Consider the following 72,089-nt stretch of genomic DNA (forward strand, 5'->3'; position numbering starts at 1 on the left):
GTGGTCTCGAGTAGCAACCTCGCTAACAGCTGTTAATTGTGATATCATAACCGAAAATTCGAAATCTAAGGGATTATGGGATATTATTTCCTGTTTTAAAGTGATCTAATTTTATCAACATATTTCGAAAATAATAACTGTTTATCTAATAACAGTTTCGAATAAAATTAAAAGATAAAATTAGATCAAATATGGAAAAAACACCCATTAATCCTAAATCATTCCAAATCATAACAGAATTTTCGAATTTTCACATGAACATGATGAACCCTAATCATAAAAAAATAAAATTCTGGAACCCGAAACCTGAATTTTAATAATTTTACTAAACAGATTTCGGCTAAAATTATAATCCAGTTAATTCGGTGAACAAATAAATGACCTTTTCATCGAAAAACAGAGATCTCGAGTCGCAAACTTGATGAACTCGAAATCGGCTGTCATGTTCATACGGTTTCAAAAAATTCCGTTTTCCAAGTTTCAATCCCAGAATTATGGATACGAAAACAGAACTGACTAATCAACATATGCTCTGATACCACATGTTGGTTCAGTTCTGTTTGCGCATGAAGGAAAACAATATAAATCATACCTGTCACAGCAGATAGTGCAGAGGAGAATCCAGTAATGGAGTTCGACATGCTTGTCATCTTGATCTGGTTCCTCCTTAGGGTGCTAACTGATGATGGGAACTTAGAAACCGAAAAGGGTATCGGTTAGGAGAGGAGGTTTTGTGATGATGTTATGGCTAATGGGGTGTGTGAATTGTGTAACTGAGTAACCCCTAAACCTCCACATAACTCTCCTTATATAAGCACCCAGGAGGAAACCTAATTAGTTACTAAGGGTAATATGGTCCATCAACAATTACCAACTAATTAAATAATAGGTTCTAATATATTTTGATCTCTATAATGTAAATGATTATGATGGCTATAGATTAAATATTAATACGTAATATATTTAATCTTACATTATGGGTACGATTGATTGATTTTGTATCATTTAAAAAACTTTTTCTATTTACTTTCAATGATAGATGAGAGTAACTTAGATCTTAGAGTGATTGTGATCAAGAGTTTATAACAATAAATATTATTATTTAATAAAATGCTTTTCTTTTGAAAGATTATAACTTTTAAGTGGAGTGGGCCCGTTTTCTGTTTGGACAATAGAATTAGGAGGTATACGGACAAGTGCATATTACTTGTTTGGCCCACATACACGTATAATTTTAGCTTTTGACTAGTGGTGCACAAAAAACTAGAATCTGGATTCGGACTCGAAAATAAAACTTGGAACCGGGTATTATAAAACCCGGGTTTTTTATACCTGAACTCGAACCTGACCCTACCCATAGGGTAGGGGTTGGGTATGCATTTCTTTATAAAACCTGAACCCAGAACCGGGTTTTTTTATACCCGTTTTCAACTCGGGTTTTACGAGTACCCGGTTTCAACCCGAACCCGGAATCGGGTTTTTTCAATACCCGGTCCGGGTTTCCCAATACTCTGTTCAGTTTTTTCGTTTTTTTGTGTTTTTTCGAGTTTTGTACCTTGGTAACTGTCACACCCCCAAAATACCACCCATGGAAACCCTGCTATGCGTGTGACAAACCAATAACGAGCCACTAATCATGATGAACTCAAAATAAATTTGCAAATGAAAATACCAGTTATTAATGAATTGTACCATTAATAAGTTTGATAAATCCCAACAAGTTCAGCGGAAGCAAAATAGTAATACCATAGCTAAATTGTTTCAAAACCAATATATAGTATCAATAATTCCATCACATGTATCCATCCTGATCGACCCATGACCACTCCAGCTACACCAGACAACAAGTTCCAATCCAAAACATCTAACGACCTGCGAGCATGCAACAAGTGTATCAGACAACGCTGGTGAGTTCATAGTTTTACGAAAAACGTTGGTTACCAAGTGTTTAGTTAATCCATTGAATTTAAATCCGAAAGTAATGTTGATAATAACCCGAATACAAGACGGCTTCTGATTATTTTGCCCTTTCTCCAATGCTCCTATCAAAGCATTGGTCATGACTAGGTCATTAGTTCAACACCCGTCCTCCCAGGAACGGGGTGAGGTTGCCAAACCTAAGTAGCGCTACTAACTAATACCATGTTACCTTCCAGGTAACCAAACAACACGGAGGGACTTTAAAGGTGATAGGAAGAGTATATTATCCAACATTCTTGTTTTTACCCAAAAGACTTATCCCTCCCTGGGATACCCACTGACTGTCCCAACCACCGGGACGCATGCTCAAAAGTAATGAACTCACCTGTGGTTTGCTCGGTAAGATTAGTTACGTATGATCCAACTCAATCAACCAATCCTAATGTGGTTATCATACAACAATCAGTTTGGGTATGAGAAATCAGTCACACATCTTAACATATTCTAACAAATATAGTCAAGTGTACACATTTCAATATGATCACACACACCAAATCCGTTTGTACCTATCATATTACCCAACAGATTAATCATGTTCCATCCACACATAGACTAACACATTCAGATCACACATTTTCCTTGATGCGATCCTATAACATATGACTCGAACCAAGAGTATTCAGCCCACTGCATGAGCCCAAAAACTAAAACTAGTTTAAATATGTGTGGCCCATTAGCGTACCGCAACCCCACTAAGGCTGTACGGCCCATTCTCACCGTGAACTTAGTTGGGCCAATGTTTAAAGATGCGGCCCCAGCAGCGTATCCCGGCCCAATGTCTGGGTAGCCCAACCCAAATCCGATTAGGTTGTGCGACCTATATGTGTTTGCGGCCAAATTTAAGATATTTGCATGTGAGGCCCAAGTGTATATTATAACCTAATCAGTTCCAAAGTCCATTGCCCAACTCACAACCCTACTTCATTATTCAATACAATCTACATAACATGTATACCCGATTAGGACCATCAACCCGAACCCAACACCACATAAACACGTTATCTATATTGATTAATACGACTCTAGAATAATAACCAGATTGTTAACAATATATGAAATTGCTTAAGTCATCTTTATAACATATATGCCAACATCTAGCAACAATCATTAATAATCAACATCATCATCGCACATGCATGAATATTTGTTCAGGTTGTATTCTTACAGTATCACATGCCCATTATAATTTCAATTAGTTAATTCACATATTACTAGAAACTATCATTGACAACATTGATAGGATCACATGGCCACCACTTTATTCAAGGTTATCATACTAACTTGTCAGACCACTTATCCTTCACATCTATTGGACCACTAAGACCACTAATATATCACTTTGTTATTTATATTTTGGTGAATTCAGTGGACTATTTTGATAGGACCAAACACAATTAGTGGGTTCAAACAATTACAAAGTGGATCAATTGTTTGTTTGCCATCATTGGCCGATTCGAGCGGCATATATCAAGAGGTTCCCATAATGATCACATGCACACAAGGTTTTTTTTTTTTATTTATTTATGCAACATGCTAAACTAGTTCTTTATTCGAGCAGCTTCTAATCACATTATATACGATATCATGGCACAGTTTAATACACATAACACTCCTTTTTATCAATTAAAGTATGTAGATTATCCTAATCCTATGGAATCATCGACCAAGAGTGAGTCATTCCTCACTTACGGTTCCATTATCACTAAACAAGTTGTACATTACTCAAGACAATTAATCAAACACATATATATATATGCACATAAATAAAATCGAGATGCCTTTACTAACCAGATGATGAATAAACTCAGCACAAAAGAGGAGCTCCAAGGGATTTCGAAAGGGAACTGATCGTCAACAGGGGCGCACTAGGGTTTCTTTTTGTTAAACTAATATTATACGTATCCTCTAATTATTTTAAAAGCTCATGTTTTGCGGACCAAGGACCAAAATTAGTTGTGGGCCGGACCAAACATAATATAGGCCGAGGGGTTTAGAAATAAACAAATGTTTTAAAGAGGTGGGGTGTAACCAAGGAGGGTGTGTGGCCCAAACATATGCGCGGCCCAACACACTTGCGGTCCAATGTACTCGCGGCCCAACGCAACAACCATACTCATAGAACAGTCTACTACACCCTGAATCATACGTGATTATGTTTACGTAAAACAAGTTTAACGCGGTCACGAATATGAACGAAGAACAATGAAGATCAGAATTACGAGACTAACCTTGGAAGTTCGGGTTGTCACATCATCCCCAACTTGAAAGAAATTTCGTCCTGAAATTTGATAAGTAGTCCAAAAATGACGAAGTGTCAGATTAGGATGACTGTGGATTTTCGCCGGGTACCACATCATCACCAACTTGAAAGAGAATTTCGTCCCGAAATTCGCTAGTGACATCAGGAGGTGCTTAAACCGTTGAACAATCGAGGATACTAGAGCTTTATCAAACCTTTGCGTTCCCACGTGAACTCCAGTCCACGTCTTGAGTTCCAACGAACTCCCATGATTTAAATTCGACTGTGTTAGCAATGGGTTCCCCAACAAAGGTATCACAAGTGTTTCATCGAACAAACACTGCCTTAGATTCGAGACATAGATGATATCATACACGTTATCCAATTCGTCGGGTAACTCGAGTTTGTAGGCGGCGTGCCCAATTCTTTCCAGAATTCCAATTGACTCATCGTAACGTAAATTATGCTTTCCACGCTTCCCAAACATACTACGCCCTCCTAGGGTGAGACTTTCAACATGATACGATCGCCTACAGCGAACTCCCAGTGCTTTCTAAGCCTATCAACTTTTCTGACAGTCGCACGTTGTCGCCCAACCATTTCCGATCCAAGCAATCTTCCCAAGAGTTTCGAGTACAAATCCTGGACCCGTGATTAGGTTGTCACCGACCTTAATCCAACAAAAAGATTGGCATTATCATCCAGAAAATATGCCCTAAACAGAGTTGCCTGAATACTAGAATAATAACTGCTACGGCAGAACTCAGCCAAAGGTATGTGTCCTTCCAGTTTTCACTAAGTCAATCACACACATGCTCGCAGCATGTCTTCGAGTGTCAGGGGGGTTCATTTACTCAAACCGATGTCCTATGATGATAAGTAATGCTCATGTCTTGACGTGAGCCCATGGTATCGTGTATTGCCTGTCATAAATTAGGTATATCTCAAAATCATAAGTAACGGGAGTTGGCACCTGGTGCCTAAAAGCCGCCTCTCTCAGAGGAACGTTCGCAGCTGCGAAGACTCGTCGGTTTCCTTGGTTGCAAGAAAGTGTGCTGGTAACATGAGTCCATCAACAATCATTCAGGTGGTAATGTTTCCGTTTCGAGTTGTAAGTAGACCAGTGATAAGATCCATGGCAGTCTGTTCCCATTTCCATATATGCGTTTCTGGTTGCTAATATCTCACCTTGACTTTCCCACAAGTCAAACATCGTTCTCATGCGTTGCTATGTGGGCCTTCAGGCCTGGTCATCCGTACATGGTCTTCAGGTTTTAATTCATCCTATCAAAACTCAAATGAATAGGATATCGAAACCCGTGTGCTTTGCCTGCACCAGTTCCCTAAGGTTGCTGTTTAATGAAGTCCATATTAATTCCATGAAGTAGCAAATATCGTCCGACCTGCTAAAGGTCGTGTAACGCCCTGCGTTTTCAAACTTCCTACATTTAGAAACCTTACGTGAAATTCTAACTTTGGAAATCTTGTGTTCTTATAACCATTCTTTCATTGTAATCGTTGTAAAATACGGAACTTGCTACGTAAATAAAACTTGTACATTACACTTTTTACCTAGTTAAATCATGTTTTATTTCATATTTCACCTTGTTACAAGTTAGGGGAAGCATTGTTGCACATTATTACACAACTTAATTAACAAAATTACTCATTATAATGTTTTAAAAAATAAAAAAAAATAAAGAAATATGGCAGCCCAATTCAGCAAAATTCAGCTCCATATAGTTGGGTTTTGTGGGCTAGTTTCAAGGTGTAACCCCTTCTAAACACTTCCAAAGCCCAACCCATTGAAACCCTAATCTTTCCCCCTATAAATACCACTTATAACCAGCCTCCCTACCACTTTTGCAACCCTAAAAACTCACAAAACATCCACCAAACCGTAGCTGAAAGCAAGGGTTCGAGTAGATTGACACCCCTTCACGAAAATGAGCATAACTCACTCAATTCTTATCCGATTCACTCGATTCTTTTTCCTACTTGCTTGTATAATCATGGGGTTCGATTCCTAGACTTCTCCTTGGAGAAATCAGACTTGGAAATGCCCCGAAATAGTCCATAAACTTTCTGTTTGTTTTTATGTTCATCAAAAACTTGTTTAAACCTATGCAACTTGTGTCTAACACATCTCATACCTATGTCCTAATGCTTACAACTTATCCCATGGTTGGTTAAGCTTAAAAACAAGGTTGAGACATTTAAAATCAGAGGATTAAACCTCATAAACTTGGTGTTTTGTTTAGGGTTTTTAACCCACAAGTCATGTCAAACTTTGTCCTTGATACATGAGTGATTATGGAACAACTTGGGTTGTCCAAACATACAATCCTCACATGATTTGATGATTTCTCTTAGTTAGTGTGTATATTTCTTATTCTTTATTGTATGTTCATGACCCTCCTTGGTTGTTTTTTTTACATCAAGTGTAGTGGTGAACACATAGAGGTGCCTAAATGGAAGACTTGATCTTCCTACCTCCTACATGACTTCTATGACATTTAGAGGTACCAAAATGAAGATTTTAATCTTCTACCTCATGCTTGAACTATTGGACATATATTATATAACCTAAATATATTATTCGAATAATCGAATCTTTGATGATGAACTAGTGTTCATATGTCGGGGTACTAGATTACATCATCCTAGACTATGATAACTTGTCACGATTCAAATGGAACCTTGTTCCATGAAAACATCTAAACTCCTTCGAGTTTCCTAGTGTCAAGAACAAGCATCATATGTACTAAATGATTATTTTCCATGTTATTCTCATATCTTATTTTTATGTTGTTTTAAACACCGAATCTCGACTCTAAACATACTTGAACCTTAACCCTTATACATTCGGACTCTAAATCTCTACTCGTCAACAATTGGATAATCGGAAAACATATGCAAACTTTGTGAGTATACTCGTCATTTTCCCCTTTTACTTTTACCACTCTTGGGGTGTAACATGTTTACCTATTGAAACTTACACATGAACTTTTGTCTAAACACACGAACATTCCTATAACAATGCTTGTATATGTGATGACTTGATACTTTAAATTTGGGTGATTCTTATGTGTTGAACTTATCATTAACTTCGTACGAGCCAAACCTTGACATATGTAGCGCTATAGGATTAACGACCCGCCCGTAAACTTGAGGTTATGTCTTGAGCATATTGCGTTTTCTTGGTTTGATATGTTAGACACATGCCATATTTAAGGTTTATCTTGAATCATATGCTTGCCATGAGGAATTGATCACACTTTTTAACTTATGCTATGTACGTACCAAACTTGTATACTCGCCTTTGCTTTTGCATTGAATTGTATTTTTAAACATGTTACAGGTTGATGATGATGAAATGAAAACGGATAGCAAAGATGCCTAAATACTCACTTAGACGTTTAGGTTTAAAGTGTTGTATCAATTTTGTTTATGTTATGTTGAACAATGTTGTTATTTGCTTTTCTTGTAATGTTTTGACATTTATTTTGGAAATGAAATTTGGATTATTAAATTATTGTCACAAATAGCGTTATGATGTCTCGAGCAATCTTCACACTTCGTCTCATCCCGATGTTTCCGCCATTGGGTGGGGTGTGACAGATTGGTATCAGAGCCATAACTATAGGGAATTAGGAAAAGTAGGAATGCTTTAGCCTAGTCTATAGTTTTAGAACCTTATTCGTATGCTTTGCTTGGACTACTACATGATACTTTATTTGTTACTTATTTATGCTCTTTTAAACATGTATGTTACTCATGTGTAATATTCGACATGTTATTCTTACGCATTAATGCTTGTTTTATTATGTGTTAACACTTGTTTCGTTGTTCGATTCTTTATGTGTTATTCTTGACATATTTCTCTATGTGTTAATACTTGTTTTATTTCATTATTTAAGTATCATCCTTGATATGCTTTCTTATGTGTTTATACTTGTTTGTGTATCTCCTTCGACATACACTTCCCTCATGCATTTTACTCGATTATTCTAAATCCGACAACACTCATATTGTAAAAATGAGACGAATTCACCAAAATAGGCGTGAAACCCACAATTTGGTGAACGACTCTCAATCTACCTATTCTTTTTTTTACACGAGATATCGCGATTAAGCTAGGAGTGAAATCCACATCTTAATGGTAAATCTCAAATTTCAAGTTCTAGTGGACCCTCGTCAACACGTCGAAATTAAATTTTGACCCGACGAGTACCAACCACACTTAGGATACGAAATCGTCAAGTTAGGGGTGAAACCCGCACCTTGTCGACTAGTTCCACTCCTTGGCATTTTTTTCATAAATCCCGCCAAGTCTCGAAATTTCGATTGATTTGGGACATGTAGTAACCGGAAGGGTAAATACCGTTAACCGACTTGTCGGCGAGAGTATTTTACCTATTAGGCCAAAACATGCTCCTCAAATTCAAAAGACTTTTCGACCACTTTGGTTAGTCAAAGTTCCGTTTTGGAACACTCCAAACTTTGGTCAAACATGTGTTTCTATTGTTCATTTTATACGATGCAATCTTTCAACCTCGAGTTTACCTTTGATTTCTCTTTTCACACGCACAACATATCGAACCTTTTCGATACACTTATATACGCATGATTTTCATATAATTTAAATTCATATTCCTTGTAACAACTAGTGGAGATGTATCATCGAGATTGGAGTGACTTCCTTACCTTGACGATTGACTCCACCCCTCTTCCCTTAAAACGACTTCACCAACGAGTTAGGGGTGATTCCCTTACTTAGGTGACCGTTACCCAAAACTTATCTTTCAAAATATTTTATTATGCAAACCCGATCATGTTTTATACCTAAATCATTTATCATTATTCAAAATACCTACTTATACCGATTTCAAAATACATTGTTTATCAAACGTACTTCTTATTCTACCATCCATTTTCACTCAAATCATATACACAAGATTCTTAATCATGTCTTTACCGTTTTACTACATGAATTTCCAAACCTTACGAAATGCTACCTATCAATTTAATCGGTCTAATGAATCTCTTGCCCATGAACTTCACATCTGATTTATTAACTGAAACACGTTCACATTATATCATCATACTAGAGACTTCCATTCTTAATCGAAATCAAACTAACCTTTCTCAATTACTTATAAGACCTCATAGATGTTATACGACCGTTTACCAAATACTCTTTCCAACATCAATAAATCCTTTGTTAAAATTATTTTTAAACAATCACTAAGTTCTTTTACTAAATTTCTTTTCTAAGGGTCGACGTTTTCACAAGAACTTTCAAAGTCCAAATTTTCATGTTTTGATGCAAATGAAACAAACCCGTTATTTAAAAAAAAAAAAAAAAACCTTCTCTACAACGCTTAACTCGTCATCCAAATTTCAAAACACGTGGGCTAGAAGACTTCATGGGGACCGACAATTTTTAACATACGTGAACTCCTTTTTTTTAAACAAAAGTAGCATTTCAATCATTACAAAATACGTTAAGCATGACCAATGAGTATTTTATGTTCCTTTACATATACAAACTATATTCTACCTTTCAAACCAAGCTCAATCTAATTTTGATTCGACAAACTCAACGTTTTGTTTAAACAACTATACATGCACATCATCATACACATTTTAGTCGATATCTCGCGATAACATCATTTATATCGTTCGTATCTACATACTTAACCTTTTTTTTTCTCTACAATGTCTCAACGTACACCATATACACAATATTTATTTTTCATACCTACACCTATGTTCATACGTTTTATGCTTGTACTCATACACATACTACTTATACGTTTTACGCTTCTGCTTGTACACATACTACTTACACGTTTTATGTTTATGCTCATACATACATGCGTATTCATACTTAAACTTATGCTCATACTTTCATCCTTACTCATGATTCGTACATTCGTACCTATACGCGAGCGTAATACGAGGGATTTGCTTACGTGGGTCCCATACATGCTTAAACATAAACATGCTTACATACGACATTCTTCTACGTACACATTCTTATTTTCAAATTCATGTATACCTTGATTCATACATAACTAGTACAAGCTATGTGGATCATGCGACAATCAGTATAATCGCGGGTGCACACGGGATTATAGTGATAGGCGTATGAGAACCATAGAGTGTACTAATGTGTATGGTAAGACACGGAACGTAACATGACCCCAAGTAACGAAACGGACGTAATGTGGTTAAAACATGGTGGATACGCCGCTGGTACTTCCTATATATAAGTGTTTTCACCATGTTACCAAACTTTCGTAAAACGTGCCATGAGAAATTCAGTGTGTTGCAGACCTTTTGGACCTAATACAACTTCACGCAACTCACAAACGCATTATATCCGATTATTCATGACGAGACTTCATCCTTAACACACTACGTTCATCTATCCAACACTTATGCTATTCACATACTTGTACTCTTTAAGAGTCATTCGTTCATTCTATACTCGTATTATTTTATACAAAACTCGTTCGCAATCCAGCTTGTTTAAACATTTGAGTCCTAACTTACCTCGTTACCTATAAAATAGCCTCCCTATTCTTGATTCTTGTGAAACTATACTTAGTATACCTCTATTGCTTTATTTAAAGTAACAAACCTTTTCGTTCCTCTCAATAAACAGGTTTTACGAAAGTATGATTTTTTATACTATCCTTAAAAACTTCCCCTTGCAAATCTACCTTGACGTTCTCCAAAATTTGGTACTTTTCAAAACTTTCAAACTTCCCAAGTTTCAATTCTTAATGATCACCTTTATGCCAAAAACTCTTTCAAGCCTTCCTCTTGAATAAATTTCGGGACGAAATTTCCTAAAGGAGGGGAGACTGTAACGCCCTGCGTTTTCAAACTTCCTACATTTAGAAACCTTACGTGAAATTCTAACTTTGGAAATCTTGTGTTCTTATAACCATTCTTTCATTGTAATCGTTGTAAAATACGGAACTTGCTACGTAAATAAAACTTGTACATTACACTTTTTACCTAGTTAAATCATGTTTTATTTCATATTTCACCTTGTTACAAGTTAGGGGAAGCATTGTTGCACATTATTACACAACTTAATTAACAAAATTACTCATTATAATGTTTTAAAAAATAAAAAAAAATAAAGAAATATGGCAGCCCAATTCAGCAAAATTCAGCTCCATATAGTTGGGTTTTGTGGGCTAGTTTCAAGGTGTAACCCCTTCTAAACACTTCCAAAGCCCAACCCATTGAAACCCTAATCTTTCCCCCTATAAATACCACTTATAACCAGCCTCCCTACCACTTTTGCAACCCTAAAAACTCACAAAACATCCACCAAACCGTAGCTGAAAGCAAGGGTTCGAGTAGATTGACACCCCTTCACGAAAATGAGCATAACTCACTCAATTCTTATCCGATTCACTCGATTCTTTTTCCTACTTGCTTGTATAATCATGGGGTTCGATTCCTAGACTTCTCCTTGGAGAAATCAGACTTGGAAATGCCCCGAAATAGTCCATAAACTTTCTGTTTGTTTTTATGTTCATCAAAAACTTGTTTAAACCTATGCAACTTGTGTCTAACACATCTCATACCTATGTCCTAATGCTTACAACTTATCCCATGGTTGGTTAAGCTTAAAAACAAGGTTGAGACATTTAAAATCAGAGGATTAAACCTCATAAACTTGGTGTTTTGTTTAGGGTTTTTAACCCACAAGTCATGTCAAACTTTGTCCTTGATACATGAGTGATTATGGAACAACTTGGGTTGTCCAAACATACAATCCTCACATGATTTGATGATTTCTCTTAGTTAGTGTGTATATTTCTTATTCTTTATTGTATGTTCATGACCCTCCTTGGTTGTTTTTTTTACATCAAGTGTAGTGGTGAACACATAGAGGTGCCTAAATGGAAGACTTGATCTTCCTACCTCCTACATGACTTCTATGACATTTAGAGGTACCAAAATGAAGATTTTAATCTTCTACCTCATGCTTGAACTATTGGACATATATTATATAACCTAAATATATTATTCGAATAATCGAATCTTTGATGATGAACTAGTGTTCATATGTCGGGGTACTAGATTACATCATCCTAGACTATGATAACTTGTCACGATTCAAATGGAACCTTGTTCCATGAAAACATCTAAACTCCTTCGAGTTTCCTAGTGTCAAGAACAAGCATCATATGTACTAAATGATTATTTTCCATGTTATTCTCATATCTTATTTTTATGTTGTTTTAAACACCGAATCTCGACTCTAAACATACTTGAACCTTAACCCTTATACATTCGGACTCTAAATCTCTACTCGTCAACAATTGGATAATCGGAAAACATATGCAAACTTTGTGAGTATACTCGTCATTTTCCCCTTTTACTTTTACCACTCTTGGGGTGTAACATGTTTACCTATTGAAACTTACACATGAACTTTTGTCTAAACACACGAACATTCCTATAACAATGCTTGTATATGTGATGACTTGATACTTTAAATTTGGGTGATTCTTATGTGTTGAACTTATCATTAACTTCGTACGAGCCAAACCTTGACATATGTAGCGCTATAGGATTAACGACCCGCCCGTAAACTTGAGGTTATGTCTTGAGCATATTGCGTTTTCTTGGTTTGATATGTTAGACACATGCCATATTTAAGGTTTATCTTGAATCATATGCTTGCCATGAGGAATTGATCACACTTTTTAACTTATGCTATGTACGTACCAAACTTGTATACTCGCCTTTGCTTTTGCATTGAATTGTATTTTTAAACATGTTACAGGTTGATGATGATGAAATGAAAACGGATAGCAAAGATGCCTAAATACTCACTTAGACGTTTAGGTTTAAAGTGTTGTATCAATTTTGTTTATGTTATGTTGAACAATGTTGTTATTTGCTTTTCTTGTAATGTTTTGACATTTATTTTGGAAATGAAATTTGGATTATTAAATTATTGTCACAAATAGCGTTATGATGTCTCGAGCAATCTTCACACTTCGTCTCATCCCGATGTTTCCGCCATTGGTTGGGGTGTGACAGGTCGCTTCCCCATGCCCCGCATGGGTCAATCTTGTGAACTCTCTTCCTTCAGTTCTTCAGTTTGAACAAGGTGAATCTGACCAGGTATGTTAGAGGGGATAGTGAGCCACAAAGCTCGTGCACGTCTAGGTTCCACGGTCGTATTCATTCAAAAGTTCCATCCAGCGATTCCATTAACTGATTTTAACTCTCTCGTAACCAGGGTACACGGGAGGCCCTTGTGATCGGTCTAAGTAGTGCATTCGGTACCGTCCAAGTAATGCCTCCCACTTAAATCCAACGACCCTGGTTGCATCGCAGATTGTATGTCGTGCAGTTCCTCTTCGTAACACCATTACGTAAGTCATCACTCTCTCGTGTTGCAGCGACGTTTAACTGGGGCTCTAATTCGGAGCAACATGGTGCACCGCTAGATCACCCGTACCTTTGGGTAAAGACGATGCTTAGAGCATTGCAGAGTTGAGGTTCAAAAGCTGAAAGGACGTCCTCCTGTTTGTCTTCCCCGAACACAGCACCCTGCTGTGCTAAAGAGATTGAAGCTGCGCGATCTTCGAGAATCCTGTGATGAATCTGCGATAGCATCTAGTGAGACCAAGAAATTGCTGCATCCTCGAAGGGATCTCTGGTGTCGATCAATTTCTAACTGAAACGGGTCTTAGCGAGATCCACATGTATTCCTACTTCGTTGATTATATGACCAAAAAGGTATCCCTCGCATCCAGAAGTTACATTATCAAGACTTCACGCGGTGTGGCTCCTTCAGGAGCTCTCAAATAAGACACAAAGCTGCCCATGATGTTCCTTTCTCCTGGAAATGATTCAACATGTCGTCAATAAGCATGGTCGATTCATGTGATCCATACAGCTGCTGGTGTGATGATTAGCTTGAAAGTCTTGGAATATAACGTCGAAATGGCCGCACTGCGCTCGATATACCATTGCAGGCACATTCTCCCCTTAGACTACCTTCTGACAATAGCTCGTTTGTTATTCAAACCTCGAATGGAAGCTCGACCCCCGCAACTGGTTGTCAGGTTGTCAATATATGGTCGTGGCAAACGGTTCTCAACTGTCACCTTATTGAGTCCTTGAAAATTAGTACACATAGGAAAAGGCTTATCTTCACGGATATAACCGGGGCTCCCCAAAGCGAAAAGCTAGGTCCGACAAAACTCTTGTCCAACAGTTCCTGCAGCTGATTAGACAGCTCTTGCAACCCTCCTGGTGCAAGACGGTAAGAGTGCGTGTAGTCAGGGCTGCCTCTGGCGCGAGATCAGACTGAGATTTCGCCTAACAGTTGTGGAAGTAAACCCGAAAGTTCCTTGGGTAGCATACCGAAAGGAATCACGAATGATTGGTGGATCCTCGATCCTCTGTTTCCTTGGCCCTAACATCAGTAACGGTTGCTAGTATAGCGAAGTAATCCCACCGTAGGCATTTCTGGCCTTCACGGCTGAAATAACGCTAACCTTTGCACCACTCTGACACTTTAGAACAAATAACAATTCTCGACACAAAATTTTCTCCTCACTGGTGTATCTGCGCGATCTCTGGATAACCAATCCATATTAACTACTGTATTGCAACCATCAAGGGTAGTGGAAGGAAGGTCGATGTCGAACACCTGTCCCCCAAGGTCGAGTTTGCATCCCAGCGAACATATAAGGCTTCAATTGACTTGCATCAGCCGACTCCAGAACAGGTTTGGTTTCAAAAAGCCCATCCAAGCTATTATGTTGCTATTACACCTGGTATAGCCTATGCCAATACTAAATGTCCTTCCATGAGCTTCATTTCCAGTGTTGTTTTCGTCACGAGAATTTCCAGTACTGTCGTCGTTCCCTTGGTTGTCGTTACCTTGACTTAACACAGTCAATCCTTGTCGAGGTCACCTTCGTTTCCATACTGTAAGCTACGATCACGAGTACCTTGATGTTTCCGCGGTTGTTGCCTCTAATATTGTTGCCTGTAATGGTGTCCTGCGTCCTTTCACCAACAAGGTTCATCTTTTCACATTCCGTGCCACGTCCTAAGGCACTACTCATGGTGCGGGCGGTTACACAGTCCGTTCTACTATCAATCGTCATCGATTTTGTCCAGATTGGTTCGTAAGAGTCGACTCCCATGAGTCGCTGGCTGGGGTTAAGGATTCGATTGGAGTCAAATCGCTGTTGTTCGTTGCCGGTAACTAGGGTCGTTCAAATGCTGGAGTCGGTAAGGTACTACGTTTATTCTCTTGTCCATCGATCTTGCAAGTTGACTGAGTAATACACGGTATGTCGTGAGAGCGTTGCAGAAGTGATCGCACTTCGGGATCTAAGGCGTCAACACGCTAAGTTCCAGCAAGCAAAGATAAGTGAGGAAAGTGTAGTCCAGTCATTTGACGCTGAGCCATCCAGCTCAGGGACGTTCGTACTAGCACCTAACATTCTACGCAGTTCGCTAGGCATTCAGATGTGTGATCAGGTGATACTCGATAGCATCGAGATTCGTAAGGATTCAGAAAGGGGTGAAAAGATCATGTTCGAGTAGGAGACAGTCACTGCTATGACTCCTATAGACTGCTGAGTTCTAACATAACATCAATTAACAGAGCGGAACCCCTCTAACACTCGTTAAGCCTCACTGGGACTCACATGCACCCCACATTATTATTATGTGTGCACCCATAATAATTAAGCAATTTGCATGCTTATCTCAGTGCCTCTTAACTCGCGCTAAAAGTTTCCCCGAATTCGAGTAACAAGATAGATGACACCACAACATAAATCATGAAAGTTTAAGAAGAGTCGCACTCTTAAAACACGTAACATGGGTTGGTAACATAGAAGTTCATACTGCAGTGCTAAGTGTGCATTCACGTGTAATGTCATACATAAGTGTACGCTAGATATACTATGCAATAGTAGATGAGAAACGAACCTTGCAGTCTGGAGCTGAGTATCATGGTCGATTTCGGTACTGTTCGGTTATAGTCTGGTTTTATAAAAACGTTTTAAAACCAAGTTCACTATAACCAGTGGCTCTGATACCAAACTGTCACACCCCCAAAATACCACCCATGGAAACCCTGCTATGCGTGTGACAAACCAATAACGAGCCACTAATCATGATGAACTCAAAATAAATTTGCAAATGAAAATACCAGTTATTAATGAATTGTACCATTAATAAGTTTGATAAATCCCAACAAGTTCAGCGGAAGCAAAATAGTAATACCATAGCTAAATTGTTCCAAAACCAATATATAGTATCAATAATTCCATCACATGTATCCATCCTGATCGACCCATGACCACTCCAGCTACACCAGACAACAAGTTCCAATCCAAAACATCTAACGACCTGCGAGCATGCAACAAGTGTATCAGACAACGCTGGTGAGTTCATAGTTTTACGAAAAACGTTGGTTACCAAGTGTTTAGTTAATCCATTGAATTTAAATCCGAAAGTAATGTTGATAATAACCCGAATACAAGATGGCTTCTGATTATTTTGCCCTTTCTCCAATGCTCCTATCAAAGCATTGGTCATGACTAGGTCATTAGTTCAACACCCGTCCTCCCAGGAACGGGGTGAGGTTGCCAAACCTAAGTAGCGCTACTAACTAATACCATGTTACCTTCCAGGTAACCAAACAACACGGAGGGACTTTAAAGGTGATAGGAAGAGTATATTATCCAACATTCTTGTTTTTACCCAAAAGACTTATCCCTCCCTGGGATACCCACTGACTGTCCCAACCACCGGGACGCATGCTCAAAAGTAATGAACTCACCTGTGGTTTGCTCGGTAAGATTAGTTACATATGATCCAACTCAATCAACCAATCCTAATGTGGTTATCATACAACAATCAGTTTGGGTATGAGAAATCAGTCACACATCTTAACATATTCTAACAAATATAGTCAAGTGTACACATTTCAAATTGATCACACACACCAAATCCGTTTGTACCTATCATATTACCCAACAGATTAATCATGTTCCATCCACACATAGACTAACACATTCAGATCACACATTTTCCTTGATGCGATCCTATAACATATGACTCGAACCAAGAGTATTCAGCCCACTGCATGAGCCCAAAAACTAAAACTAGTTTAAATATGTGTGGCCCATTAGCGTACCGCAACCCCACTAAGGCTGTACGGCCCATTCTCACCGTGAACTTAGTTGGGCCAATGTTTAAAGATGCGGCCCCAGCAGCGTATCCCGGCCCAATGTCTGGGCAGCCCAACCCAAATCCGATTAGGCTGTGCGACCTATATGTGTTTGCGGCCAAATTTAAGATATTTGCATGTGAGGCCCAAGTGTATATTATAACCTAATCAGTTCCAAAGTCCATTGCCCAACTCACAACCCTACTTCATTATTCAATACAATCTACATAACATGTACACCCGATTAGGACCATCAACCCGAACCCAACACCACATAAACACGTTATCTATATTGATTAATATGACTCTAGAATAATAACCAGATTGTTAACAATATATGAAATTGCTTAAGTCATCTTTATAACATATATGCCAACATCTAGCAACAATCATTAATAATCAACATCATCATCGCACATGCATGAATATTTGTTCAGGTTGTATTCTTACAGTATCACATGGCCATTATAATTTCAATTAGTTAATTCACATATTACTAGAAACTATCATTGACAACATTGATAGGATCACATGGCCACCACTTTATTCAAGGTTATCATACTAACTTGTCAGACCACTTATCCTTCACATCTATTGGACCACTAAGACCACTAATATATCACTTTGTTATTTATATTTTGGTGAATTCAGTGGACTATTTTGATAGGACCAAACACAATTAGTGGGTTCAAACAATTACAAAGTGGATCAATTGTTTGTTTGCCATCATTGGCCGATTCGAGCGGCATATATCAAGAGGTTCCCATAATGATCACATGCACACAAGGTTTTTTATTTATTTATTTATGCAACATGCTAAACTAGTTCTTTATTCGAGCAGCTTCTAATCACATTATATACGATATCATGGCACAGTTTAATACACATAACACTCCTTTTTATCAATTAAAGTATGTAGATTATCCTAATCCTATGGAATCATCGACCAAGAGTGAGTCATTCCTCACTTACGGTTCCATTATCACTAAACAAGTTGTACATTACTCAAGACAATTAATCAAACACACATATATATATGCACATAAATAAAATCGAGATGCCTTTACTAACCAGATGATGAATAAACTCAGCACAAAAGAGGAGCTCCAAGGGATTTCGAAAGGGAACTGATCGTCAACAGGGGCGCACTAGGGTTTCTTTTTGTTAAACTAATATTATACGTATCCTCTAATTATTTTAAAAGCTCATGTTTTGCGGACCAAGGACCAAAATTAGTTGTGGGCCGGACCAAACATAATATAGGCCGAGGGGTTTAGAAATAAACAAATGTTTTAAAGAGGTGGGGTGTAACCAAGGAGGGTGTGTGGCCCAAACATATGCGCGGCCTAACACACTTGCGGTCCAATGTACTCGCGGCCCAACGCAACAACCATACTCATAGAACAGTCTACTACACCCTGAATCATACGTGATTATGTTTACGTAAAACAAGTTTAACGCGGTCACGAATATGAACGAAGAACAATGAAGATCAGAATTACGAGACTAACCTTGGAAGTTCGGGTTGTCACAGTAACGGCTATATAGCCGTTAGAAGTGTATTATGATCATTTGTTTGGTTTACATTGTATCTCTATACCCTATAAAAGGGGTCTTTGATGACGAACAATAAACGAAGACAATCAAGTTATTCGAAGCTATCTACGTTCATCATCTTATTCGATCCGGTTCAATGATTATTTAGGTGTCATGTATTTCTATGTTTTATTAAATAAAAAGATTTTGCATTTTATATTTCTATGATTTATCCAAAAAAATGAATACCCGAACCCGAAAATAGGGTATTATAATACCCAGGTATTAGAAAACCCGACCCGAACCCTACCCGAACCCGGGTATATAGGGTATACATTTTTTATATAAAACTTGGACCCGGACCCGACCCGGGTATTGTCAATACCCGATTTTGTAGAACCCGATCGTACCCGGAACCGGGTATTCACAAAACCCGATTTGTGCACCACTACTTTTGACAGTAGCAGGTCTGGTTCGCATTTGTTATCTCATTTCAACCATTTTACCGCTAATAATTTAACTAGGAAAAAACAATGGTACAATCTATCTATACTTTCTATAAAAGGAGAAATCCCAATGACATAAGAAAAGCTGATGTGTCAGCAGGAGAGGCTGTCCAACAATGCTTTTCTTATGTCATCAACGATGAGGTGACAGCCATAGAGAGAGCATAGTGACATCATAATTCAAAGATATGCCATCAAACCATTGCCCCACTTTCAAATTTCACAGGTCTGGCCCACATTCAATTATGAAACCACTATGTTCATTCAAAATTCAAACCACTGATGTTTCGTTAAAATGGGAGGGTAATTTGCAATTTAAAACTTATGAGGATATGTAATTTGCATTTAATGTCATTAGAGCTTCAATTCTTCTCTCTCTCAAATATAAATTCAAACCCAAATTCAAATCCGATCATAATTTCAAAAACCCATTTTAATCTCTTTGTCCACTCTCTCTTAACTCTCTATCTCTAAAACTGTAGATACAGAGAAGAGGATGAAGACGATAGTGGCGTTGCATTTAACATTGATTTGAATATTATGCAGACCAATGGTAGTTTAAAAATAGATATTTTTTGATTTTTTCTTTTTTGTACTACACTTTGTAATCAGTTCTTCTTCTTCTTCGTTATTTCTTGAGCTGTGTTACATGTTTTACAGATTGAAGTTTCTTCAAATCGTCAGCTTCTCCAATGCTTCCATCGATTCTTCTCTCGCTAAATCTGGTAACAATATGTGACCTAATTTCTTTCATGATTCTATGAAATTTGTTTGATATGTTTGTAGCTTTTGATTTTGTCTTTGATTTGTTATTGTTTATTCAGATGCTTGCATTGGTGTACCATGTGATTACGAGTAGATTGATTTTGATATGTTTGTAAAAGGAGAAATCTCAATGACATAAGAAAAGCTGGTGATGTCTGTTTATTCATCATGTTTAACATCGATTTGAATATTATGCAGATCAACGGTAGTTTAAAAATAGATGTTTTTTTATTTTTTCTTTTTATCATAAACTGAAGGTTTATATGCTAAATGTTCTTCAGGTAGATCTTGCTGGATTTGTTATTTGGTGTGGAAGTCTTGAGTTCGTTGGCCGAACTTCGAAATGTAATCAAGGTTATAAAATGTATCTCAACTTTATTGATGAAGAGGTAATGTCTGTTTGTGTTTAAAAATAGATGTATATTTGTTTAAAATAAATCATGATTCAATCAAATTTGTTTGATATGTTTGTAGCTTTTGATTTTGTCTTTGATTTGTTATTGTTTATTTAGATGCTTGCATTGTTGTACCATGTGATTACGAGTAGATTGATTTTCAGTTGGTATATTGGTGGAATGACAGCAAGTCCAGGTTATGCTTCAAGCTGTCTCGATCTCTTTGGAGGCGGATAGGTGGCTTTGGGAGGTTTGAAAAACAGAATTGATAAATTTAGGGAAAATGGGGTTGAAAGATGATAACCCAACAGTTGAGGATCTCATTCTACAGCTTCGATAAATTCAAGGGTATTCTGAAATAATGCTTCCTAGATTTTTGAAAACCGACAAATGTCCAAAGAAGCATCACTGTGGACATTTGTCGGTCTTCAAATATCAAGGAAGCATTATTTCAGAATACCATTGAATATATCGGAGCTGTCGAATGAGATCCTCCACTGTTGGGTTATCATCTTTCAAACCCATTTTCCCTAAATTATTGATTCTGTTTTTCAACAGATATGTAATGCAATGATTCCTCTCAATTGAATAGACGGACAGTTGCTTCCTCTCAAATGGTTATGGAGTGGTTATAACAGCTGATCATGCTAAGGACTATTATAACTAACCACTGCTCCTTATAAAGACTGATGGACGTAAAGACTGATGAGACCTATCCACTGTTGAAGACAAAGCCCTGTTAAAGATAGGCACTTATGTACCTAAGGCCTGATCAACAGAAGGAAAACCACTGATCAGTAACAGTAGTGGTTCAACATGTACAGCGGATTCAACATCAGTATTTATGTAACAATGTTTAGTGTATTAGTGTTTAGTTATATACAATCTCTCGAGACAAACCCTAGAGTTTATGTATATACAATCTCCCCATGTTGATTCGATTAATGGTATGTTGATTCGATTAATGTTATGTTATGTAATTGCTACCGTTTGAATATTATTGTTATTATATTATCATCTGTTGATCATGGTCTGTTAAAGCACTGCTGTTAAACATTCTCCGTTGAACTGCATCATCTGTTAGTCCATAGCAGAGGTTTTCTTTGGCAGACCTTTGCTTGAAGGAGATCTGGGTGTTTATCAGCAGATGTTCATCATGATGCGTGAGTAAACAGATGTTTGAAGATTTTTGAAGACCGACAAATGTCCAAAGAAGCATCACTGTGGACATTTGTCGGTCTTTGTCGGTCTTCAAAAATCAAGGAAGCATTATTTCAGAATACCATTGAATTTATCAGAGCTGTCGAATGAGATCCTCCACTGTTGGGTCAGCATCTTTCAAACCCATTTTCCCTAAATTTATTGATTCTGTTTTTCAACAGAGATGTAATGCAATGATTCATCTCAATTGAATAGACGGACTGTTGCTTCCTCTCAAATGGTTATGGAGTGGTTATAACAGCTGATCATGCTAAGGACTGTTATAACTAACCACTGCTCCATATAAAGACTGACGGACGTAAAGACTGATGAGACCTATCCACTGTCGAAGACAAAGCCTTGTTAAAGACAGGCACTTATGTACCTAAGGCCTGATCAACCGAAGGAAAACCACTGCTCTGTAACAGCAGTGGCTCAGCATGTACAGCGGATTCAACATCAGTATTTATGTAACAGTGTTTAGTGTATCAGTGTTTAGTTATATACAATCTCTCGAGACAAACCCTAGAGTTTATGTATATACAATCTCCCCATGTTGATTCGATTAATGGTATGTTGATTCGATTAATGTTATGTTATGTAATTGCTACCGTTTGAATATTATTGTTATTATATTATCATCTGTTGATCATGGTCTGTTAAAGCACTGCTGTTAAACATTCTCTGTTGAACTGCATCATCTGTTAGTCCATAGCAGAGGTTCTCTTTGGCAGACCTTTGCTTGAATGAGATCTGGGTGTTTATCAGCAGGTGTTCATCATGATGCGTGTGTAAACAGATGTTTGAAATCCTCTGTTGAACTGCATCATCTGTTAAGGCACAACATATATTAGCAATCTATACTATGGAATGATCAGCAGATGTTATGTTTGGCAGACCTTTGGTTCAACAGCAGATGTCAAAATGTTTAAAGATTGTATCATATGTTAAGTAACAACAGATGTTGGCTTTATGATGCTTTTTGTATTCCTATTCAGCAGCAGAGGTTGTGTTTATCAGCGGAGGTTATTTGCTATAACAGTCTTTGTGTTTATCAGCGGAGGTTGTTTGGAACAACAGACTTTGCTTGAACAGATTTTCGGTTTGACAGAGCTTTATCGAAATAGAGGTTGAGTGCATAAATTTGTTTGTAGTCAGAGGTTAATTCAAGTGAAGTTATGACAATGATCACCCAGAAATTTGTTGAAGCCTTTTAAGTGTCGATGACTGCCCATAAATTTGTTGAAGCCTTTTAAGAAAAGCATTTTAAGTGTCGATGACTGTCCATAAATTTGTTGAAGCCTTTTAAGTATCCATGACTGCCCATAAATTTACAGAGTATAATTGAAGTTGTAATGTATCACGAAGAGCCAATTAAAATATATGGAAAATGTACAACACAGGTTTAAGTTAATATAAATAACAAGAAGCATACATGATTATAATTTAAATATTCGTAAGTCGTAAGTTTTCAAAATATAGAAGTTTGATACATCACCATCCCATAATTTATCTCAAATGAGATAATACCAACAACCACAACTATCTGTAGACTTTCTTTAAGATCAGCTTGGCTTTTTCTTCAGAGTAGAAAAATTTGCATCTCATATTTCTATAAATACCATTGGGCTTCATGAACTTGTTGGTGAATTGACAAGCCGCGTATCTAAATCCCTTGCCATGCTTCTCCTATCGAAAGTCAATTACAGTGTCAACTCCATTCAGATTTTCAACTGTCATCTTTTTTGTTCTATGAATCCTTGATAAAGAAGCTACTTTCACATTCAGACGCTTAAAAATAAATATAAAATATAAGTAATTAATAAGAAATACATAATGTATTTAAGTAAAGTAACAAAAAAAACAGCTTAATTGTAACAAACATTTAACATCCAAAGAATTAGGAATAATATATTAACAGAATAAACTTACAAAATGTTTGCTGCAGTACCATACGATTTGTAAAGGGTATACATCAGGATCAGCTTCATAATCTGAGACATCGGCATCAAAATCTGTGTCGTTGATATCATCGGATGATTCATTCGATACAACATAATCACTATCGGAATCTATGTCATTGGATTCTTCAACATCCGACTGGTGATGCAGATCCTCGGTAATTGGAACAACTTCTAAATTGGGTAAGGAAGTATCGTCTATCGGACTGTCATTGGATTTGGATGCAACAATCTCACATCCATTCAAATCAAAGGCAGTAAGCAGAAAGATGTAATTCGCTACGTATCTTAAAACAAGTACAATTCCTGTTTGCATACCCATGTAGTGTACAACCTTTTCCCATCCATCGGTTATAAAGTAACAATTCCGAAGAGGATCACGTTGAAGTAGTACATCAAAAGAGTCCCACAGATTCACATAGATCTTACATATCTCTTTAAGTTTACCAACTCCAATACTGATGTTGACTAACTCCTTGGGTACTAGCTGAACAAAAAGATATAAAATTATGAAATCAACAAAGGTACAGTAAAATTAACAACTATATCACTAATTACTATAGTAACATTTAAGTATTGGATTAAAATACCAAAACATACCAACACGTCCTTACAAACACCAGTAAAACTATGGGAGAATGAATCCATACATCCAAACTTCCTCTCAAATGATATTGATGTGAACATAGAAATCATTGGGAGTTTTGTTGGATAGTGATGAACTTTTCCAAAAGGTGTCAGCAGATATGTATATGGTGCAGTTTTTTTAAATACTAATAGACATCCTTCTTTCAATGAAAGGTCAGAGACAACTGAGGACCATCCTTCTTTTAGAGCAAAAGTTCCATTGTGTTTTGAGAATCGGTAATCCCATCTCATACCGTTTACACACTCTATAACGCCAACGTTAACAGGAAATTCTTTGAGTAAATGATTGTTTGCAAAGTTTTGTGGTATTATCTATTGAGTTCAAGTATTTAAGTATTGGCAAGTGTTATATGTGGATTAATTGTTAACAATAAAACTGTAGAAAATGTTTTAATGTAATAATCTTACCAAGATTTTGGAATTAAGAGAATCCAAATATTTATAAAAAGACATCTTCCAAGATATGATGTTTCTGGTTAAAAATCAAAGAAAAAATGAGGCAATGTATTTTATCAGATACTTCATTATTTATAAAGATTGTGATAACAAATGTGAACCAACAATGTTTAACATATCTATGTCATTCAGATAACGCATTTAATATTTATCGATTTATCTAGAGTATATCAATAAATAAAGATTCCTCTAAAAACTATAGAATCGAGTACCACTGTCAATAACTTTTTTTGCAAGTCTATAAATAAAAGATTTGTCATTTAATCATATTCTTTAATATCAAGTAAGAAAAACAACAAAATATACCTTATCGATTGCTTTCAAGAATCCAAATGTAACACCATATCAAACAAAACTTCAAATCGGAAACATTATAAAAAATAAAAAAACTTGTAAAATTAAATTGATATATCATCTAAAACATGCAATACATTGAGAACAGTGTTCATAACAGTTGCTAATCATGTGCATATGAAACTAATGTATATACAAATTTTAATAAATATTATTATACCTTGATCGAAGTTGTTGATGATGTCAAAAGTAAGAAGTATTCAAGTGGAGTGATTCAATATTGAAATGGACATCAGTGATTAAAACTTGAAGCACTTTTTATGAGATCAGACAAACAATTTTGTAAATGGGATTTGGAGAGTCGTTAAAAAGGTAAAGTATGTTTATATCTGCCTCTATGTAAAAAGGTAAACCGCCATTGGAATAATAAATTACATTTTACCGCCATTGAGATAAGGAACTTACATTTTACCCCCTAATAATATAGCTTTCTTTTTCAAATAATTCAAATCATTTTCAAATAATTCAAACAATTTTCAAAATACTTTGAAAGTTTTTTTCTTGAGTGCTCAACAATCTTCTTCATTCAGATATTTGAAATTATGGCAGATAATAGAATTTCAAGTAAGTATGAACTGTTCTTTCAACCAAGTCAAAGTCAAGTCTGTGCTGAAGCAAGCAAAAAAAGGAAGCGTGTTCTGCAACAAAGGCGAAACAAGAGTGGTTTTCATCGTACATCAACATCCGATTCTGTTAAAAGGATTCCATTATTAAACACTCCAAGTGGTATGTCTTATAGGTTTGCAAACAAAATTTTACAAGAAATATATATTTATATGTTATCTTTTGGGAATCCTTACACATGTTTCTTATTTTACAAGTTTCAACAACCAATGTTGAGAGAAGGAATGTGTATCATTTTCCTGCTTATGCTACTCCAAATATTAGCAATAATTTGTTTCACTCATCTACAGAAGTAAAAGGTATACTTACTGCAGATATTGTTTGGTAATTTCAAAAAATTTTCACAATATGTTCAAAGTTCTTTCCTTGAGTGGTCAACAATCTTCTTCATTCAAGTATTTTAAATTATGGATACAAATAACACAATTTCAAGTAAGTATGAAGTTGACCTTCAAGCAAGTCAACGTCAAAGCTGTGCTGAAGAAAGAGAAAAAAGGAAGTATGTTTTTGAACAAAAAAGAAACAACAGAGGTTATCATCCTGCATCAACATCTGATTTAGTTGAAAGGATTCCATTTTCAAATACTTCAAGTGGTATGTGTTAAAGTTTTACAAGCAAAATTTAAAAGAAATATGTATGTATATGTTATGTTTTTGGAATCCTTACATATGCTCTATTTTACAAGTTTCAACCACCAATGTTGAAAGAAGGAATGTGTATCATCTTCCTACTTATACTACTCCAAATATTAGTAGTAATTTGTTTCACTCATCTACACAAGTAAAAGGTATACTTACTGCAGATATTTTTTGGTAATTTCAAATAATTTTCATAATACTTTCAAAGTTCTTTTCTCGAGTGGTCAACAATCTTTTTCATTCAAGTATTTTAAAATATGGATACAGATAACACAATTTCAAGTAAGTATGAAGTTGACCTTCAAGCAATTCAACGGCAAATGTGTGCTGAAGAAAGAGAAAAAAGGAAGTATGTTCTTCAATAAAAGAGAAACAACAGAGGTTGTCATCCTGCATCAACATCTGATTCTGTTGAAAGGATTCGATTTCAAATACTTCAAGTGGTATGTGTTATAGTTTTGCAAACAAAATTTAAAAGAAATATGTATGTATATGTTATGTTTTTGGAATCCTTACATATGTTCTATTTTACAAGCTTCAACCAACAATGTCGAAAGAAGGAATGTGTATCACCTTCCTACTTATGTTATTCCAGATATTAGTAGTAATGTGTGTCACTCATCTACAAATGAAAAAGGTAAACTTACTGGAGATATTTTTTTCTAATTTAATTATGAATTATAGTTTTGTTCATTTATTTTATATACTTTTGTCTTATAAGATTCATCAAGAAAAATCTCATCAAGGAATGTCCATCACATTCCTTTTGGAAGTACTAAGCAAATATCCAATTTTGTTGAGAGGACTCCATTATCAGATATTACAAATTTTATGTTTTAAATTTTTGGAAACAAAATATTTGTTTAATCTTAGGTTTTATAAATTGTTATATATATATATCTTATTTTACAAGCTTCAATATAGGTGGAATATCTAAAATTGAATTACAAATAAGTGATGAGATGTTACCAGATTCTATGGTTAAGAAGATTCATGGTATTTCTAAAGGTATAAGATACGAATGTAAAATCCTGTTAAGTTTTCAATATGTAGATAACTTATGTTGACTTATAAATTTTCTAAGTCTGTAGATTATATTGATCATGGAGATGCCATCTTTGTGTGTTCTAAATGTGATGCAATGTTATGGGAAGATGAAATGCTTATGGGAAATAAAAATCGTAACAAAACATCCTATTCTCTTTGTTGTTCAAATGGAGATGTTGAGCTACCACGACCGCCTACACCTCCTCCATTACTACGTCATTTATATAAAAGTCATACCTCATAGTCTCGCAATTTCATGGATAATATTCGAGCATATAATGTCACGGCCCCTGTGCCCAGTTTGACCTGGTCCAGGAGCCGCGGGACAGAAAACCCGTGGTATTCATATTTACAGCGGAAGTCTTAACAGGATCGTTTAAACTTGAAAATGCCCGAGTTTTATTTATTTATAATTTGGGATAAACCCCGTAATTTACAGTGGAGGAATTTCATAATTTTTTTGTTTTACAAAACATGTTTATTTATTTATTCGAGCCACTACTTTAAGCTTAGGAGTGCTCCAGAGCACTTGTACTTGATTCAAAGTAGGTCACCTGAAACATGTTGTAAAAAATATTTTGTCAGCGGGGAAATACTGAGTGAATCATTCATTTTGATAAAATGACACATTGTTATAATCCACAGTATTAAGAGCGATTACAATGTTTATATGTCAACCAATTACCCACAATATTTGTCACTCGACTCGTTTCTGTGACTATGGTCATATCACTGTTGGGTCCGTTGACCCAAAAGTGACGTATATCATGATTTAGGCACGCTCACCTAAAATGATAAAAACAGTAGTAATGTGCACAATACCCCACATACCGGTTGTAATTGAAGACTACAAAGACTTAGTCCCTGTAATTATAACTTTGGAAAATAATTTGGAGTATTGTAAAACAGTTGATAAAAAGAGAATGACTCACATTGCAAGTTTAGACGGGCAGGGTTTAGCCTACTGATAAGCCGAATAACCTAGTTTAAACAATAATGCACACGAACCAGGTTAGTAACTAATGCATCATTTACGATAACTCACGAGATACAACCCTCACAACGAATGACAAAGTGCGATACTTAAATATCCAGCGGATTCGCAACGAATGACAGAGTATAGCCTGAATTTGGGCGACACCCAAACATCCTGTCGGAATCACAACGAATGACAAAGTATAACCCTAATGCGGGTAGCACTTAAACATCCATTCGATAGTTTCAATCGAACGGATATTTAATCGTAGCAGCGATCGAGTTATTACCCGGGATTGTGGCAGCACCTCACTATATGAAAATTATAATTTTGACAGTAGAACTTTGTTTTTGATCGAAATTATGAGCACGGAATGAAAGTCCCATGCACAGGCTATTTATAGGATGAAATTGGTGTTCTCGCGGCCCGCGTAAAACATAAGTGAAACCTTACGCGGCCCGCGAGGCCGCCTAGTCTAGGCATAGGGTTGATTGGTCATGGGCTAGGCTTGACAGGTGGGCTGTACGTGGCCCAAATAGGTATCCGGATGGATTTCAAGTTGACACGGCCCGCGTAAACATCCTTTAAGTTTTACGCGGCCCGTCTGAAGTTCTTACATACTTATCGGGTTGATTGATAAGCTGTAGCGGCCCACGTAAGGTTAAGCTATCCCTTACGCGGCCCGCCTAAAACCCAATTTTTCTTGTTTTCTTGATTTTTCATACTGGTTAGGGTTTTAGGGGTCCGGGTTTTCACGTATGGATAATTTAGGGATATTTTTGAAGGTCCTTACATATAACATGATGTTTTCCTTCACATCTCTTGGTGGGAGGGTTGACAAAAGTTATCAGAGAGGTAAAGTTCCTTATGTATTTAGACTACAAGGTCAAAATTATCATCGAATGAGTAGTTTACTTCCGGACGATGGGGAAGAACCCAAATTCTCCCAGCTTTACATATATGATTCACAAAACGAAGTTGTAAATCGTCAAAAAGCAGTAAGGTAATTTCTTTATGATAATTGTGCCATTTATGAATATATATTTTGCTTTTCAGTATATTTACATTCATTATCATTTGAAATGAATGTAAATTTTAACATTTTATATTTCTGGCAGTTCTCAAATAGAATGCAAAACTACAAGAAACAACTAGCTTGATATGTCACACCCCGATATTTCCACGTATTACCGGTCGGCCCGGTGGGGAGTATCGTGACGTAGTTGATATCATCATAGTCAAACAACACAATTTAAATGCACAGCGGAAGCAAAGGATAAATATATTACAATCCGATTCAAAAGTAATATCAAATATTACAACGGAATGTAAGATGGATCCACAGGCGGATCTTAAAACAGAAAGATAACATTGTTCAACAGACTTTAGGCATCTAGAACTTGCAAGATTCCCTATTCACGCCCTGAGCTCCCAGCCAATTTTGTACAGTACCTGTCACTTAATCTTTTTGGAAAAATACGTCAGTTTACACTGGTAAATACAATTAACTGACTCATTTTGCAAATGTTTTAGAAAATTGATTTGAATGCTCAAGGCACAAAATTCTTTTATAACTTGGGATAATTATTTATATATAAACTTGTAAAAGAATTACATGTTTGTTATACGTTCAGTAGCCCGGTCTGTATACCGAGTTAAAGATTAATAGACACACCACAGGTATAATGCCCACAAGGTGGATTCCTTTAAGTGGATTACCAGTTTTTACATATGCAACTGTCAGGTGTATGCCTACACCCCGTGCTTAGGTCGTGGCCATTTCATGAATGATGCCAAGGATATCCGGGACATGGTCATTAACCCCCAAAGGTTTTAAGAAAACAAAACAATTTAAACAGGTCATCTCAATGCATTAACCTTATCATGATTAACAATTCAATGGCCGACCAAGCGGTATTTTATATACAGTACCCCAAGCCTGTATAGGGAAAATAAGTTAAGAGTATTTACCTGAGCTTAAAAATGCAATTTATACTCAGCCGTATATCCTAATCAGCAAGCACAAGTACCTTTACTGGGGCTCTTAATCTGGAACGAAGGTTTTTAATAACCTATTAGATTCCTAACGGGTCTTAATTAAGCCTATGCTTAGACCGGTTAGTTTTAAAGAAGGATACGGTTCAAAACGCATGATTAAGCGAAGACCGGATTAGATGTGGTTTAGACCCGAAAAGCTTGTATACTTGTGTAATAAGGGTAAACTAAACACATTCTGGATTTTGAGATAAAAATGATAAGGTTTGACCCGTTTCGGCTAATTTATGCAAACTAGTTACATAAGCCGATCCGAACGAGAAAAGTGCGTAACGGGTAACCAAATGAGTCATGAAAAGGTTTCCTAAGTTAATATGCCTTTAATATGTTGTGATATTAGTAGGATACCTTCTATTATGCCCAAAACGAATTTAAAACCAATTTATGCCCCGTAGGGGTATTTTGGTCATTTTAAAGGTTATAAGAGAGGTTAAATAATAATCTGAGGTCCTGGTCTGATATAATCAGTAAAATACTTAATTTAATAAGTTACATCAGTAGGGTATTACATATATGTGAAATTTATTATTTATATCCAAACTATGCACCGAAGGGGCATTTTGGTAATTTCACATAAGGTTTAAAGGTCAATTCTGGAAATCTGAGTTTAAAACTTTTGCCTACTGTTTAATTATGAAAATTTACTTAAGACATCATTAGGTATCAAACCTTATATGTAAAAATAGTTTTAACTCATACTATGCGTTAAAAACGCGTAAAAAGACGGTTTTAAGCGATTTCCGGGTTTTTAAAGAAAAGCTGACATTTTTATCATTCTAGAAAGCTTAAAATACTTTATTTATCATATAAAATCAATAGCAAAAGGTTTGGGGTCGAAATGTTTTATAAAACTCATTTTATAGGCCAAAAGGGCAAAATCGACAATAACCGAATCAAAGGTATAACTCTATGTTATGCTCAGCCTAAAAATAAATAAAAATCTTCAAAAATCCCAAAATACTATTTTACAATAGTGGGTAAAAAGTTTGGTATCAAAAATTGGGTTTAGATAGGCTATACGCTAATTATGCCGTTTAATTAATAAAAAGCTTTTCATTTACGCTAATGAGCATAACTCTTAATCTAGACCTCAAACTGATGTCAAATTTTTGGTACAAGTTTATAAATCAGTAACTAAGGTTTCTATTCTTTTACTTTTTCAGAAATCATGTTTTAAGGTCAAAAGGGCATAATGGTCAACATTTAAGCATATAACGTGAACATGTAAATGAATAGGATAACTAAGGATCCAAGTTGTATAACCTCGGAGGGTTACACTAACCTATAACATGGTCCTAAAGGAATCCTACTAAGCTAAATCGGGTCAGAACTGAAAGTCAAAGCAAAAGTCAACTTTTGCGACTTTCGGTTCCGAACCGAGCCTATACTTAGAATTGTCGGGTTGAACATGCTTAGACATGTTCAACTAATATTTGCCAAGTTATTAAAGTGAGAAAACTGATTTTATCGCTTCTATATTATTAGTTATGAATTTTATTTAAAACTAACCCGTTTGACTTTTATTTGACCCAACAATTTAACTAAGTAAACGTGGTAATTAGGAGGTGCCCTTTTGAGGGTTTAACACCTACCTAATTACGGTCACGTAGTCATGTTCGTTGTGAACCATGGCTTAACCGTTTAAAAGTCAAAGCGTTTATCGAAAACGCTTGACTTTTCGGCTATAAACGCTAAACGATTTAAACTAAGCACGAAAGGATACTTACAAGAGGTTCTAAGGATAGAAGGAGGTTCTCAAGAAGCTCAAGATCCACCAAGAATTCAGAGAACAAGCAGAAAGGAATGAAGGTGCAAAATGAAAACCAAAATCAAGTGGGTTTATATAGGATTTCAAGAACTGTTAGGAACATTTCTGGTAACCCGAGCTTTGATCAAGGCCCTACATGTGTTACCCACGGTTTTTCAATACTATGGGTGCCCAAAATGGCCCATAGATTGATTAAATACCATCAACAATACCAGAAGCCAGCTGCTGATCAAGAAAACAAGTTTTCTGCAGGTCGATGGTTCACACGGCCCGCGTAGACTCATAGGAAGTCTTACGCGGCCCGCCTCACAGATCAGGTCAGTAACAGATTTTTAAAATGTGTAGTTTTAGCCCCTGAAAGTGTTTAAGCCTATATTTGACTCGTTTAAAGCCCGTTAAGCCATTTTCAAGGCTCTACAATGTTGTCTACACATAGGGGACATGAAACATGCTCAAAAATATGTTGGATGTCGGTTCGTTTGGCCGTACGGTCACGTTGTTCGTCTAATTACGACGAAACACGAACGGACGCGAAAAACGATCTAAACTACGCGACGAATGGAATTTTATCAAGGAAAACACTAAAATAAAATATTTTAGTGCTTACATAAATTTTTGGATGTCCGGATATATTCAGAATGTGAGATATGCGCGAAAATGCAAACTTGTGCACTTTTTGACACTTTTAGTCCCTGCATGACTTAATAGTTTATTTTTGCGCACCAAATGCTTCTAAGCCTCTATATAAGCTATATAAAGGATAATTAGGGAATGTTTAACTCATGGTCATATTCCGGAAGATCCGTTACCATACGAATCGACATACTTTTGTAGTTTGACGCAAATAGTCCTTTAATCGCACGAAGTAGCACGAAATGTCGTTTAATGACATCCAAGCCTTCCATGGCCCATAATGGGCATTCCCAAGCATGAGTTTAATTATTTCTACGCTCTCGATCGCTTAAATGCTCGCCAAAAGGCGTAGATTCAAAAGTTGACGCTTTTGGTCCCTCTATTGCGCAAACTTGCGCATCTCATTATTTAATAGCATCGAAGCCTCATCTAATCCATATTAGGAATTATTGAGAGTATTATTAAACATCACGATGCTTCGGGTTCGCTAAAAGGTCATTCAGAGGTATAATTAAACACATTGACACTTTTAGTCCCTCTAACTTGCAAAGTTGCGCGTAACCTTACTTATAGGCATAAAAACCTTAGACGACCAATAATTGGCATTCCCGAAAGTATAGTCGAATATCATGAAGCTCCCGGTTTGTTAAAAGGTCACTCAGATGTAAGAATTAACATGTTGACGCTTTTAACCCTTCATTGCACAAACTTTCAATTAATTCCGCAAATGGCTACACTCGGTCGTCAAGTGGCTCATTTGTGAATATAAATATCGTGAGAGGTTATTTAGAAACTTATTTTAGGTATGCTAACACTTACAGTCCTTTCATAATCAAATTTTTTCGATTTTTCGAAAAATTAGTCCCTTAAATTCAATGTTTGACTTCATTAGGGTTTATTACACGTGTCAATACATCAATGGACGTGTTTTACGAGGTGTTACATGATAGTACAACCATAGAGGGTCTTGAAGATATGCTGGATTCTTGTAATCCTCTTGTCCAGTCCTTCAGAATGGTAAGAGATTGTTTTCAAGAAAATGAGTTTCAAGATGTATGCTTGAAGCTTATTGGAACAAGAGATAAGGATGGAAGAGTTCACAATTTGCCAACAGCATCAAAAATTGCTGCGTTAATAAATGGTGATTTTGATGGAGCATTTGACAAACGGGACATTGTTCTTAGAAAGAAGTCTGGTGGTCTTCAAAGAATTAGTGAGCTTCATCCCTCTTACCTTGCTTTGCAATATCCACTTATTTTCCCATATGCAGAAGATGGTTATAGAGTTGGTATTAAACATAGAGGGATTGCGATTGATAATGAGGTACTTAGAACCAATCTTACAATTAGAGAATTCTTTTGTTACAAAATTCAAGATAGACATAATCAGTTTTCATTATTAGTTAATGCTAAAAAACTATTTCAGCAGTTTTTGGTTGATGGATACACGATGATAGAATCTGCCAGGTTGAATTATATAAGGACACAACAACCTAAACTTAGAGCACAAAGTCTTAAGAACTTGAATGCTACTGTTGAAAGTGGAGAGAATAATGCCTCAAGTTGTGGTAAACCTATACTTTTACCTTCATCATTTACTGGTGGTTCTAGATATATGATGCAAAAGTACTTGGATGCTATGGCAATTTGCAAGTCTGTTGGATATCCCGATTTATTCATAACGGTGACTTGTAATCCAAACTGGCCTGAGATTTACAGGTGTTTGCACGATAAAGCTCTTAATGCTGAAGACAGACCGGATATTATCTCTAGATTATTCAAGTGTAAATTAGATCATCGTATAAAATATTTCAAGAAACATAAATTCTTTGGTGATATACAAGTAGGTACCCTTTAGTTATATTTTTTACTTTGAACATCTAATTATATTTATCTAACAGCTCACTGTTTAAAAATTTCAGTTATGTATACAGTGGAATTTCAGAAGCGTGGACTCCCACATGCTCACATATGTTTGTTCTTGGGTGCTGAAAGTAAATTTCCAACTGCATCTGATATTAATGGTGTTATTAGTGCTGAGATACCAGATAAAGAAAGAGATCCTGAATTATATGAGCTTGTCAAGCAATTTATGATTCATGGACCATGTGGTACAAACAACCCACTTTGTCCATGTATGGTTCAATAAAAATGTTCTAAAAAGTTTCCCAAAAAATATGTAGATGAGACTGGTGTTGATTCTGAAGGATATCCTGTCTATTGTCATCGTCAAACAAGTAATACAGTAGTAAAGAATGGTGTGACACATGATAATAGATTTGTAGTTCCTTACAATGCTCTCCTGCTCAGAAAGTATCAGTGCCACGTTAACGTTGAATGGTGCAACCAGTCAGGTTCTATCAAATATTTGTTTAAATATATTAATAAGGGGCATAATAGAGTTACTGCTTCTGTTTTTCAAGCCAATAGCACCAAGAATGATACGGAACAGAATGTAGCTGTAGATGAGATAAAAGCATACCTTGATTGTAGATATATCTCTGCTTGTGAAGCTGCTTGGAGAATATTCATGTATGATATACATTATAGATATCCGGCAGTTGAAGTATTACCTTTTCATTGTGAAGATGGTCAGAGTATTGGGTATAACGATCATGATAATTTGTGTGATATTGTTACTGATCCAACTGTGAAAATGACAATGTTTACAGAGTGGATGAATTGTAATAAAGTCGATGAATTTGCCAGGACATTGAGGTATGTTCAGTTTCCGGGATATTATGTATGGAATGCTAAAAATCGCAAATGGAATCGAAGAATGCATCCGTATGGATCAATTGGGAGGATACATTATGTCCCACCATCACTTGATGATTGTTATTACCTAAGGATTTTACTAAATCATATTAAGGGACCAACCTGTTTTGAAGATATAAAAATAGTTGATGGGCAGGTTTTTCAAACATTTAAAGATGCATGTTTTACACGGGGGCTGTTGGATGATGATAAAGAATATGTTAATGCTGTCAAAGAAGCTAGCACATGGTCAACCGGAGATTTCTTGAGGACCTTTTTTAATGTTGTTGCTGTCAAATTCGATATCCCGTCCTAGTGTTTTTTGGTCGGAAACGAAGTCCCTATTATGTGAAGACATTCTGTATCAGCAACGAAAGATAACTGGTATTGCAGGTAATGTGATTATTTTATTAAAGTTATATACAACTACATTAAAATTATGTAATAGCTCTGTTATTGGGAAAAAAACTATTACTTTTTTTCAACAATTATTTTAGATTTGGATCTTCAACAAGAACTTGAAAATATCTGTCTATCTGAAATTGAAAAGTTGCTACTTACCAATGGAAGTACAGTGAGAAATTTTGATGATATGCCAAGTGTTCCGGACAATTATGTTTCATCATCGAACAATCGATTGACAAAGAAAGAATTATGGTATGACAGACTAGCTCTTCAAAGGGAACATGATGGTTATGTGAAGTTTTTAATTGCGAACAGGAAAGGATATATAAAATTGTTATGGAAGCGATTGAAAAAGGTGATGGAGGTGTGTTTTTTGTATATGGTTATGGTGGAACTGGAAAGACGTTTCTTTGGAAGAAATTCTCAGCTGCATTACGATCAAAAGGTGAAGTTGTATTAAATGTTGCATCCAGTGGAATTGCTTCACTTTTGCTGGATGGTGGTAGAACTGCTCATTCAAGGTTTGTAATTCCAATCAACATTAATGAGAATTCAATATGTTCAATAGAGCCTAATACTGAGTTAGGTGATTTAATTAAAAGAGCAACATTGATTATTTGGGATGAAGCACCTATGACTCATAAGCATTGTTTCGAGGCTCTTGATAGAACAATGAGAGACATATCACGTTCCAGTAAACCCAACATGCAATCCAAGCCGTTTGGGGGAAAGGTAATTCTATTTGGTGGTGATTTTAGACAAATTCTTTCGGTCATCCCTAAAGGTACCAGAACAATGATAGTCAATGCTTCTTTGAATTCTTCTTATATATGGCGCCACTGTCAAGTAATAAAGCTAACTGAGAATATGAGATTAAGAGTTGGTTGTCAGGAAGCAGATTTGAAAGAAATAAAGGAATTTGGAGAATGGATTTTAAAGCTTGGTGATGGTCTGCTTGGTGAAGAAAATGATGGTGAGATTGATATTGAAGTACCAGATGATTTACTTATTCATGACCAAGTCAATCCTATTTCTTCTCTCATTTCATTTATATATCCGGACATGAATAAGTTTTTGTGGGATTTAACGTATTTCTAACAAAGAGCGATCCTTGCTCCAACTAATGAAGTAGTGGACTCAATAAATAAAGAGTTGTTAGAGAGTCTGCCTGGTGAAGAAAAGGTTTATTTTAGTTCTGATAGTTTATGCCAATCGGAGGAAGAATCAGAGCTTAATATGACATTGTTTCCTCCCGATGTGTTAAACAATCTTCGTTAACCATAAATTAGTACTGAAACTTGGTGCTCCAGTGATGTTACTCAGAATTGATCAGGAAAATGGATTGTGTAATGGTACACGTTTACAAGTCACGAAGCTCGGAAAAGTTGTGATTGAAGCAAAAATTATCACAGGGACTAATATAGGTCATCATACTTTGATTTCAAGACTGACGATGACACCTTCTGATAAAAGAATACCAGTGAAGATTTCTCGAAGACAATTCCCACTTTCACTGTGTTTTGCTATGATAATAAATAAAAGTCAAGGACAATAATTAGAGCGTGTTAGTTTATATCTTCCACGTCCAGTGTTTAGTCATGGCCAGCTCTATGTTGTTGTATTTAGAGTAAAAAGTAGGAAGGGGTTGAAAATTTTGATTTGTGATAAAGAGAAACGAGTCTGTACAACCACTACTAATGTGGTTTACAAAGAAGTTTTACAAAATCTATGATGATACTAAACATCCGTCAACCTGGCAACGTCTGTTGGGTATAATGGAGGAACTGTTGTTAGGAAATTTTGTAAGTCTGCAGTAATTATTTTTTTACTCTCTGTCAATATGTGTTATGCATGGTTTTCTAAGAAACGACCCGTGTTTGCACACGGGTCTTACCGCTAGTTATATACAATAAATGGAAGTTATTTGGGCCACATGTCAGTAGATTAGGGCATCCTTTTTTCATTTTCCCGCCCAAGGTTCCATCTCCTTTACTCTATCTCCCCTAAAAAATCCTAAAATCTTCTCCTTCACTTCTCCTGTACTCCTCTTCTCTTCTCTCTTCATCGAAACCCCAGCTGTATGAAATCCTCTTTTTTCTTAGTTGTTCTACGATTCAAACCCTAAATCGATTCAAACCCTATGAAATCTTCTCCTTTTCCTGTCGTCGAGCAATTGAATGGTCAAAGAAAATACTAGGCGTCTCTGCTTTAAGTTTACTCTCAAAACCCTAGATCAACGAGTGCAAGTTCGTGTTCTTCACTCTCATATTCATCAATCAAGAACATAGGTATGTTTATCCCTTCCGATTTTGATGTTTTTGTTATGTGATTCCAATCATAACAGTCCTGTTTTTTGTTTTTGTTTTTGATTGTGAAAACCCTAAATGGTCAATGTTTACAAACGGTGGTTATTTCTTATTGTTGTTGTTGTGTGTTGATTTGAACATTGAAGAAGAGTGAAGGTGTGTTTGTACGACTGCTGAATCTGATGAAGGTGTGTTGTTGTTTGTTGATTTGACAGTGGTCGGAGATGAAGGGGATTCATCTTAATCACAGGTATGTTCTTCCTTCTTGATCTTTGATTTTTTTGTTATTTAATTTGAATCTTATTAATCCATTTTTTGTCCCCAAAACCTTAAATACTCAATGTCTTCATACGGTTTGATTGAAGTGGTGATTCTTTGTTTTATGATTCGAATCATATTTTCACAGGTATGTTTTTTTTTCTATTTTGTTATATAGATTTTATGCTTTTGTATTTATCTCACTTATGTTGTCTTCTGTATTTAGTTCTATGTTAGTAAAGATGTCTGATTTCATGTTTCTGTCCAACAATTAATATTATGTAAAATTACTAAAAATTTATTTGTATCAATTCTTTCAAAGGATTCCCATTATTGGTGATGGAATGTCGAGTCTTCATTGTGTTCTTCAGTTGGAGAAGAGAGCCTGTGAGGTGTTATAACAAAGGAGAAGTATTAAGTCGTCATGGTGTGGCAGCTATGGAGGATAGCAGTTTAGTACCTGCAACCCCTATTGCAGCCATAACGACTTGGTCGTTTTGCATTTTCTGAGCCTCATGAATCGGTTCATAACAGTGGTTAGGAATAGTCATCTAACGACCGTCAAAAAACGGTGGTTAGGAATAATAGTTGTGTTTGGTTTAAATGGATCGTTGTTACATGGAGGTTGTGAGGAGTTATAACAAAGGAGAAGTATTAAGTCGTCATGTTATGGCAGCTATGGAGGATGGCAGTTTAGTACCTGCAACCCCTATTACAGCCATAACGGCTTGGTCGTCTTGCATTTTCTGAGCCTCGTGAATCGGTTCATAACTGTGGTTAGGAATAGTAATCTAATGGCCGTCAAAAAACGGTGGTTAGGAATAAGTGCATATTCAAATTAGGTTTTGACACTGTTATTTTATTGAATTTTGAATCTCTAACGGTTACCATTTATTATTTGGATTCGTCTTTTGTTTTCAATCACATGTTAGTTTCAGGTGGATTCTGGCCAGATCTGTGGGTATGAAGGGAATTGGCAGATGTCCATTGACTATTGGCGGTGTTGACGGCTGCCGGCATCGCCGGATGGTGGTGGTAGATGGCAGTAGACAACAACAACAACCTAGACAAATGTAGTGACTGTTCCGACGTATTTTGGTTTCTTGACTGTGAATGATTTCTGAGTGTTAAAGGAGGTATGATCAAAAGTTCATTTACTATTAAAATTAATTTAAATTTTTGACTTCTGTGGTCTTTTTATGTTCCTTTGCATACAACTTTATGTTCAGAAGCTTGTTAAGTAAAGGTTGATAATTGCTTTAATAATTCGTTTGTTACATGGTTAATCTGAGGATTGTTAAATCATTTTACTAAATTCTATCATAACTATATGTTACTATCGGCTATTGTTTTTTTATGTCTTCATTTTAATTTTGGTGAAATTTAGTTGACTGAAGTTTGGTTGTTTGCTGTTGAGAATGAAGAATCGATGTTCAGATAAGTAGCACAGATAAATAATTAACTAATATATATAGTTTGTTAACTTATGTGAAGGACTGCAGGCTACTTTAACGTGATGGAGGCATCTTGGTACCGATACCAGTGCTGAATGGTAATGTATCCATTGAATTTTGATACCCATTTTTTGGCGTTTTAGGGATCGGTATTTGTAGTTCGGTACGATACCGGTGTTTTATTGATTTTTGGAATCAATTACCGTACATGTACTGTACCTTACCGAATTTTTTTTGGTACCGGTAGCCATTTTTGGGATCAGTATTTTCGGTCCTGGTACGGTACCGAGCTTATCCATAATCTATTATCTATATTATATATAATATGCATATTGGAGGGGTAAGATTGGTCATTTGCCACTTCTTTAAAGAGTTAATAGCTATTTCAAGGTTAAGGTTATCGAATTCTTCTAGCGATTTTTTTCTTATTTTAATTCAATGTATGTTAACTTTATAAATCTGTTTTAGAAAGTTGATGTTGCGATCGTTAAAGCTACAAATCATGTCAAATGCCCACCCAAAGAGAGAGACATTAGAAGTGTGTTTTTTGTTACTTTTTTATGTCAGATTTTTTAGTAAAGTTATATAAATGGATAAATGCATGTGTTTATTGCAGAATTATTGGCTGCTACAACTGCCATTCGACCTCGAGCAGACGTGCAATATAGTTTGCATGTACTTACAAGACGATTAACCAAAACTCGCAACTGGACGGTACTGTTAACGTCTAAGTTATGATTTATGGTTCATGTTTGATACAAATAGATCTAATTGTTTTATGTAAAATTGTTACTTTATTAGGTGGCATCGAAGATACTGATAGTTATCCATAGGGCGTTGAGGGGGGGTGATCCTGCTTTTAGGGAAGAACTTTTGAATTTCCAACACCGAGGGCATATTTTGCAGTTAGGTACTTTTAAAGACGATTGAAGCCCGATTGGTTACTTATGAAACTCTATTTGTGTTGTTTGTATTATGTTGCTTTTAAATTTATGATTTTATAAAATTTGAATGTGGATTTTAAGCTTGGGATTGTTTGGCTTGGGTTCGTACGTATGGACTGTTCTTAGAGGAGCGGCTTGAATGCTCTAAAATTTTGAAATATGATATTGAATCTGAGGTTTTTACTAGATCTGCTAAAGGTGATGATAAGGTATGCTTGCTATTAACCGAGATTTGATTACGATTTTATGTAACTTTTGTAAATGTATGTTACAGTTGTAAACAAAACCATGTCCAACAATGAAGGGGTAAGGTCCCAAAAACCTCATATCAAGTACCCGGGACCAAAACCACAACCTCGTCTTTTAACCCTTTTTAGACCTTGCGCGGTTGCGTACTGGTCCTACAAAGAGTTTAGAAGAAAGACAGCAGACGACACCTGCGCTCGGAAAGGAAATTCATAAGTCCTTGCGCTAATCCTCCATAACAAAGGGATAAAAATCCCACCAAATACTCCTGCTTAAAATAATACCCAAACTTGGATATTATTTACTAAACTGATACCACACGATAAGGAGTCACACCGGATTATGGCAATAATCTTCTAGAAGACTCAATCGTGCACCACCAGAGGGTTATAACCGTCTGGGACACGTGTCATCATCCCAGTCCACCCTGAAATCACGATGATGGCATGGAATTGGAGAGAAGCCTCCACTTGCCCACTTTCCACGTGGTAACTCCCCAGCCGTTGATCTGAATGGCGATCCGTGTGCTTTCACGTCAGATTAAGAAGATTAACGGGAAAAGAAATAACCGCTTACAGAGTTAGTATCTTCCGTTAACATTTCAATAACAGGTTTTCCCGCCCAAACTCCCGGCTATAAATATGAGAGTAATTCAGGTATGAACGGCAAGTTACATTCACTTCGTCAATACTTCTTCTTCTTCTTCTTCATAAACACATACTTATTTTCACGCCGGAGTGTGGTCACAGAGAGAACCTCCCTTTTCCCCGTGGCGAGACTAACGTGTTCAGTTTTGCAGTATTCATCGGAGAAGAAGATCTGTCCCTTTGAATCGAACGAGAGAGAACCAATCCTTTTATGCAGAACATAACCCCCTGGATAATTTGATTCCGGTCATTTTTTCAGCGTTTCTTCATTGGCGCCCACCGATTTCTCTGTCTCATCCGTTTTTTCTCGTTTCGATTCACCTTGTTGTTTCCATTTTCTAAATGGAAGAAACTTCAACTCACCATCAAAATGGCCCTCGGCCAAATTTTGTTAACAACACCCAGGTTGAGGGTATTGTAGAAGAAGCTTCGGATGACAGTGAAGTGCAATTCATTAACAATCATCCAAACAAGCCTGTCACCCCTGGGGTACAGCCCGAGATTCCTGTCAGTTCGATTCTACCCCCAGGAGAGACCCCAATCTCCTGGTATGTCAGATCTCAAGGGGCGTTAAATGCTGTGTACGTACAACTCTGTGCACAAACTGCCCCCCAAACTCAATCACGAAGGCCTGTATCCCGAAATCGAGAACCATCAGTTCCACATGTTTCTCAGCATGATGGACCATCACGGGTCCAGGTCGAAGACACAGAAGTTTACTCTAGATCTCCTTCGAGATACGAGTACACCCAGTCAGAAAATCGCCGAAGAGAGTTTCGAGATGAGTCACACTCTCATAGAAGGCCATCAGTTCACACCAGGTTGGGTTCTCAGCGGAATACCCACACCAGTGAATATGATCGAACCTACCGTGAAGTTGAAAGTGCCAGTGTGTTTAGTCGGTTACAACCGAACTACAACAAGTGTGGACCCCGCACGGTTTACAATCCAGAGGCTGAGCACAATTATGATCTAATTTATCGCCCTGCTGAAGCGGCGGAGAATTCAAAATTTATTAGCAAAATTGCTCTGGCTTCACTAGAGAAAGCGAAGCTCCCGTCCAACGTAGGCAAGTTTAACGGAATGACGGACCCAGATGATCATCTGCGAGTCTTCACAAGCGCAGGACTGGTGGGAGGCTGGACTCTTCCGATGTGGTGTCACCTCTTTGTTCAAACCCTTACAAGTGCCGCAAGGCTCTGGTTTGACAACTTGTCTGTGGGAAAAATTACGTCATAGATAGACTTGTGCGAGAAGTTTTTGGTTCACTTCAGCCAGCAAAGGCGATCCATCCGCGACACGGCGGATGTAATGAATATCTGGTGCCACGATGATGAAAGTCTAAAAGACTTCATTACTCGTTATAACAAGGAGGTACTTGAAATCGGGGACGTTCACGAGCACCTGGTCCACGCCCAATTTAAATATGCAGTCCGGTGCGACGATATGATAAAAGTCCTGTCTGGAACAGAAGTACTCCCGAAAAGCTGGGAAAAATTAATGGCGGCGGCTAAGGTCTATGCTCAACGGAAAAGAATCTCAGTACCAACAAGCCACCACCACCGCACAGCCGACCCTCTGATTTAGGCCCAAGCGGCGGGAAGAAATTTAAGAAAGTGGCTGGCACGATTCAAGCTCAGGGAACTATTCATCAGAGGATGCACGAGCCACAATCAATAAGCTCGCTGCACAGAGAGAAGCGAAACAAGAGAACAGGGAGAGACAATGGACTCCCCTAACCAAAACTCCCGCAGAAGTTCAAAGCACAGAGGATTACCAGTTTAAGCCTCGACCACCCATGAAGAACAAACGTGGAAAGGACCCAAGTCAGTATTGTGATTACCACAAGGACAATGGTCATACCACCAATAACTGCATCTCTTTGCGCACCGAGATAGAGAAGGCGCCTAAAAGCAGTTAGCTCACTCACCTACGACAAAACGTGCACAAGGAGATAAAACAGATCACTCGTGGCGAAGAAGGCCCGAGTAAAAAAGCGAAAAATTAATCAGCAACTTTATGATCTTCTTGAAGAACGGGACAGACTCTACAGTTCATCAAGTCTAGACAGGAAATAGAGTGTAAGTTAAGTCCCGTATAATTATTTTAATAGACTTTGTAACGGCCTCTACGCCTTATCCTGGAATAAACAACAAAGTTTCTATTATTCTCGTTTTTTTACAAAGTGCATGCAATTCCTTTTGGTAAGCGCAAAAACATTATGGTAAAAATAATACAAGTCTCATGAATGGTCAGTAATCACATCACGCAAGACCATACGTTCACACATGAGCTTCATACCACATTCATTCGCCTTACCTAATCAAAGTAATTGTGCCCATGCAAAATATTGTAAACAAAAAAACACATCATACTATTCTTGGCACACCAACACTCCTTCAAAATTATCAAATTACACGGCAGTGTATCGTTAACAGTTACTTGCGCGGCATCGCATTAACAAAAAAGGGATACACATCCCAAGAAAGATACAAAATAATTGTTCATACAATTATAAAAAGCAACCTACGCTAAATCTTCGTCCTCATTGGGGAAAATTTCCTTCAGTTGCGCAACGTGATCTTCGGATTGCAACACAACATTTACAAGATCCATAACAGGAAGCTGCAAATTGTCGAACTCTGTTTTCATAGCTGCAAAGGCGGCACCAGTATCAACACCATGAGTAGCAGATTTACTAGTGTCCCAGTCAAACTTTAAGGCGTTGACAACATGATGCGAGCATTCTGCATAACCTTGAGCATACCCGTCATGGCGCGCAGCAACCACCAATCTCGCAACTGTTTTATCTAGCTCTTCAGAATTCAATACTTATTCAACAACCTATAAAAACACAAGAAAGGCGAATAAGGGAAAAGCGCAAAACATTTCCACAAGGAAAAAAGGCTAAAGACAACTTAAACAAGCAATCCCACACTCTTTCAACCATAACATATCACTTTTCAAAAGATCAAGCTCGCTATCTGCTGTTGCCCGCGCCGTTTCAGAATTTTCTAGTTTTTCTTCAGTTTCGGCTAGGCAGCGGGAGGCTTCAGTTTTCTCAATGTGCGCAAGCTCCAAATCTTTCTTGAGCTATTCCTGGTCAGAAAGCAAAGCGGTAAGTTCTTCTATCTCTTTATCTCTAAGAGCAAGAGTGGCGCAGGCATGTACCTCTCTTTGTTCACTTCGCTCCCTGTGGGAACGCGCCTCATCTAGCGCAGCTTCAGCGACACCGTTTTCCTTTTTCAACTTTTCAACTCCGCATCCTGTTTCTTCAATTTCTCAACCTCCGCCTTGAGAATATTGATAGCATTGCGGAGACCCATCTTTTCGGCATTGTCCTTCTCACAAATCTTCTTCCAGTTCTTGCGCTCCTCGGAAAGAAGGGCAGCTTCGGCTTCCGCCTTCCTCTTCCAGCCCGCAACGGACCATTCTTCAGTTTTTCGATCAGCCTCAAATTTGGCCTGATCAGCTTCCAGTTTAGCCCTCAGCTGGGCAACACGGCTCTCATCATCGGCAACTTTCTTCTTGGATACCTTGAAGGAAGCCCACTCCTTATGCATACTGTGCCACTCACGCACTATACGGTGCGTAGTGGATGTTTAAAAAGCAACTTCCGCAAGGTAGGCATGATAAGTTTGTTCATGAAGACGCCCCTCTTGAAACTTAATTTCTCCAGGCGGAAAGATCCCCTGTAGCCAGTCTCGACACACGCGCCAAGCTGAAAAGGTGTCGCCTTTCTTCAGATTCCAAATAGGAGCGTGAATTTCGGAGGCATCTTTTTCCGAATAAGTCCTATCGTAATAATCCCCTAGAGTTTCATCTAGGCGGATTGGGGAATTCTTTCCAATATCAGAAAACAAGCCTTGGTCCTCAACAGTAACCTTTTCAACGTTCTCAGGCATAGAACCAGAAGCCTTGGAAGGAGAAGCAATAATAGGAACCTCCTCAGCTGTCTTCCCTTTCTCTAAAACAAATGCTACAGGATCAGGGGTTTGAGGATTACCAGCACTATCCGCAATCTCTGGGCTAGTATTTTTTTTCCGCATCCATAGAAATATCAACAGGCTTTTCAGCCTCAAGATTCTCAACTCCAGCAGCCTTCTCCGCCCCACAGCCAGGAACTTCAGTATTCCCTAACTGATCAGCAACAGAGGTGCGTGGGGGAGAAGGCGGAAGTTCTTCATTAACCACAGGAAATGGTTCAGTAAAAGCAGGAGAATTCGGTTTTTCTGTAAAAAAACAAATAGCGCTTATTTAAGGAAGCAAAAAGAAGAGAGCAAAAGATGACATGTACCAGAAACAGGTGCTGAAATAAAGGCGTCAAGGTTACCCCTTCGGGTAATCTTCTTCCTCTGGATCTTTTTCGCAGGCTGACCTTCAGCATCAGCATCACTCTGTTTTCTTTTCCCTGCTCTCTTCCGTACCAAGCGCTCAGGACTTGATTCTAAGTCAATGGGATCATCTGGGTTTGAGGGAGGAATGTCCGCAGAATCTTTGGGCTCCGGCTTTGGCCTTCTTATAACTACAGGCGCAAGACTCTCCAAAGAATCAGATACCACCACATAATCACACCAGGAGACAGAGGAACGACGCATACCTTTCTTCTCCCCTCCCACATTTTTGACCTTGGAAGATTGAGCTCTTTCAACATCTATCTTCTTTGGCGCAGCAGTAGTCGTGGGCGCACGCCTCATCTTTTCCGGGCCTATACCCAAGTTAGACAGCTCACCTATTACAAAGCGCAAAAATAAATTATTCAAACGCGCAAAAACAACAAACACACAAATATTGCAGTAGAACTTACCTGCACCAGCAGCAGGTTGCGTAGACAAATCATCATCCCGCGGAAGAACGAAGTTCTTCACAATGCGGAGATACCACACTTCTTCATCATGTTTCTTTGGAAGGGTAGTCATCTTCCCACCCTCCCTCTCGAAAGCAACAACATATAAAGAAACAACTGCACAACGGAAAAGCAAAGGCAAATAAAAAAAGAAAAAGGAGACAAAAGGGAAAGTGAAGAAACAGGGCAAAACCCAAAATTTACCTTTGCCATCTTCCATGTACACTGGTTTCTCTTCTCGATTCATTTTCCAGTTTAAACTCATACCGGCACCAACAAGGGCTTTCTCAGGCAGGGCAATGGACGGAATGTCTTTTAGATCCTAGTACCAATTTTCGTCAACTGGAATTTGAATGGTCTCAGTAGGAACATCTTCCTTTCGCCTAAATATCATCCTCATCGGGATAACTTCTGCCTTGATATAGAAGAATTTCTATTTCCAGTCATGGAATGATTTTGGGGGATTTAGCAAAATCTTCTTCGCCGACGCTCTTTGTACAAAGGAATAGAACCCTTGAGAGCAATGCATTTGATGTAAAACTCGAAAACGAGGAATCGTCGGTTCAATATGCATCATACGGCACACGAATTCAAAATGCCGAACCCTAACCATACCAATTGGGTGCATCTGGGAGATATGAAACTTGTAATACTCAAGAATTTCATGAAAAATTTCGTTACAGGCAGACGAACTTTCAACATCAACGTCCGCCAGGCTCAAGCTGACAACAATGTTGTCAATGGTACGTGTAACATCCCAACCGATGGCGGAAACATCAGAGTGAGACGAAATAGATTGCTCATTACACATAACGCTAAAGTTGTGACATGTATTTAATGGAAATTGCATTTTGTTACTAAAAGAATCAAATTACATCGTTTAAGGGAGAATACAACAATTTGAAACAAATGAATTACAATACAACTAGTGTTAAATTTGGGTGCGTTTCTAGGCAGTCCTACTATATTCCTTGCATGCTCATAATCCTGCAACATGTATAAAAAGCATAGTTCAATACAAAGGTATTGGCGAGCATACAAGTTTGAATAAATATATTTAAGGTATAAAAGTTTATCACAATCCAACATGGCAATTTATAATCGCGTTGAATCTAGCATATATGAACAATCTAAGCATAACAAATTGCATGGATATACAAGTTGAAACTAGCACGCGTAAAATAACCTAAGCATAGTAATTAACATGGTATACAAGTTGAATCTAACAAGCGTAACCACCTAAGCATAACAAATAATGTGTTCGATAGATTGAGTGTTCAATTATATTCGATTGTGTAAAGCATGTTTTGTAGTTGATACATGTTGCACCCAAAAATACGTTAAGGCGTAAAAAATACGTTAAGGCGTAAAAGGCGTAAAGAGGTTGATATCACAATGCCGGGGTCATCATACACACGTAAATGAAGGTATATGAATATTAGTGGTTGCTGAAGTATTATTAAAATAAATATACATTTACATTTATTTTTATAAAAAAGATTACTTGGATTCGTTAGGCTTTGAGGTAGGATGAACACTTTTCAAAATGTGGGTTTTTACGAAAAACGGGCAGAGTTTCCTCTGTTTTTGGACGATCCCGACAATGTAAGTTGTCGTTATAATTTTCCAAAACTCAACAATTCAATAACGAGATATATAAATATAAGATCTCTACGTAAAAATTCAAATCATATCAAGTTCGGTTCCACGATGAAACATTAATTAATTCAAACGAATAGTTTTTTGGAAAGTAGCCGAATAGTAAACAGTCATAAACTATAATACGACGGTTCGAGCTCGCCTTTAAACTAAGTAATATATGAACAATATAAATGAAACTCGCGTCATAAAGGTTTTACCGTATCTCGGGTTAGCTGAGTTTGACCTCAGTTGACTAAAGTTGTCCAAACACCAATCTTGATCCGTAGATTGACCAGTTGATCGGGTCTGACCATTTGGCCAGTTCTGCCCAGGTTTGACCCGACACCAAAACTGACCCGAGTTCTCCCGCAACAACCAAGACTGAACCAAATCGTCACCCAAGAGAACTGAGTGAACCGAAACTCAAATCAACACTGAACCAACTCGAACCGGACTGAACCCGAACCAAAGTTTGAGTCAAAACGAAGACGGCTGTTGTCGATGTGGCTCCGTCTTCAAAATCATCACCGCGTCATCATCATCACCACGTCATCATCATCACCTCCATCACCAATCCGTCGTTGGCTCCGCTGGCTGCGCCGACCGGAGTTCGGCTGTAAATCAGACGAGAGAGAGGGGGCGAGTAAAAGCTGCGCGTATGGGTGAGGGAGGAGACTCGGGGGTGGTTGCTGGTGACTGAGATGATGTCCGAAGTTTCTCCGGTGGTTGTGTCAAGGAGGGAGAGAGAAGAGTGGAGAGGTGTTGTGGTGTGACGGTTCATCGGAGAGGGAGGGGCTATGCGTGGTCGGAGGTCGGCGTCGGAACGGCCGGAAATGCGGCTCTGGTTGTCGGAGCTAGAGGAAAGGCAGGGATTGTGTGGCCTCTTTGTGAGTGTTCGATGTGTGTGAGTGTTTTATAAGAATTGGGGTTTAGGTAGGCTTGTGTGTTGGGCCCAAGGCCCGTTTAAATAGTATTTTAGGGTTTTGAGCGGCCCGGTCGTGTCTACGAGATCCATTCTCGGACCCGAGCGTCTTAAAATGTGGTAATAATTTATATAAAGTCGAAAATGCATGAATTGTATGTCGGAAATCGAATTTGGTTGCACGTTTGTCGTTTGTCGTTTTTAATTTGTTTTTCGTTTAGATTTCGAGTGCGGGCATTAAAATAGTGAAACGAACTCGTATTTTCTAAGAACATGGAAATACGGAAATACGAGGCGTTACAGTCTCCCCCACTTTAGGAAATTTCGTCCCGAAAATTATTCAAGATGAAAACCTTGGAAAGGATGTCATTCTCGAGATGCGTTTGGGTATCAAACGGGAAATAAATTGTGAGTGATCAAAGTTTGTTGATAATGGAGCGCATTTAATAAGGTAGGGGGACACCGAATTTCTCATGGCATGTTTTTACGAGAGTTTGGTAATATGGTAGGAACACATATATGTAGGAAGTACCAGCGGCGTATCCACCATGTTCATACCCTGTTACGTTTGTTTCGCAAATCGCTGTCATGTTACGTTCCGTGTTAGGATACACAGGAGAACCTACTATAGTTTTCATGCGCCTACCAATATAATCATATATGCATCCGTGATTATCTTTGGTATGTGCATGATCTGCATAGTTTGTACTAGTAGTGTACGGGTCAGGGTTTCTTAACGTATTACGCGTGAGAATGATAATGTATAGTAATTTAAGTATGTAAGCATGATTGGTATTTAAGTATGAGAGAGGTTATAAGTTTGAGTATGATTAAAGTCTTTGAATAGTCCACACGAGATATTTGGTTAACTAGATTAACGCATTACTGGCATGTTATCTCACTGGTCAAACCATCGTGCCCGCAAGTATGTATGAATGTCTTAACATGACCGCAAGTCCATGCGGCGGGCGTTACTCCTATAGTGCTACACAAGCGCTATATATGTTAAGGTGAGGCTTCATCCGAAGTTAATGGCAAAATGTCAACCCAGCGTTTAACGCAAGCGTCATCTAATCATAGCACATGTCATCATTTTGTTGCTATGAAAAGATCCGTAAAAGTTTAACTTAACATAACCACAAATCCATGTGGCGGTGCGTCACTCCTATAGTGCTTCACAAGCACTATATATGTTAAGGTGTGGCTTCTTACAAAGCTAATGACCAGTTTATCACATAAGAATGTCCAGTAATCCCGAATCGAGTATAACGTATCAGTATGCGTGTGTTAATTTATTATGTAAAAACGATGATTAGGTAACAAGTATTTAAGCGTATAAACGTTAAGTTAACATAAAAGAGAGGCTTCAGAAGTCTTCGAGTGCTTCGGGTTTAGAAACTTCGACTATTCCAAAGTGAATCGCAAGTCCTTCCGGAATTAAGGAGACATGCTTTGGCCTAATAGGTATAATACTCTCGTGGCCAGGCGATTAACGGTATTTTACCCTTCCAGTTAGTACATGTCCCTAATTTGGTTGAAAACACGAAACTTTGGCGAGATTGAAAATCGTAGAGCGTGACCAGCCACCAAGGTGTGGATATCAATCCTAGCTTGACAATTTCGTCCCCAAAATGCGGTTTATTGAACGAAACAAGATAAAATCTTGACTCATTAATAAGGAACCACTAGAGTATGAAATGGAAATTCCCATCAAGATACGGATATCACTCCTGACTTGATGGTGAAATTTCGTGCAAAATAACATGTAAGGTGGATTGAAATTCGTCACCAAAGGCGGGAATCGCCCCTATTCTAGTGAGTTGTTTCGATTGTGGAATATGAGTATCTTCAAGTATGTATTGTGTGAAATGTTTTAGCAAAGACACATTGTATATTTAGACACAAGAAGAGGTAGAAGCAAATAGGAAGAATCACATATTAAGCAAGAATAAGGAATGGTCAAGTTTTGGTACTAAGACTATAGACTAGGTCGGACCTGGCAATTCAACCTAATTCTCTATAGTTGTGGCTCTAATACCAATCTGTCACACCCCAACCGATGGCGTAAACATTGGAGTGAGACGAAATAGATTGCTCATTACACATAATGTAACACCCACCCCGTAACCCGGGTGATTATGCACAATTGATACACTTACAGCGGAAACAAACTACTTTCATTAAAACTTATAATAGTCTGAGTACAACACTTTATTTATTTACGGACTTTTGGCAACTAAGAACTCCTTGATCTTCTAAAACTCCCAAATTGTCAAGTAGTTCCTATAGCTTTCCTCATGACTAACCTGAGATAAGTATACTCAAAACGACGTCAGATATATACTAGTGAGCTCATACTATACAATTTTTATAAAGACAGACCACAGTTTACATTATATGCATACACAATATGGGCATGTGACCACATTATAGTCAGGTTGGGCCTCATTGAACCTTATAGGTCACATTTGACTTGTCACAAACCACCGTACAAGAGACATACTGGTCCTCCAGCTGTGTCCCCCTACGGCCGTCAAATAGGTATGAGTGTGTGTCGCTGGACCTTATAAGCACGAAGTGCCTGTGGGTACAACACCTTATTACCCTTCCCAGAGTGACACACCTCATTAAGCATAATAGGATCCCATATACCCCTACTGACACATGCATACTGCAGCATTCTCATCATTACCAGTTATGGACGAGTATACTATCACAGTTTAAAAGACAAGTATGATGACTCACCTGATTAGCAATTGCTTAACAGCCGCTAGTAATACTGGGTTATGTCTCAAGGTCCTGACACAATTACATAATCCTAGGTTAGGTAATGGTACACCTAACTAGTCATTATCATGGTTGGATATTGGTTAACCCTACCTTGTTTAAGCATGGGTGATCAGTCCATGCCTAACTAAGGCTAGGCTACCCAATACCCGCCCCTGACAATAACCCTAGTACCTAAAAATAATACTAACACTACTACTACTAATATATTATTACTAATAATAAAACTAATATTAACTACTAAAAATAAATAATAAATAACTAAACATAAACTTAAACGAGAGTATACCTCAAAACTATCTACGGCACGTTGATGTAGAGTTTCCCTACTCCTGCTCCTGCTCGCGCTCCAAAAACGACTATTAACAACACCCAACGGGGTATCGTATACTCAGGATTCTCTATACTAGAGCATTCCCGTTAAAGAAACTGGTACCTAAACAAACTATTGAGACTCTTATTTAAAGCAAGCAAGCAGGCACCTCAAATCCTTTTCTGGGATTCAATTGACGTGCCTACCTACCTGCTTGACCTGCTAGCTTGCTTGCTTATATATATTAATTCAGCTGCTTAACTCGTTTTTCTTGTATAACTTTTAAAATATGACGTTTTATAAAACGACGAATATGTCATTCGAACGAGCATATTTTTATCTACGTTTTAACCTAAGTTTCATTAAAAACGGAGTAAGGTAAATAAAATAATATATTTAATTATTAATATTAACGGTCTCCTATATTAGCCTAGGTTTGTCAAGATATTTCACCTTTCACACAATCATCTTACTCGTTTAACAATATATGAAATATAAATTACATATTTCACACGTTTATCACCAGCACATTAAGATTCGGGGTATTACATCCTTCCCTCCTTACAAAAATTTCGTCCTCGAAATTTGTCATTACTTAAAAAGATGAGGGTACTTATCTTTCATTATGTTTTCTAGTTCCCATGTAAAGTTGGGTCCATGACGTGCGTTCCACTTGACTTTGACTAACAGGATTTCCTTCTTACGTAACTTTTTAACCTTCCTATCTTCGATTTGTAGTGGTTCTTCAATGAAGTTGAGTTTTTCGTCAACCTGTACGTCTTCCAGGGGTATTTGTTGGGCTTCGTCCACTAGGCACTTCCTTAAATTTGATACATGGAAAGTATTATGTATTCCTGCCAGCTGTTCAGGAAGTTTTAGTCGATAAGCCACTGGTCCTACTTTGCTTGTTACTTCAAACGGACCAATGTATCGGGGTTTCAACTTTCCCTTCTTTCCAAACCGAATCACTCCTTTCAGAGGTGATACCTTAAGCATTACTTTATCCCCTAGTTGGAACTCTAGGGGTTTACGCCTCTGATTTGCATAACTCTTTTGTCGATCTTGAGCACTTTTCATCCTTTCTTTGATTTGCTGGATCTTTTCTGTGGTCTCCACAATGATTTCTGGTCCTGATAGTTGACTTTCCCTACTTCCGTCCAACAGATAGGAGTACGGCACCTTCTTCCGTATAAAGCTTCATAAGGTGCAGCTTTGATGCTGGCGTGATAGCTATTATTGTAGGCGAATTCGATGAGTGGTAAATGAGTGTCCCAACGTCCACCAAAATCAATTACACAAGCCCGAAGCATATCTTCTAATGTCTGAATAGTCCGTTCACTCTGCCCATCCGTCTGAGGATGATATGCAGTGCTTAGATTAAGCTTGGTTCCCAACTCTTGTTGGAAACTTTGCCAGAATTTAGATGTGAAACGACTATCTCTGTCTGATATGATCGATACAGGCACCCCATGTCGTGAGACTATTTCTTTGATGTAAATTTGAGCTAGCTTGTTCATCTTATAGTCCTCACGAATTGGCACGAAGTGTGCAGACTTGGTCAATCTGTCCACTATTACCCAAATAGTATCATAACCGTGACTTGACCTTGGGTGCTTCGTGATAAAATCCATGGTGATTTTCTCCCATTTCCATTCTGGGATCTCTGGTTGTTGCAAGTATCTAGAGGGTTTTTGATGTTCTGCCTTCACCTTAAGCATGTAAGGCATTTTTCCACATAATGGGCAACAGATCGCTTCATTCCTGGCCACCAATAATCTCTCCTTAAATCCTTATACATCTTATCACTGCCAGGGTGAATGGAATACTTAAACTTATGAGCTTCCTCTAAGATTGTATCCTGCAGTCCTCCAAAATTAGGAACCCATATCCTATTGTTGAACCTAAGGATATTATCATTTCCCATTGTCAGTAGCTTCAGCCTCCCAATCATTCTTTCTTTTACAATATGATTCTCTTTTAAGGCTTTTTGTTGTATATTCTTAACTTGATCTAAGAGACTAGTTTTAACCTCTATTCTGGTTGCACGAATTCTTATTGGTTGAGGTTTCTCTTTTCTACTTAGAGCATCTGCTACTATGTTTGCCTTACCTGGATGGTATTGGATCTCACAGTCGTAATCACTTAATAACTCCATCCATCGTCTCTGACGCATATTGAGCTCCTTCTGCTCAATTATGTGTTTTAAACTTTTATGGTCACTATAGATAGTGCACTTTGTACCGTAAAGATAGTGCCTCCAAATTTTCAATGCGAACACTATGGCACATAGTTCCAAATCATGGGTTGTGTAGTTCCGTTCAAGAATCTTCAACTGTCTAGAGGCGTAGGCAATCACTTTGCCTCTTTGCATGAGTACACATCCCATACCATAGTGAGATGCATCACAGTAGACGGCAAAATCTTTTATTCCCTCAGGAAGTGACAGTATTGGGGCGCTACATAACTTATGCTTTAACGTGTTAAAGGCTTCTTCTTGTTTAGGTCCCCAATTAAACTTAGAGGCTTTCTGGGTTAGTGTGGTTAATGGTGTTGCAATCTTTGAGAAGTCTTGAATAAACCTTCTATAGTATCCTGCTAACCCCAGAAATCTTCTGATTTCAGTGGGATTCTTCGGTACTTCCCATTTCTTAATGGCCTCGATCTTTGCAGGGTCAACTTGTATTCCACATTCATTTATCACGTGGCCTAGGAATTGCACCTCACGTATCCAAAATTCACACTTAGAGAACTTTGCATAGAGTTTTTCTTTCTTGAGCAATTCAAGGACTGCTCTTAGGTGTTGTTCATGTTCTACCTCGTTCTTAGAGTAGATAAGGATATCGTCAATAAAAACTATCACAAACTTATCGAGGTAAGGTTTACAAACCCTGTTCATAAGGTCCATGAACACTGCAGGTGCGTTGGTTAATCCAAATGGCATTACCAAAAATTCATAATGACCATACCTAGTCATGAAGGCAGTCTTAGGTATGTCTTCTGGTGCAACTTTCACTTGGTGGTATCCAGACCTCAAGTCTATTTTAGAGAAATAGCTTGCCCCTTGTAATTGATCAAACAAGTCGATCCTGGGCAAAGGGTATTTGTTCTTTATAGTGGCTTTATTCAAGTCTCTATAATCGATGCACATGCGCATCGTCCCATCTTTCTTCTTGACAAACAAGATGGGTGCTCCCCATGGTGACGAACTAGGTTGGATAAACCCCTTGTCAAGCAACTCTTGTAGTTGCTTCTTGAGTTCTTGCATTTCTGTCGGGGCTAGTCTGTACGGCGACTTAGCAATCGGTGATGTACCGGGAACTAGGTCAATGCGAAACTCAACCTGTCTATCCGATGGTAGTCCCGGGAGTTCGTCGGGAAACACTTCGGGGTATTCTCGTACTACTCGCACGTCCTCGACCTTCTGCTTTTCTGTAGTGTTTACGACATATGCTAAAAAGGCAACATACCCTTTCCTTCGGCATTTATGTGCTTGTGCTATCGTGATGAGGTTCTTAGTCTTGTCAGTGCGGTCTCCCGATACAGTTAGCTGTTTGCTGTTGGGTAATCGGAGTCGGACGATCCTTTTGTCACATATAACTTCCGCATGATATGGTGTTAACCAGTCCATTCCTATGACTATGTCGAATTCTCCAAGTTCCATAGGCATTAGGTCTATAGGGATAACATGGTTGTTTAAGCTTATTTTACAATTCTTAACTATGTCAACTATCTCTCTTTGACTTCCATCAGCCATTTCTACTGTAAAGGCATGATCTAGGGTTTGGGACGCCTGGTTCAAGTAAGGTCTAAAGGTAGTCGACACTAGACTTCTATTTGCACCGGTATCAAATAACACACGTGCATATACATCATTTACGAGATACGTACCCGTGATAACGTCTGTATTTGTCTTGGCTTCTTCCGTGGTGAGTACAAATGCCCGCCCTTTTGGCTGATTTGGTTGTGTCCTATCATTTCTTTTAAGTTCGGGACATTCAGATCTCATGTGGTTAGGGTCTCCACATTTGAAACACTTCTTCTTTTACTTGCATTCTTGTAGAGCATGACCCGTCCTTTTGCAATTTGGACAAGGAAAACGACATTCCCCCGTATGAAAACGTTTGCAAATTTGACATTGAGGAAATGTTTTAGGCCTTTTAAAGTTGTTATTCCGGGTGTCCCCCTTTCTTTCTTCCCACTTTCTTTTTGGTGCGGGAGATTCAGCCTGCCGCATAATCATCTCGGCAGCCATGACGGCGCCAGCCTCAACAGTTTCTGCAAAAGTCTTGGGGGATTTAGATTTGATAAACACCCTCATTTCAGAGGGTAGACCCCAAATAAACCTATTGATCAGTTGTTCCTCAGTCAATGCTAAATAAGAAACCAGTCGAGATATGTCATTGAAACGAGAAACATACTCTCGATAGGTTTTATTTCCCATTTTTAACTGAAAGAATTCTACTTCCAGTTGCTCGGTCTCACTGGGAGGACAATACTTAGCAAGAAACTTATGAATAAACTCCTCCCACTTCATCTCCTTAACCTTTTCTTTTCCCTCTGTTCGGACCACAATGTTCCACCAGTGAAGGGCTTCAGCTTCAAACATATGTACCGCGAACCGTACTTTGTTGCGGTCATCACACTCACATATGTCTAATACTGACTCCATTTTGTTGAGCCAGTCTTGAGCTTCTAGTGCTCCCTTTCTTCCGTCAAAGGACTGAGGTTTACAGGACATGAAGTGCTTATAAGTATATTCCTTTGATTTGGGATATTCACCTTTTCCTTCTAGTGGCATGGTTGCAATAGTGTTTTTCCTTTCGCCCATTCCTTCCCTTTGAACTGGCGTGGAGGCTGCTGAGCTTTCTTCATGTCGTTCTCCAGATTGGTTAACATTACCGGTTTGTGCATTCTTCATTACCTTAGCCACTTCCACAACTATATTGTGGATATCCTCAGCATTTAGACGCATGCTTATACTAGACCGGGACCTGACACTATGAGAGGGAGTTCGAGTCCTATACGAATCTTCCTCTCTCCTTCTGTTATTCTGATTATTTCTAGACCCTTGTTCATCTCTATGTTCAGACATTGTCTCCTTCTTATAGGAATATGAGTATAAAGAGTTACTAGTATGTATGATACGTCATTATAATATAACAACTATATACGTCACATAGATATATATATATATACACATATATATAGCACATAAAAAGGCACAACATATTTTACTTCTTCTAGCGTCACTCAATTGACTATGCAAGTACTTTTCCTGAGAATATGTTATTTGGCCTAGTCTAACTGTGCTATTAATATTTAAAGAACTACTGGTTAAAGCTTAGGCATTCCTGCAATACCTAATTCGCTAAAACCTCGGGCTCTGATACCAACTGTAACACCCACCCCGTAACCCGGGTGATTATGCACAATTGATACACTTACAGCGGAAACAAACTACTTTCATTAAAACTTATAATAGTCTGAGTACAACACTTTATTTATTTACGAACTTTTGGCAACTAAGAACTCCTTGATCTTCTAAAACTCCCCAATTGTCAAGTAGTTCCTATAGCTTTCCTCATGACTAACCTGAGATAAGTATACTCAAAACGACGTCAGATATATACTGGTGAGCTCATACTATACATTTTTTATAAAGACAGACCACAGTTTACATTATATGCATACACAATATGGGCATGTAACCACATTATAGTCAGGTTGGGCCTCATTGAACCTTATAAGTCACATTTGACTTGTCACAAACCACCATACAAGAGATATACTGGTCCTCCATCTGTGTCCCCCTACGGCCATCACATAGGTATGAGTGTGTGTCGCTGGACCTTATAAGCACGAAGTGCCTGTGGGTACAACACCTTATTACCCTTCCCAGAGTGACACACCTCATTAAGCATAATAGGATCCCATATACCCCTACTGACACATGCATACTGCAGCATTCTCATTATTACCAGTTATGGACGAGTATACTATCACAGTTTAAAAGACAAGTATGATGACTCACCTGATTAGCAATTGCTTAATAGCCGCTAGTAATACTGGGTTATGTCTCAAGGTCCTGACACAATTACATAATCCTAGGTTAGGTAATGGTACACCTAACTAGTCATTATCATGGTTGGATATTGGTTAACCCTACCTTGTTTAAGCATGGGTGATCAGTCCATGCCTAACTAAGGCTAGGCTACCCAATACCCGCCCCTGACAATAACCATAGTACCTAAAAATAATACTAACACTACTACTACTAATATATTATTACTAATAATAAAACTAATATTAACTACTAAAAATAAATAATAAATAACTAAACATAAACTTAAACGAGAGTATACCTCAAAACTATCTACGGCACGTTGATGTAGAGTTTCCCTACTCCTGCTCCTCCTCGCGCTCCAAAAACGACTATTAACAACACCCAACGGGGTATCGTATACTCAGGATTCTCTATACTAGAGCATTCCCGTTAAAGAAACTGGTACCTAAACAAACTATTGAGACTCTTATTTAAAGCAAGCAAGCAGGCACCTCAAATCCTTGGTCGTGGGATTCAATTGACGTGCCTACCTACCTGCTTGACCTGCTAGCTTGCTTGCTTATATATATTAATTCAGCTGCTTAACTCGTTTTTCTTGTATAACTTTTAAAATATGACGTTTTATAAAACGACGAATATGTCATTCGAACGAGCATATTTTTATCTACGTTTTAACCTAAGTTTCATTAAAAACGGAGTAAGGTAAATAAAATAATATATTTAATTATTAATATTAACGGTTTCCTATATTAGCCAAGGTTTGTCAAGATATTTCACCTTTCACACAATCATCTTACTCGTTTAACAATATATGAAATATAAATTACATATTTCACACGTTTATCACCAGCACATTAAGATTCGGGGTATTACACATAACGCTAAAGTTGTGACATGTATTTAATGGAAATTGCATTTTGTTACTAAAAGAATCAAATTACATCGTTTAAGGGAGAATACAACAATTTGAAACAAATGAATTACAATACAACTAGTGTTAAATTTGGGTGCGTTTCTAGGCAGTCCTACTATATTCCTTGCATGCTCATAATCCTGCAACATGTATAAAAAGCATAGCTCAATACAAACGTATTGGCGAGCGTACAAGTTTGAATAAATATATTTAAGGTATAAAAGTTTATCACAATCCAACATGGCAATTTATAATCGTGTTGAATCTAGCATATACGAACAATCTAAGCATAACAAATTGCATGGATATACAAGTTGAAACTAGAACGCGTAAAACAACCTAAGCATAGTAATTAGCATGGTATACAAGTTGAATCTAACAAGCGTAACCACCTAAGCATAACAAATAATGTGTTCGATAGATTGAGTGTTCAATTATATTCGATTGTGTAAAGAAAGTTTTGTAGTTGAGGCGTAAAAAGGGTCGAGTATGCTCACTGTTTCGCAACGCATTCCTTGGTAATCCCGTGAAGAGTTGAAGAGGTTGATATCGCAACGCCGGGGTCATCATACACAAGTAAATGAAGGTATATATATATTAGTGGTTGCCGAAGTATTATTAAAATAAATATACATTTACATTTATTTTTATAAAAAGATTACTTGGATTCGTTAGGCTTTGAGGTAGGATGAACACTTTTCAAAATGTGGATTTTTACGAAAAACGGGAAGAGTTTCCTCTGTTTTTGGACGATCCCAACAATGTAAGGTGTCGTTATAATTTTTCAAAACTCAACAATTCAATAACAAGATATATAAATATAAGATCTCTATGTAAAAATTCAAACCATATCAAGTTCGGTTCCGCGATGAAACATTAATTAATTCAAACAAATAGTTTTTTGGAAAGTAGCCGAATACTAAACAAGCATAAACTATAATACGGCGGTTCGAGCTCGCCTTTAAACTAAGTAATATATGAACAATATAAATGAAACTCGCGTTATAAAGGTTTTACCGTATCTCGGGTTGACTGAGTTTGACCTCAGTTGACTAAAGTTGTCCAAACACCAACCTTGATCCGTAGATTGACCAGTTGACCGGGTCTGACCATTTGGCCAGTTCTGCCAAGGTTTGACCCGACACCAAAACTGACCCGAGTTCACCCGCAACAACCAAGACTGAACCAAATCGTCACCCAAGAGAACTGAGTGAACTGAAACTCAAATCAACACTGAACCAACTCGAACCAGACCGAACCTGAACCAAAGATTGAGTCAAAACGAAGCCGGCTGTTGTCGATGTGGCTCCGTTTTCAACATCATCACCGCGTCATCATCATCACCTCCGTCACCAATCCGTTGCCGGCTGCGCCGGCCGGAGTTCGGCTGTAAATCAGACGAGAGAGAAGGGGCGGGTAAAAGCTGCGCGTGTGGGTGGGGGAGGAGACTCGGGGGTGGTTGCTGAAGACTGAGATGATGTCCGGAGTTTCTCTGGTGGTTGTGTCGAGGAGGGAGAGAGAAGAGTGGAGAGGTGTTGTGGTGTGGCGGTTCGCTGGAGAGGGAGGGGCTATGCTTGGTCGGAGGTCGGCGTTGGAACGGCCGGAAATGCGGCTCCGGTCACCGGAGCTAGAAAGGAGGCAGGGATTGTGCGGCCTCTGTAACAACTCTCACTAAAAACATTACTTATTATGTTAATTATCTAATAAGGAAACCCTAATTGAGAAACCCAAGTAATTGTACATAAACCCTAAAATTTTCAGAACAATCAGAATCAGGATCAGGGCCCCTAAAACTCAGGGGGGGGGGGGTAAACCCTAGCTGACGATTATCTAAATAACTCGCTATAGAATTAGAATTTGTCGAAACTGTCAACTCAGATAAGCTAGTTAGGGGCGTGGCTACCCTATGGAGTAGGGTGACCCCTCCCGCTACGCGAAGCCCATAGGGGTACCCCTCGCATCACGCGAGGGGGGTCAAATTTTGTGTATAAATAGAGGGGTTTGGCAATCGAATTTTGGCACTTAAACGACGTTAAAACTCAAAATAGACGCTGAGATATAGCAGAAACAGTCCTAAACACACACATAGCACGAATCGATGCCGCAAAACAGGGTAATAACTCGATCGCTATTACGATTCAACGTCCGATCGATTGAAACTATCCAACGATTGTTTGAGTGCTGCTCAAATTGGGTTTATACTTTGTTATTCGTCGTGATTCCGACAGGATATTTGAGTATTGCCCAAATCAGGGTTATGCTCTGTTATTCGTTGCGAATCCGCTGGATATTTAAGTATTGCACTTTGTCAATCGTTGTGAAGGTTTAATCTCGTGAATTGTCGTCAATGCTGTATTAGTTACTAACTCAGTTTGTGTGCATTGTTATTTAAACTAGGATTAAACAAGGCAAATCAGTAGGCTTATACACTGCTCGTTAAATTTGCAATGTGAGTCATTCTCTTTTTATCAAATTACTTTCAAAACCCTATTTACTTTCCAGTTATAATTACAGGGATTAAGTCTTTGCAAATCTTAAATTACTGGCAGTAAGTGGGGTATTGTGCACATTACTGTTGTTTTATCAGATTAGGTGGGCGTGCCTAAGTCATGATATATGTCACTTTTAGGTGGCTGGACCTAAATAGTGATATACGTCACTGTTGGGTGACAGGACCCAATAGTGATATGACCACGGTCATAGATCCGGTCGAATGACAACTGGCCAAGATAATTATAAGATAGGAGCAATTGTAATTGCCCTTAATACTGTAAATTATAACTAAATATTGTTTTACCTAAAAAGAATGATTCACTCAGTATTTCCCCGCTGACAAAACCTTTTTCAAACATGTTTCAGGTGATCTGATGTAATCCAAGAAAAGTGCCGTGAAGCACTACCAGCTTAAGGAAGTGGCTCAATATAAATAAATAAAGAAACATGTTTTGTAAAATAAAGATTTCCCAGTGAAATCACTATATTGTAATTACGGAGTTTATCCCGAATTATGAAATAAAATAATCGGGCATTTTATGTTTTAAGAGATCCTGAATTAAAGACTTCCGCTGTCGCATAAATTAAATACCACGGGATTCCTGTCCCATGGCTCTGGACCGGGTCAAACCGGGCCTAGGGCCGTGACAGGAAAAGGTGGTATCAGAGCCACTGATTTAAGCAAATTAAGTATTCAGCAAAATACTTAATTCTACTGATTACCATTCTGTGATTTTGTGTTTTATTAACTGATTATTTGTTAGTTACAGTATGGGTAAACAAAGACTTTCGGATATCTATCATAAATTAGATACTACACCTAAGGAAAAAGGAACTTCCTCAAAATACCCAGCGGATATGGAGGAAAGAATATTTGTCCGTAAAGCCCAGTTTGAAAAACCACTTTCTCCCGGTAAAAGAAATTCGATACTTAGGAAAAGTTGAGAAAAAGGAAAGAAATCCCAACCAAAGAAAGTGAGGTTTAATCCGGAAACCCAGGAAATAGACAATAATCCACCGTGGGAAGACAAACTAGATGAAAAATGGGCAGATCTTTACATGTTAGCCACTGTAGCAGTGAATGCAAACCTTTAAATCAGTACCTATAGTACCTACAAGCCCGAAGCTCTAGAAAAGTTATCCCGTAAATAAATAAGTGACAATAAATCCTAGTATGTTTAAATTTCAGTTGTTCTTTGTAATTATACGGTATGCAATAATACTTAAACAGTATTTGTGAAATTTTGTTACAAAATTTTAACTTAGCATTTTTGTGCATTTTGCATATATGCTAAACAGCATGAATGAGCTATCTGAAGCCCTTCAGAATCTCAATCTCTATCCAGTACCAATCGAAGTCTCCCACGACTTTACTGGTTACTTTGCTGATGTGGAGGAACCTATGGAATTTCAAGCTCCACCCCCTGAGAAAGCAAAAGCTAAGAAAAGGAGAAGATATGTAGGTTGGAGGAAAGTACGTAGGAGGAAACCTGCAACTAGGAGAATTCCAAAAATAGAAAATCCTACGGATAAAGGAAAAGGGATCGAGACTGAAGAGAACTCTGGACCAGCAACGATAGAAATAGGAGAGAGTTCTAGACAAACTGAAGAAGTAACATTTCAGGAAGAAATAGATCGCCTACTGGCAAACTGTGATATTGCTAGACCTATCAACAATAACCTTTACCCTTACTCTGCTATAACCCAACTTCCAGTAAACTTAGAACCAGCTATTCCAAACCCTCTATCCACGCTCAACCTTTAGGAGGAATGGACGAGTGGTGGACTAACGACTGGTAGTTCCAGAACATAATAAATAGTCCTTATACCTTTCTTCCTCAGTTTGACCCAGAACCTATACCAAACCCGCCGATGAGCAATGAAAATTTAGCCGAACTCCGACAGTTTGGTGAAGAACTGATAGATACGGGGAATAGAATCCGGGAAATGGGAGAACAAATCTCCTGGAAATACGACGAGAGGGAGCGTCGCTACTAAACTAACAGTTGACAAAAAGAATAGTGGGGTTGGGAAGTATGTTTGTATAATAATAGTAGTAGTAAAATATAACTCTGTAAAATAGCTCGAAAATAAAACGTTGTAATATAAACAGTGTGTATTGATGCCTAATATAATCTATAAAAAAAATGGAAGTCGAGAAATCGACAATTTTGGCTTTATATGTGTTGTGAAAAGATTTATGTGATTATGTGCAATGGTTTTATTAGATTATCAATTGTTTGACACTAATAGTTTATACCTATAATAATTATAAGATGGAAAACGCTAGTAATGAACCAGTTAATGAAGGGAATCAATCTGAGCAAAATCAGGAAAACCAATATATGACTAGACAAGATATTGAGAATATCATTACTCAAGGGATAGCCAATGCTATTCCAGCAATCGTGGCTGCTGCCCAGAAACCTGTTGAACCGCAACAAATCATTCCTAGTAAACGTACTCAGGAAGATAATTTCAGTAATAGTGTAAACGGAGGCGGCAATCATGATAATCATAACAATGATCCACGGCAAGCCCCACTTCTTAACAAAATGAAAGCTGCAACGCCTGGTTGCACTTACAAAGAATTTCTTGCCTGTAAACCAGTAGAGTTTGCAGGTAATGAAGGGGCAACTGCAACACTGCGATGGTTAGAGAAAACCGAAGCAGTGATTGCAATAAGTAAATGTGCCGAAGAAGATAAAGTAATGTACGCGTCACACCTTTTCAAAGAAGGGGCGCTAGAATGGTGGAATACGGTACTTCAAGCCAAAGGAAGAAATGTAGCTTATGCCATGAGCTGGGAAGAATTTAAGCAGTTAATGGAAAGAAAATTCTGTCCCGAATATGAAAAGGAACAAATGGCAAACAAGTTCTTAAACCACCGAATGGTAGGTGTAGACTGTCGAGGATATACTTCGACATTCTTCGAATATGCGAGAGTGGTACCAACCCTGGCTTCGCCAGAACCGGTGCTTATTTCTCGCTATATTTGGGGATTAATTGGCGAAATCCGTAATATCGTTAAAGCTGCAAGACTTCGCACTATTGACGATGTTGTGGAATTAGCTAATACCCTAACTGATGAACTAGTACGCACAAGAGAAGAAAACCGGAAGAAGGATTTGGCTCAGAAAATTACCCAAGGATTTCGTGTGGGTAATAATAATAATAAGTTCAAAAAGAGAGGAATGGGGCAATCCTCAAATCCGTCTTTTTGCAGAAATTGCGGGAAGAAACACTTTGGAAGATGCAATGTGACCTACAACTTTTGCAAAGCTATAGGACATCGAGAAGAAGACTGTAGAAAGAAAGCAATAATCTGCTACAACTGTGGAGAAGCTGGACATTTTAAGACAACATGCCTTAAGCTAATTAAACCAGCAGACAACAAAGCCAAACCAGCAGACGGAAATACCAAGAAGAATGCACGAGCATTCCAGCTGACCACTCAAGAAGCCGAACTCATCCCTGATGTGATAGCCGGTATGTTCTTAGTTCACGACGTGTTTGCAAAAGTATTATTTGACTCTGGTGCAAACCAAAGTTTTATAACTACTTCGTTCTGCCAAGCTCTTAATTTACCTTTAACCACCCTTAGACAGATTTTTATAGTTGAAACGGCAGATGGAAATTCTGTTAACATAGATAAGGATTTGCAAGAAGGAAAGATAGAACTTTTAGGCCATAAGTTTTCTGCAAACCTGTTACCTATGAATTTAGCTGGATTCGATGTCGTGTTAGGAATGGATTGGTTAGTAGCCAACCATGCTAAAATTCTTTGTGATAGAAATTCCGTAGAAATTCGTACCCCTACAAGAGAAGTAATTTTAATTACGGGAGATAAACCTCGAAAGCCACTGAAATTTATTTCAGTAATGAAGTTGGCCAGTTATTCAAGAAAACAGGAAGTACTGTATATGATTTCTGTAATCATTAACACTAAAAGTAAGGACCTTCATGACATCCCGGTAGTCTCAGAATACCCAGACGTCTTTCCAGAGGAATTACCCGGGTTACCACCCGATAGGGAAGTAGAATTTAGAATTCATCTAATTCCTGGAACTACCCCAATAGCCAAGGCACCTTACCGACTAGCACCTACAGAAATGCTAGAATTGAAAAAGCAGTTAGATGAATTACTAAGCAAAGGTTTCATACAACCTAGTTCATCCCCTTGGGGAGCACCAGTGTTGTTTGTGAAAAAGAAAGACGGATCGATGCGAATGTGTATTGATTATAGGGAGCTGAATAAAATTACAATTAAGAATCGATACCCATTACCTAGGATTGATGATCTTTTTGATCAACTCCAGGGAGCTAGGTATTTTTCTAAAATAGATTTACGCTCTGGATATCATCAATTGAAAGTACAAGAGGAAGACATACCTAAAACTGCTTTCAGAACTAGGTATGGTCATTATGAGTTTACAGTCATGCCCTTCAGATTAACAAATGCTCCCGCAGCATTCATGGACATGATGAATCGGATTTGTAAACCATATTTGGATAAATTCGTAATTGTCTTCATTGACAATATACTTATTTATTCCAAAAGTCAAGAAGAACATTGTGAGCACCTGTATGCACTCTTAACTTTGTTAAGAAAAGAAAAGCTTTACGCCAAATTCTCGAAGTGTGAATTCTGGCTGCAAGAAGTGCAATTCTTAGGACATATGGTAAATCACGAAGGTATTCATGTAGATCCTTCTAAAATAGAGGCGATTACCAAATGGAAGGTTCCGCGGACTACTATGGAAATTAGAAGCTTTCTAGGCTTAGCTGGATACTATAGACGATTTATTAAAGATTTTTCTAAGATAGCTGTATCTTTGACTAAGCTAACCTATAAAACAATTAAGTTTGAATGGGGACCTAGACAAGAAGAAACTTTTAAGATATTAAAGCAAAGGTTGACAAATGCTCCAATTTTAGCATTACCAGAGGGAACTGAAGATTTTGAAGTATATTGTGATGCTTCAAAATTAGGATTTGGATGTGTGTTGATGCAATGCAAGAAGGTAATTGCGTATGCCTCCAGGCAATTGAAGAAACACGAGGAAAATTATACGACTCATGACTTAGAGTTAGGAGCCATAATTTTTGCCCTTAAGATTTGGAGACATTATTTGTACGGAAGTAAGTTTACTGTTTATACAGATCACAAAAGCTTAAGGTACATATTTGGGCAAAAAGAATTGAACATGAGGCAAAGAAGATGGATGGAAATCCTAAGTGATTACGACTGTGATATCCAGTATCACGAAGGAAAGGCAAATGTAGTCACTGATGCTCTAAGCCGTAAATATCATGAAAAGCAAAAGCAAGTCCGTACTCTTAGATTAAATCTGCAGTTAGATTTATGTAACACCCGTTCTTATAATCCACGGTTTAACGTATATTTTACGAAAACAATCATGTGATTAAGTTTACATATACATCGAAAATACGGGTTTATTAAAACTTTTACAAATCATAAGTTATTCTACATAACGTGATCGGGTTCGTCGTTAAAAATTTACAACGAGGCGATGTGCGAAAGCATGTGTCTTTATCGTGTTCGGTTCTTCGTTGAGCTTGATCCTCTTCCGGCGTCCAAAAAGTACCTACATTTCATAAACATGAAATGCTTTAGTCGAACGGCGTTTAAAACATATCTAAATGAGTCCGGAAAACAAAATTAATTAAAATGCATTTTTGTACAGGGTCCACCGTAAATTACGGTGGATACCGTAATTTACGGTAGCCCCTGTTTTACTATGTTTCCACCGTAAATCAGTAGAGAACTGACGTAACACTTCCAGGCTCCACCGTAACTTACGGTGCCCACCGTAAGTTACGGTGGCCTCTGTGACAGATTCTTCCATTTTGCCGTTTTTGACACGAAAACTTTCGTATCTTTCAAACCGCTTGTCCGGTGGCCTCTGTGACATATTCTTCCATTTTGCCGTTTTTGACACGAAAACTTTCGTATCTTTCAAACCGCTTGTCCGTTTGACCTACCGTTTCTTCCTACGTGTTTGAAATTTGATTCCCCATCCTATGGAGTTAAAATCCAACATCCGGATTAACAAAAATTTCAGACTTTAACTCTTCGGCTTATTACTCTTTTTACCGACTTTTGACCCGTTCGTGGTTTCATCATCAAACATGGTTATGGCCCTTGTTTCTTCTATAAAACATATTATTATAATTATTTCCTATTATACAAGGTTCAATTCACGGGTCATTACACATTCTTAACCTGTTTCGCTAAAACTTCCATTTTGACCCATTAAGGGTATTTACTCATTTTTGTCTAGAACTTGTACCTTTTCTTTTGTCGCTACAAAATTCCATATTGAATTAACTACAATTATTCCACCACAATTATTTTGTGGTGGATATATCATAACGAACCCCTTTTCCCTTATCTTACCCATCGGTTGATCATTTTACGCAATTGACCACTTTTGAGCATTTGACCCGCAGATGTGCATTCCTATGTCCTTTATTCATGTCTAATGATCCCATAATCTTAATGTAAGTTTCTAAACAACCCCTATGGGTCGTTTGCCCAATATACCCTTCAAGGTATTTTGGTCAACTTTAGTCCCTTACTATACGACGAAGGACTTTCGCTAAATATTTGACCAAATTGTATGTTTAACTAAACGCTTAATTGTACATACCTGGCTCGGATCAAAGTATTGACCCATTTACATAACTTTTGCTTTAAATCTTTTTAGTTAAAGCGATGCAAGCTCATGTTATTTCCTGTGATTACAAAACTCAACAAATAATTGTCAAATGTTATTGTCAAATGGTGTTAACAACACCATTTGACCCATTTAGTCTAACCGACTATTTGTCCGTATGAGATGGTATTTAATTACCATTTCATCCCCTTAAACCCTTTTCAGGTTTTCCTTTGAACTTGTTTCACTCAAACCGTTTTTATTTATTTGTCATTACATGACTAATTTACCATTTATTCCTTTTACTGTCATGATTTCATACCATTTTCCATCATTCCGACTCTCATTGAATCGTGTCGAAATATCATATACCAACCATTTAGTAGCATTCATATTAATACCTGAAATTAGTAACTTCGCAAATAATGTAAAAGGGGCGTAAGTTATACTTACCTCGCATCCGAACTACGCTTTTCCTTTCCTTCTTGATTCGTTTGACCCGCTCCCTCATCAAGCTTCCACCTAGCTTGTTACGCGTCAAACTATCATCATCGTTTTCAAGGTGGTTAGTTTAATCATAATTTAATACGATTATTCCACCTTACACATTTCACATTAAAAATTAGCATTTATCGTAGTATAGGTCAGTTTGACTTTTTAAAAGTCAAATGCCCATTAGTATACTAATTTGCATATTCGAGTTCATCAACTAGTTCTAGCATTCTTTAATTACCCGGTAGGCGTTATCTTTAGGCCACCGTTTTAACCAAAGTTCTAACCACAATTATCACATGTAGAACTCTTTTTAATCATATTTTGCATAATAGCCAAAACATCACAATTAGGTGTTTTAACTACAAAAATTCTAGTTTCGTGCCTTCTTTGAGGCATTTCAACAAACACTTTAAGGGCAAAATTTTACATGTGTATTTATCAAGTCTCTAGCTTATCTCTTAGCCAAAATTTCACATAAATCAACCATCTTACAAAGTGGTTAACTTCTACAATTTCTGAAATCACTTCAAAATTGTCAATTTACACTAGATCAACAATCTATTTCCTAGTGTTCATCAAATTTCACATAATTCACTAATCACCTACAATGGTGATCATAGTTTTCACTAAAAATTCACATGATTTCAGCTTGTGTTTGTCTAGGGTTTGTCCCTAAACTCTATAGTAGTTCCTAAATCATCATAACATACACATGCAACTAGAATCTCAGATTATTCCCAATTCATGAGAATTTCAAGTTGAAAGATTTCTCAAAATTTTACATACCTTGTAATCCCCTTGTGATGAGGATCAGGAATCTATGTTTAGAATTCGATTTGAACTTGGATTGAACCTTCAATTTGCAAGATTTCTGAAGTTCTAGGGTTTTGAAGGAGTGGGGGTCGCCCCCTGCTTGCTCTGATCGACCAGACCCCCAAAATGGGGTGTTTGGTTTAGTTTTTATTTGTTTAATAAAAATCAAGTTTCGATTTTAACATTATTGGCCCCTCTAATTTGGTTAGTTAATTAAGTAGGGCACAACCTACATTATTTCTAACACTATTCCCCACTTATTAACTAGGTTAAACATTCCTAATTGAATTAGTGGGTTTTGGGAATCTTTGACTAAGTTTTAGTTTAAGTCCCGTTAACTCGGGCCTTCTATAAACTTTATTTCCCAAACGCATTCTTTTCTCTTTTTATTAAATATTGGATATAATTATATAATAATCCTAATATTTTCTGGCTTAATTTTTACCACTAACGGTTCCTTAGCCGTCTGTTAGTATTAGCGTGGTTTGATCACCAAACCCGTTTTTGGGGTGTTACAAGTCTACCCCCCTTAAGGAGGTTTCGTCCTCGAAACCTTTTCTTACATAATTCATTGAGTTTAAACTCAATGCATTCTACCCGAGAAATTACTTATACTTTTTAACCAATCGTTAGTATTACCCGAAAAGTATGGTAACATCTTTTTGGTTACTAATCGTCTACATATCTCATATGACATAGTGTAACTTCGAAATAACGTAATCTCGTTATTTCCACTAGTTTAGTTAACTTAGCGATATCCGTCGCTTTCATATACTATCGAATTCCTTATGAATCCGTTACTTTGAACCGTTTAAAGGTCTTTAGTGAAATCTTTCACTTTTAGCAACAATTTCTTTTGTTTTCAAATTCTTTTATTCGGTTCAGTTATACCGAATCCACCGCTTACAAGCAACCAAATTACTTAAATGACCTTAACCGGTCTCGCTTACTAGACTTATTAGTCCAGTTACTTTTTACCACTCACTCGGTTATAATGTGATTCTACTTCACATTACATTTCTTGACCGTGATCGTGTCACATTATGTTTAATTTATATCAACTTTTCATTTCTCGAAAATATTTTTTTCGAATATATCGTCTTGCGCCTATCAGTGTCAAGACTTGTATATTTTAATATTAACCTTTTCTTAACTTCTCTCATAATACTTATATATTTGTTAAACGTCATTTCTTACTAAAACTAAATTTTAGTTTAACGTTTTCTCTTCACCTTGTCTTATATCCTTTTATTTCTTCTAGGAATTTTAAGTCCGAGGATTCATTCTTTTCCGATATTATTTAATCCGTGGAATTAAAATCAGTTCCCACACTTAACTCAACCGACCCGTAGGTTCTTTTACTTAGCCTCGTAGGCTATTCCTTTAGAATTTTGCACCTTTTTAAGGCGAGGCCCTTATCATCCTTTTTGCTTCAATTCATGACCCGTGGGTCATTTTGGCCCCGTAGACCTTTTACACTAATTAATATCCCGTAGGTTATGATGATCCCGTAGATCATCTTTTACCCTAGTCTTTATTCAATTGTCTATTTATACACATATAGCTTTAAAGCATCCTTTGTTATGTTTGGAATCATTTAACTTTTGCTTTTGAACTTTAGTTGACCTTGACCGTAGTCTAAGGTTTCATTTGTTTACTTTCGGACTATCCTTCCGACTTTACGACTTCTAACGTCATTTACACGTCGGTTTGTCCTACGCTTACCGTTACCCGGTTCATACTTATACTCCTTTACAACCCATTACTCGGGTCCTTCTATCTTATTGTTTTTAACATTTTTGTTTTGCTAGTTTGCATTTTTCATATATATATTCCTTTATGACCCATCATGTAGATTCATTAATGTTTCGCGCTTCCATTATTCAGTTTGCCCTTACTTGCACTACCAAGTTTTTATACCTTATTTTTCTCGTTTGACTTGTTCGTGTGAATTTCATCACTTGTGGGCATCAACTTCATTCTTTATTCGACCCGTTCAACTTTAAAATAGTTGAGCGTAGTTATTAACATTTCTGTTTGCAAATTCTCATTGTCTTTTAGTCATGACTCATATT

The 72,089-nt window shown here is 37.6% G+C and overlaps 2 protein-coding genes across 2 annotated transcripts; one reads left to right on the forward strand and one right to left on the reverse strand.

Moving 5' to 3' along the window:
- Positions 1–33,949: 33,949 nt before the first annotated feature.
- On the forward strand, positions 33,950–36,103 carry LOC110892691. Its single transcript, XM_022139842.1, has 3 exons — positions 33,950–34,814; positions 34,932–35,141; positions 35,214–36,103. The coding sequence occupies exons 1-3, from the start codon at positions 33,950–33,952 to the stop codon at positions 36,101–36,103; spliced, it is 1,965 nt and encodes a 654-aa protein (XP_021995534.1).
- A 20,495-nt stretch (positions 36,104–56,598) lies between these two features.
- Positions 56,599–57,648, reverse strand: LOC110892690. Its single transcript, XM_022139841.1, has one exon. It carries the CDS (start codon positions 57,646–57,648, stop codon positions 56,599–56,601), a length of 1,050 nt encoding a protein of 349 aa, XP_021995533.1.
- Between the last annotated feature and the right edge of the window lie 14,441 nt (positions 57,649–72,089).

The sequence above is a fragment of the Helianthus annuus genome, chromosome 12, assembly GCF_002127325.2.
Source record: "Helianthus annuus cultivar XRQ/B chromosome 12, HanXRQr2.0-SUNRISE, whole genome shotgun sequence".
NCBI classification, from domain to species: Eukaryota; Viridiplantae; Streptophyta; class Magnoliopsida; order Asterales; family Asteraceae; genus Helianthus; species Helianthus annuus.

What these genes read in the sequence shown, in the direction of transcription:
- LOC110892690 (XM_022139841.1), bottom strand. Translation starts at nt 57,648, where the DNA reads ATGTCTGAACATAGAGATGAACAAGGGTCTAGAAATAATCAGAATAAC.
- LOC110892691 (XM_022139842.1), top strand. Translation starts at nt 33,950, where the DNA reads ATGGACGTGTTTTACGAGGTGTTACATGATAGTACAACCATAGAGGGT. An exon ending in TATCTCTAGATTATTCAAGT is followed by an intron (nt 34,815 to 34,931) that starts GTAAATTAGATC and finishes TTTATCTAACAG; the next exon opens with CTCACTGTTTAAAAATTTCA. An exon ending in TATGATTCATGGACCATGTG is followed by an intron (nt 35,142 to 35,213) that starts GTACAAACAACC and finishes AAAAATATGTAG; the next exon opens with ATGAGACTGGTGTTGATTCT.